The sequence below is a fragment of the Theobroma cacao genome, chromosome 1, assembly GCF_000208745.1.
Source record: "Theobroma cacao cultivar B97-61/B2 chromosome 1, Criollo_cocoa_genome_V2, whole genome shotgun sequence".
In the NCBI taxonomy this organism is placed as follows: Eukaryota; Viridiplantae; Streptophyta; class Magnoliopsida; order Malvales; family Malvaceae; genus Theobroma; species Theobroma cacao.
In genome coordinates this window covers 11,104,727-11,165,674 of record NC_030850.1, presented here as the reverse complement: position 1 = coordinate 11,165,674, position 60,948 = coordinate 11,104,727, and the positions used below count along the sequence as shown (strand labels likewise).

At 32.5% G+C, this 60,948-nt stretch overlaps 6 protein-coding genes and 1 pseudogene across 7 annotated transcripts; 5 read left to right on the top strand and 2 right to left on the bottom strand.

The window, feature by feature from the left end:
- LOC18612279 lies at positions 14,881-16,027 on the top strand. Its single transcript, XM_007048999.2, has 2 exons — positions 14,881-15,541; positions 15,664-16,027. The coding sequence occupies exons 1-2, from the start codon at positions 15,110-15,112 to the stop codon at positions 15,775-15,777; spliced, it is 546 nt and encodes a 181-aa protein (XP_007049061.2). The 5' UTR covers positions 14,881-15,109; the 3' UTR covers positions 15,778-16,027.
- Positions 16,662-18,933, bottom strand: LOC18612278 (polyubiquitin). The gene is made up of 2 exons (XM_007048998.2): positions 18,831-18,933; positions 16,662-18,121 (listed from the first exon to the last, which is right to left on the bottom strand). Exon 2 carries the CDS (start codon positions 18,119-18,121, stop codon positions 16,976-16,978), a length of 1,146 nt encoding a protein of 381 aa, XP_007049060.2. The 5' UTR covers positions 18,831-18,933; the 3' UTR covers positions 16,662-16,975.
- On the top strand, positions 21,465-30,467 carry LOC18612277 (transcription initiation factor IIE subunit alpha). Of its 2 annotated transcripts, none has more exons than XM_007048997.2 (11): positions 21,465-21,627; positions 21,848-21,935; positions 22,039-22,161; positions 22,766-22,886; positions 23,245-23,373; positions 23,547-23,656; positions 23,769-23,952; positions 27,466-27,663; positions 28,217-28,450; positions 28,576-28,780; positions 29,955-30,467. In XM_007048997.2, the coding sequence occupies exons 2-11, from the start codon at positions 21,913-21,915 to the stop codon at positions 30,047-30,049; spliced, it is 1,422 nt and encodes a 473-aa protein (XP_007049059.1). In that variant the 5' UTR covers positions 21,465-21,627; positions 21,848-21,912; the 3' UTR covers positions 30,050-30,467. The 2 variants fall into 2 exon arrangements, with proteins under 2 accessions (XP_007049059.1, XP_017984141.1); XM_018128652.1 differs by having other exon boundaries at positions 21,465-21,711.
- On the bottom strand, positions 30,769-32,454 carry LOC18612276 (annotated as a pseudogene).
- LOC18612275 (probable pectinesterase 8) lies at positions 33,242-35,115 on the top strand. The gene is made up of 5 exons (XM_007048993.2): positions 33,242-33,666; positions 33,775-33,946; positions 34,153-34,359; positions 34,509-34,768; positions 34,868-35,115. The coding sequence occupies exons 1-5, from the start codon at positions 33,272-33,274 to the stop codon at positions 35,022-35,024; spliced, it is 1,191 nt and encodes a 396-aa protein (XP_007049055.1). The 5' UTR covers positions 33,242-33,271; the 3' UTR covers positions 35,025-35,115.
- Positions 49,650-54,409, top strand: LOC18612272 (pentatricopeptide repeat-containing protein At3g22150, chloroplastic). Its single transcript, XM_018129487.1, has 2 exons — positions 49,650-53,619; positions 54,140-54,409. Exon 1 carries the CDS (start codon positions 49,734-49,736, stop codon positions 52,209-52,211), a length of 2,478 nt encoding a protein of 825 aa, XP_017984976.1. The 5' UTR covers positions 49,650-49,733; the 3' UTR covers positions 52,212-53,619; positions 54,140-54,409.
- Positions 55,302-56,863, top strand: LOC18612274 (anthocyanidin 3-O-glucosyltransferase 6). The gene has a single exon (XM_018129479.1). The coding sequence runs from the start codon at positions 55,368-55,370 to the stop codon at positions 56,826-56,828; it is 1,461 nt and encodes a 486-aa protein (XP_017984968.1). The 5' UTR covers positions 55,302-55,367; the 3' UTR covers positions 56,829-56,863.

The window sequence follows — 60,948 nt, the reverse complement described above, 5'->3', positions numbered from 1 at the left end:
TTTAACATTTGACACGTGGAATTGTAAATTACTTGTTGCATGAGGGTGTTTTTGGGATGGTTTTTTTGTGATTTTTGCATTTCTGAGGGAGGATTTGGGTTTTTCTACTTCCTGTCTCTTTGTTCAATGAGTCTTTGATCTTTTTGCCTTTTTTATTCATTTCTCTTTCTGTTTCTCTCCCGTTCTTTTTCTCTCTTTCCTCATTGTCGCTCCAAAAAGAACCCACGATCTGCTCATCTTTTCTTAAAGTTTACCCCATTTCATGGCCTCTTTCAAGCCTCCAATTTCTTTAAACTCAACGAATCGTGTGGGATCCTCCCATTCCTAACATGTTTCCAGTGAGGTTGACATCATCATTGGACCCATTTTTGCCTACAAAATACATCTATCCTCCGTCGGATCATGTTCAAAGGCAACAACAGCTAATGCTTTCCTAATATATTTCTATTTGAATGCTTCCAAAATTATCCATGCCTTGAAATCGTGAAATTGTCAAGTGCTTTTCCTTTAGCAATCCTTTCTTTTGCTAGTATGTTGTTGGTTTAGTCTTTTGGCTTTCTTGATGCATGCTTAATTTGTTACACTGTTTCATGATGAAATGTGTGTTTGTCAGTAAATTATAATGCAAGTTTTATTGTTAATTTCTATTCATATTTTTTGTGATATTTTGCATTGTAAGTTATATGTGGGATGGTAGGTTGTGAATTATTAGTTGTAATTTAATGAATTGGGAGATTAATACCACTTGCCACCTTGCTTAGAAAGAAAAAACAATCAGAAAATGTTTGAAGATTTTCAATTTTCTCGCACTACCTCTATTAACCGTGTCAAGATTTAGTTTCAATGAAAATCCCAAAACCTAATTTTATATTAATTGATCTTACTGAACCTAAACATTGCCAAGAAAAGTTAAGTCTTGATTTATGTAGGTATTTTTTTTATATGTTTTGCTTTTATCAATCCTTAATATGTTTTAATTTTGTGTTTGTAGGTGTCAATGAGATCAGGTGGATTCGTTGCTATCAGTAGAGTTTCCTGTCTTCAGTGGTTGAAAGTTTTAATGTGGCTATTCTATATCTTGATGTTTCAATATTTTTATCATTTTTTTTTCTGTTTTAACTTATTTGTATTACTATGTTCATGAAGGATGAGTCTGTTGGTTGATATTGGTTTGATTTTTTGTTCTTTGTGTTTTACGTTTTTGTATTTGATATTTTTTTGTTGCTAATATTTTCAAATTATTATACTTTTCATTTTTATATTTTTTTTTGTTTTTGTGTTTTGTTCCATTTATTGGTGTCTTATATGAATTATAATATAAGCATGTGAAAGATTTAAGCTTATTCAGGTTAAATAATTTAGTTTGGATGACAATTATCAGAATCATGATCAATGATTCAAATACTCATTTTTTTATTGAACAATGCAAATAAAGTATCATATATTGCACAACCATGTATCAACATCTAAATCAAATGGTAATTATTTCTCTTCATTTTATAAATTTATTATTATCTTTTGACAATATTTTTGTATTATTTTTTCCATACACTAATGTATATGATATAATCATTTATTTGATATCAAAAGTATTTGACATTAGTATTATATATTTTACAGGAACACAAACAATGTTGTTTCTTTTACACAATATTCATTATAAAGATAAACTCTTTTTTATATTGTATTTTTAACTAAAGCTTTTAGAGTTTAGGTGCTCGATATTGGATGAATGCTTTTGTATTACCTTTTATGTTTAACTCAAACTGTATGTTATGCTCTTTTAATTTTTGTAAACTCTTAACCTAATGTACATGATCAATGGTGAACTTGGGTTTAGAGTGCTGTGAAACATTGTAAAGACATTTTTATATCCCGAAATCACTTTCAGGATTCATGTATGTTAATACTTTCTTGCAATATTTTCACATAGATTATATTTTCTTTTTTTCAATTTTGACTTCTCATACCATTAGCTATCTTTGATTTATAATTATGATTTTATAAATTTATTATTATCTTTTGTCAATATATTTTTGTATTATTTTTTCATCCATTAATGTATTTGATATAATTATTTCTTTGGTATTGAAAGTATCTAATGTAAGTTTTATATATTTTACAAAAACACAAAGAATGGTGGTTCTTTTATAGAACATGCATTGTAAAGATAAGCTCTTATTTGTTTATTTTTTTTGATAAAGTTTTAAAAGTTTAGGTATTTTATATTGGATAAAAGCTTATATGTTACTTTTTATGTTCAACTAAAATTCTATATTATGACCTTTTAATTTTTGCAAACTCTTTAATTGAATGTTAGTGAATGTACAAGTAAAAGAATCAAGAAACTACACTTTGCTTATTTTCTTCATTATATAATCTATAGTTTCTTAGTTTTTAGTGAATTTGTACTAAAAGTGTAATGTTTTACTTATTTGTTTATTATTCACTTACTATTGCAACAGATGCTGCATTTACACCCATCTATATCAGTTTTTTGATCTCTTTATTATCCAAGGATTTCTAAAGCATTGTAAATATTGAAACAGTATTAAACATTTGCTACATTAATAATATTATTTTTTCATTCTTTTTTGGATTTGCCTTCTTCAGGTACACTTGTTACAGGACTTGAAATGACGAAAGGCTTTTCAAAAAATATTACATCAATGGTTCTTTATTTTTTTTATTCTAACTATTTCATTTATAAATTATTGCCAATTACCATATTTGATATGTTACAATACTCTTTTCAAGCTATGAAAGACAAATTGTGTAACATTTGTCTATTTTACAATGTTATCTCAAAACAATACAGATATGCAATTTTTATTTTGTCAAAACTTCTATTACATGTGAATTGAAAACTCTTCGAGAGATATAGCATTGTCGTAATTCGACTAAAGCTATCAATAAATACAATTTTTCTATTTTCTATTAATGCTTTTTCTTTATTTATAAATCACACAAAACTTATAATTATCTTGTAACTAAATCATCAGTAATACAACCATTTATCTTTTACTATTCTTCTTAAGAAAATTTTTTACAATCATTACTTAAAAGATTTAATTAACTCGTAGTCGCGGGGTTAAATCTAGTTATTTTTACTATTGTCATTTTTAACTAAAATATAGTATTATGACATATTTTCTTATATCATTTTTAGGACATTTTCTTTGTAATTTCTATCTTGTCTTTGCCCAAAAAATAATCAAAATTAAATTCATCAATAATCATTTTCAATCATCTCTAATGCTTATGAATTATGGTCAAGTAATGCTCGTCATTCATGGTCACGTCATTATTCACTTATTTGTTTTATGTCAATACCAAATCTAATTCTTTACCACTCGATTTTATTATTGTGATATTAGATTGCTGTATAAATGATATAACCTTATCAATGATTGTGTCAATCTAAAAGGACGTTAGATCGAATCACTTACAAGTTCAATTTAGTGCACCAATAGTATGTTTTACTCGCATCCGACCATTTGGCAAATTGATTGGTACATGAACCCCCTACCTAAAGAGTGAGGTTTAAATCCCCTTTTCCTTAATTATAAAAAAAAAATGACATGTTTTGCTCATCAACAATGACATATCAACATGTTGACTACCAATCCCTATTACACTAGTTGTTCTGGATAGTAGAATATTTTTGTAATTTGTGTTTTTAAATTATGAAAAAAGGAGTACTTGTCTCATTTGTTATTATCCAAGGTGTTAGGAAGATAAGGTAAAAGTAAATAAATAAAAGGGAGGTGAAATGGTTATAAATTAAAAAGTCTCCCCTTTTAAAATAACTTTGAAAATGTAGAGGAAATATAAGGAATAGAGTAGCAAAAGTAGAGTATGAACTAAGCAAATAAAATGTAGAAAAATAAAAAGTAATTAGCAGGATTTTTATAAAAATTCGACCTTTCAATGCCTAGGTCATCTCTCTTGATAGTACAAAGAGTTCGAATCTACTATCAATTTGCCTTTTCAACAAGATCAGGCGTAACCTTTACAACATTCCTTTTCAACAGGATCAAGTGTAACTTTCACAACATGCCTTTTCAACAGGATGAAGTGTAACTTTCACAACATGCTTTTCAACAAGATCAAATATAATCTTCACAACATGCCTTTTTATAGGATCAGGTGTAACCTTAATCAAAACACTATATTTTCAGGTTCAAGCATAACCTTGACACAAGACACAGCGTTTTTAAGAAACAAGTAAAACCCCTTTACTTTTTGTATAGAGGTGTAACCAATACAATAGTGGATTCTCAAAGAATCTGTAGCTCAAAACCTCTAAGAAGGTTGATAATGATGTTTAGGCTAAAAAAGATGAGAGCTTTCTCAAGAGAAATAAATAATGAAAAGAAGTTTTGGCTCGAAAATATTAGCTGAATGATAAAAATGTAATCTTTAGGTTCTACTTTACTTAAATATAGGATTTTTTCTATTTTTTGCTTTCTTACTTGTTTTCCCTTTTTTTGGCTCTTCAAAATCTTTCAAAATCATTCAAGATCGCACCTTTAAGTTCCTTAAAGTCTATATTTATAGGCCCTATGATTTCTTACTCGTTGGACTGAAATTTGAATCAACTTTCATATATTCTGATCAGCTTGCATATTTTTGTCGCACATGGAGATTTGATTCTTTAATCATGAGTTGTCGATTCTTCATGAAGTTTGGAACTTTCTATCTCTAAAGAATCGATTCTTTTATTATTGAGATGTTGGTTCTTCATAAAGTATGGAAATTTTTGTTTCTAGAGAATCGATTCTTCTTTCGTAAGATGTCAATTCTTCTGCAACTTAGTTTAAAGTTTGACACTTTTGCATTTTTGGAGAATTTTGTTTCTTCTTCCTCAAGGTCTCAGTTCTTCACTACTGATTGGTGCCAAAATTTGAATTTCAACATAACTTTTGACACTTCAATCTTATCCATTCACACCATCTCTTTCTTATTCACCAAGTTTCTAATTTTTGCTTTTGGTGCTTTAAGAATTAATATCTTCTTTATGTAGAATTGCTTCTTTGTCTCTAGACTTGTGTTCTTTGGTTCATTCTTCGCTCATAATTGACTTTTGGTATACAGAGAATCGATTCTTTCTTTTTTGCGTTTTGCATTCTATTCTCCTAAAATAGATTCTTGCTTTCTAAGGGATCGATTCTTCTCAATTCCAGTAGTTCTGTTTTCAAAAAACTGACTTTTTTTTTTTCAGAATCGATTTTTCACTGTTTCTGTTTGCTAAGAACTAACTTCTTTTATTTTCAGAATTGATTCTTTCTGTAATAAAGAAATAAATTTTGCATTCTTCTCATTTAAGAATCAAATCTTTACTTTTGAGAATTCAATTCTTAGATTGGCACTTTAAGTTTGAAAACAAAAACTTTTTAGGAAAGCTTAGGAGCATATCTTTAAGTTTAAGAGGATTATTATTCACTTTCAAAGCATATTCAATCAGTCTCAGCATTTCAAGATATCTTTCTTTGTAAAACCAGCTTCAAAACATCTTTGAGAATTCTTTAGATTCAAAAACATCTTTCATTCATTTCAAAGCATATTTAGCTCAATCAATTTTGACATTTCAAAACTAGGATAAAGCTAACACAAGGTAAAAGATAAAAATTTACTTCACCAAAAACCAATTTACTTCACCAAAAACCAATATGGTAATAAATTTTATAAATGTTATTTTTAACTATTGTGTTTACTTTAAAAAAAAAACTATTATGTCATTTTAACTAAAATGTGGTATTCTAACCTATTTTCTTATATATTGTTTTTAAGATGATTTTACCTCCATATTTTCTTTATAACTTCAATCTTGGCCTTACTCAAAATATTATTAAAATTAAGGTCATCACTGATCATTTTCAATTATCTCTAATGCTTGTAATATATGGTCAAGTAATACTTATGATTTATGGTAACTTATTATTTACTAAATTTGAAATACGAATTCCAAATCTAATTCTCTATTACTCGATTTGGTTGTTATGACATTATATCGTTGCATAAATGATTACAATCTTATTTACAACTATACTAATATAGAATGTTTTTAACTATGTTTAATCACTTACAAGACCCATTCAACGCATCAATGTCATGATCTACTCATCAGCAAACATATTAACATGTTGACCACCAATCTCGTTATAGTTCGTTGTACTAGATAATAGAATTTTTTGTAGTTGGTTACTTTAAATCATGAAAAAAAAGGTAGTTACCTCATTTCTTATGTCAATAGTAAAAAGAAAAAGATTTACTTCACTAAACTAATATGATAATAAATTTTATAAGTTTCTTTGACTTCAGTCATTTTTACTAAAATATTGTATTCTAACCTATTATTTTCCTCTATATTATTTGTAAGACAATTTTACCTCCACATTAATTTCAACCTTGTCCCTACCATAAAGAACATCAAAATTGAAGTTGTCAATAATTGTTTTTTTTTCAATCATCTTCAATATTATGGTGAAGTAAAGCTTGTAATTTTGGTCAACTCACTATTAACTACTTTTTAATATGCCAATTTCAAATATAATTCTTTACTACTAGATCTGGTTGCCATGACATTAAATTATTACATAAATGATATAATTTTATCAACAAATATGTCAATATAGAACACTTTTAACTAGATTTAATCACTTACAAGACCAATTTAGAGCACTAACGGCATGTTCCACTCATCAACAATGATAGATCAACATATTGACCATCATTCCATATTATAATTGGTTGTACTAGATAATAGAATATTTCATAGTTTGTTTTTTAAAATTATGAAAAAAAGAAGTAGTTATCTCATTTTTTACCATCAAAAGTAAAATACAACGATTTGTTTCACTAAATCTAATATGGTTATAAATTTTATAGATGTTATTTTGTTATTATTGTTCTAACTAAAATGTTGTAGCATAACCTATTTTCTTATATTGTTTTAAAGACAATTTTACCTCTACATTTTCCTTGTAATTTTAATCTTATACTTTCCAAAAAAATTATCAAAATTAAGGTGTTAATGCTTATTTTCAATCATCTCCAATGTTTTTAATTTATGGTCAAGCCATTATTCACTAATTTATAGTATGTCAATTCCAAATCTAATTTTCTACTACTCGATCTGGTTGTTGTGATATTCGTTGCATAAATAATATAATTATATTAACAACTACGTCAATTTAGATTTTTTTAACTAGATTTAATTGCATATAAAAAGGATTTCAATGCTCTAATAGCGTTTTGCTCATCAACAATGACAGATCAACATGTTGACCAGCAATCCTTATTATAGTTGGTTGTGCTAAATAGTAAAATATTTTGTATTTGGTCTCTCTAAAGAATAAAAAAATAAGTAGTTATCTCATTTGTTAAAATCAAAATTAAAAGATAAGGATTTATTTTAGTTAAACCAATACGGTAATAAATTTTATAACTATTATTTTTATTACTGTAGCTTTTAACTCAAAAGTTGTATTCTTACTTATTTTCTTATTTATTGTTTTCAAGACAATTTTACTTCTATATTTTATTTGTAATTTAAATCTTGTCCCTACCTGAAAAGATCATCAAATTAAATTAATGTGACTAATGGTATTTTTCAATACTTGTGATTTATGGTCATGTTACTAATCATTATTATTTTGATATACCAATTCCAAACCTAATCCTCAACTATGGGATCTAATTACTATGACATTAGGTCCTCACATTCATTATTAACTATTTTATCTAAATTTAATCTAATTGTCACAAATTTCATATCAATAAGAGATGGGATGAGTATTTGGTTAATAAATAAATACTTTTCTTCACTTATTAGGCATGTTTTTTTGAGTTAAAAACATGTTTTTTTGAGTTAAAAACATAAGTCCATGACAAGTGGTATCAGAGCATATCTAAATCTTCATTAATATGAGCCTATGAGAGATATCAAGGTCGAAGTAAACCCAAACCAGTGTAAATGTCACTATTCTTTTATAGGTAAAGAGTCAGTGTAACAAAGGCATTGCATAATTAGGCGAGGTATAATGCCCAAAATCCCACATCAATAAGAGATGAGGCGTGTCTTGAATTCATAAATATAGGCATTCCTTTACTTATTAGGCTTGTCTTTTATGTTAAAAATGTGGGTCTGTGACAAGTGGTATCAGAGCAAACTTAAATCTTCACTAACATGAGATCTTCATGAAAGATATTAGGTTGAGGTAGACTTAGACCAATGTAAGGGTTTCTCTCTTTTATGGGTAAAGAATTAACACAATGAGGGCATTGTACAATTGAGTGAGGTAATATGCCACGAATCTCATACTAGTAAAAGATCGAGGTGGATCTTGGGTTAATAAAAGACCTTTCTCCACCTATCAGACATGTCTTTTGGGTTAGAAATATAGGCTGGTGATACTAATCACTTACAAGACTGATTCAGTGCTCCAATGGCATAATCTAGGTAATAATTTAATAGTGACAAATCAACATGTTGACTATCAATCCTTATTACAACTAGTTGTACTTGATGGTAAAATACTTTGTAGTTGGTCTTTTTAAATCATGAAAAGATGAATAGTTATCTTATTTATTTTTAAAATAAATAAATAAATAAAATTATTTACTTCACTGAAATCAATATGGTAATAAATTTTATAACTGTTATTTTTCATTGTCATTTTAAGTAAAATGTTGTATTTTGACCTATTTCTTATTGTTTGCAAGAACATCTTACCATATATAACTTTTTTTCCTTAATTATGTTCATAGAATGAATTTTGACAAATCGTTAGCCTTTTTATGGTTATATATATTATTGCTTCTGGGTACTTACTTCAATAATATTTTTTTTCAAGTTTACTAACTTGACACCATAAATTTTGATAACAAATTCTTCACATCAAATTCTACAGAATAACCAAGATATGTCAGTGCATCACATCACATGGATTCCACCATATGATGACTCATGAAAACTCAATTTTGCTGGATCTATTGGTTCTAATAGCGATGGTTTTGGGTGCGTTTTTCGTGATCAAAATGGCATATTCAAAGTAACTTGTGCAACACCGTCGCAAGGTTACAAAGACCTTATAATGGCAGAATTGATTGCTTTGCGCCACGGGCTTATTATTGCTATAAAGTATGGCGTTGATTATATTGAAATTGAAGGAGATCAATCACTCGTGATTCAAATGCTTGTACGTCAAGCCATACCATTTTCAAAGATATGTCAAAGTATTCTTGCAGATTGTGTTAAATATATTAAAAGTTTTCGAAGTGTGAAGGTTCACCAAATAGATGAATATTCTAATGATGCTGCAAATAACATTGCTAGAATTGCAACTGAACTCGAAGAAACTTCACATTGGGATGGTTGGGTTCCTACAAAAATAGCTAATATCTTAGTTACTGATGTAATTGGTCGTTGGATTTCTTAATTTGCTTCTTAATCTTTTCTTTTGTTCATCATTTTAATAAAGTTAGTCAAATTTACAAATGCATATCAATGGGTTGAAAGTTATGCACATGAAAAAAATAGCAATGTACGTTATTCTTCACTACACTTTATAACAATTATATTAACAACTAGAATACCAAATATAGAAAAGGTATAATTATTTAAATTAATGTCGTGTGGCTATAGTAGGAAGGTTGGGAAGGATGTGAAGGAAAGAGAACTAGAAAGAAACAATAAAGTGAAGTAAAAGAAAAAAAAATTACTGAAAATGAAAAAAAAAAAACAAATGTCACCTAAATGTAGAGGTATGAATTAGCTCAAGAATTCTGCTCTTCTTCATAAATGGCTTTGACGTTTTAGTGAAGAAACGGACAACCTTGGAGGAAAACAATCAATGAAAAATATGGTATGAATCCCAATGCTCTCTTACCGATTTACTCTTTTTCAAGGTTTGTCTTTTCTATTTGGAAAAATGTCACCAAGCTTCTTTGCTTTACTAATGACTTATCTCATCTGCTTTCTACTAGTATGGGGTTTTTGCTTGGCAAAGGTGATAGAATTAAATTCTGGCACGATGAATGGGTTGAGGGTTATCTCCTTAAATCATCATTCCCTAGGATCTTTATGCTTTCTTCTATTAAAGATGGTGTTTTGGCTGACTATGGTGCATGGAGAGATTATTTGTGGATATGGAAAATTTAGTTAAGAAGCAACCTCTTTGACTGGGGAAGGGATTAGTGGTTTAATCATATGGGAGTTCTTGACAATGTCTTTCTTGATAAAAATGAAACTAACAGTCATTTGGAAAAGCAACTCTTGTGGTCTTTATTCCTTCAGTAGGTTTTATAAATCTGTATTTGATTCTAATGGCGACAAACTCTTTTGGAATTCTATTAAGGCTAATCTTGCTCATTCTAAATGTGAAAATTTCTATTGGCAAGTGATGAAGGGTATGATTGCAGTTAAAAGAGAATTTCTTCGAAGAGGTTTTATTGATAAGAATGTTGCACTTTACCACATCTGTAATGCCGATATTGATATTGTTGAACATCTTTTCATTGACTATTATGGTGTTTGGTGTGTTTGGATGTTATGGGTTAATTTTTGGAGATTTTCTTGGACCTCTCTTAAGAATTTGAGGGATTATTTTTCTATTTGGAATGAGGCTGTTAATGGCAGAGATCATTTTCTAATTTGGAAATTGTCATTTTTTACGATTCCTTGGACGATTCGGATTCAGAGGAACAATTTGGTTTCCAATGGAAAGCCTTGGGACTCAGGTTATATTTTTGACATTATCAAGTTAAGGGTTTGCTTGTGGATCAAGGCCAAATGGCCTAACTTTAATTCTTCGATGACTGACATGATTCGAAACCTAAATTTTGCTAAAGTTTCCCAAATGGTTAAAAAGACAAAAAAAAAAGTGTGATTAGTTAAGCTAGCAACTGGTTCATTGAAATTCAATGTTGATGGCGCTACTCGTGGATGCCCAAGTCCTTCTAGAATTGAAGGAGCTCTCCGGGATCATGAAGGTAATGTCAAAATCCTGTTTTCTAAACTGTTAGGTATTATTGATTCTAATATTTCAGAGGTCTTTGCTATTAAAGAAGCCTTTGCTATTTTTGCTGCATCTCACTAGGATTCTTCTCACAATCTCACATTGAATTGGACTTTTCCAATGCTGTCAAATGGATCAACTGCCCATTTTCTTCTCCTTGGCAATTCAAGTGCATTCTCAGACTAATTGATTTCTTGATTAAAAATATTAAGAATTGGTATATCATCCATATTCCCTATGAAGCAAACTACCTTGCGGATCGCTTGGCCAAGCTCGCTATTAATTGTACTTCTGAGCGCATTCAAGTTTTTGGTTAATTGTTGTGTTTTTGTGTTCTTCTTTCGGTGCTATTCTCCCTTTCTGTTTATGGTTATGTTCTTTTCTTGATTGTTTTTTCTTTGTCGTTAGTGCTTTGGGATTGCTTTGCAATTTGATGTACCTTTGATTGAGGCCTGGAGTTTCTCTTTTGTTGTTGAGACTCTCTTCCTTTTTTTTAGAAAAATTATGCTATTAAAAAACAAAAATGTTGAGGTATAACAGCTAAATGTAAAATCTTTTAGTTTTAACTGCATAAATGATTTTTTTAATTGCATAAATGAATATAAATTAAGATTATTTTAGTAAGAATTATGTTAAAAAATAAATAAATAATATTTTTACTATTTATTTTTATATATTCTAAAATAAATAAATTAGCTTAAAGTTTATTTGCTAAAAATTTCTTGTAATTTATTTTTTAATGCTATTTAAATGATATCCATAGTTAAAATAATTATGTGAAAAATATATAATTTACTGAATTGTGTCATAACATGTGAGTTTAAGAACGCAATTGCTCAATGTGAAATGGAGTTACCACAAATCTTTTTTATTTAGATGTGATTGACCACTTATTTGAATCTAATTTTTAAAATGTTATCCTAAGCTTGGTTTTTTTCAAAAAATAGGTTTTAGTTTACATAACAGTGATAAGGTTTTGGAGTACGGTTATGCATGAGAAAGGTATTAGTACCCCTGTGACATTCGTTCAAAAAACGATACCAATTATCCACATGTTATCCTATCTTAGCCTTAATTAATAATCCTTAATTTCATATTTGCTTATATTTTCCTCATTTATTTATTTATTTATGGTTTTCTTCTTCCATTTTTTTACCTATTATTATTACTATTATAATTCGTTATTTTAAGTTTTGCCAACACTCTTAACAGAACTAAGAAAAATCCTCTTACCTCGAGAACATTTAAGAAAATCCCTTATTTTCTTGAAGAGATTCCATTGTTAGAATTATTTTAATATGTTTATAAAAATGTTTAGATAAAATGTTTTTCTCTTTTTATGCTCATTTAAAATTTTTATTTTTATATTATTGTTATTATTAATAATTTATTATTATTATTATTATTGTTATTTTGAGTGAAAATTTTTTCTAAATTTCCCAACACTTTTGGTAGAATTTAATAAAACTTTCTCACCTAAAAATTTTGAAGAAAATTGTCACTAACAACTTTCTTAAAATTCCATCATTGGAGAATTTTTATCTATTTGCATATTTTATGCTTTTTACGTGCATTGATTTTAAATTTACTTTATTTTCTCCAAATAAGTAAATAAACAAAAATGCTTTGATATTGAAATCTTTCTTGAATTCCTCAAATTTTTTGGTAAAATTGAAGGAAATTTTCTCGCTTAAGAATTTTCGAGAAAATTATCGCTTACGATGTTCTTAAAATTCCAACATTGAAAAATTTTCATTTACAATATAACCTCTATAAATTAATAACCTTGATTAAATAATATTTTTGACCAATTTGTTATGTAGACACTACTTGGTATATGGCAAGATTCACAGTCTGCTTGGAATGTTTGAATAGGGGATTTCTGTTTGGACAGTTGCTGAGTTGGTGGTTTGCAATTAGGAGAGAAATTGGTTTAATACAATGAGAACGGTCTGAATTTGGAAGCTTTAATGTGATTCAGATAGCATAAATTCTAGATGGGATCAAGCAGTGGATTGTTTGAATTAGTCGTGGATTAAATTTTGGCATTAGTATTATTATCCAATTTACCCTAAGTTGGATATTTGGTTATTTTTAGGGGTTATTAATACGCATTATATTCTCTTTGTACTTATAAAAGTCCAAGATCATTTTGGATTTTGACAATTAGCAATAATATTACGTACCTTTCAAAAAAAATAATATTTTTGATCAGTCTCAACTTGAGACAAATGTGGTAAATTAATAATTCACTAAATGTATAAGATAATACATTTTAAAATAAAACATATGGGTCTTATTTGATATACAAATTAATAATCTCCTTATATTGTGTCGAATTTACCACGCAAATGCACATATTGTTAACAAGTAATATATCATAAAATAAAGTTCGTTCTCATGGAGAATTGCCTAAATCTTTTTATTAAATACTAAAATTAACATAACTTAATCTTATTTAAACAACTGAATTTAAAACCACTAAAAATTAAAGAAACTAAAATTAAAACTAAAAGCAAAAGTAACAATTTACGTACAATCAATTAATCAAAAATCTAAAGCTACAATATTCCCTCAATGTTTTATTTGAATCTCTTCTACTTTCTCTTTACTTACTAGATAAGCTCGAGTTGTTACCCTAGAGTTCTAATATATATATATAAACAAGATTAAACATTAAGGTAGAATAATATGTATCAAATTATATCATTGCCACTGCTCAACTTTTATTTTAATAGGTTTGAAAAGGTGATTGATATTTGTAGATACTTGATTTTGGTTAATATTTATTCTCTAAAAAATTATTTTACAACGTAATATTATATAGAGAATAATGAAAATAGCCATTACAAAGGAAGCACTACTTTATACAGAACAATTAGAACAAGTGATGCATTACTTCATGCCAAATAATCACTTCCTACGAATAATAGTGAAAATAATCTTGAATAAGTGGCAATTAAAAGTGAAGTACTATTTCATGCAAAACAATTAGAACAAATGAAGCACTATTTCATGTAGAATACCCACTTCATACGAATAATAGTAAAAGCAACTTGGAACGAGTGACAGGTTCCCAGGTTACTTTAATATTGGGATGTTCTGGAGAATTTCACTTAGTAACTCAGATATGTAGATAGTTAAGAGATTTTTTTCTTAACATTTTCTTGAAGTACGAGTGTTTCTCGCTTTTACCTTATTCTCATGTACCTGTTCATGTACATCTTCTTCATTTATACTTGTTCACATACACTTTTTTCTCTTAACTTGTTCTCATATAGCTTTTTACGTATACCTCTTCTCTATTATTTTATACTCAATAACAAGTCTTATTACACCCAATTATTTCAATGATCACTCACATTATATGACATAAAATCACCACCTTAATATGTATACAATGTGTTACAGCAACGGTTACTCATATTAAAACTCTTTATAATAATGTCATTTATTAAGTGCATTAAAACCTATTCTTGAGTATCCGCCATTTTTGGAACTATCTATAAAATCTCACAATTCATTTAGAGGAATTTCTCTTCCTTCTAGAGCTAAAACATTTTCCTCCAAAGCTCCCCTCTCTAAATTCTCTCTCTAATTTTCTTCTATTTCTTAATTTTCTTTTTATTCTTTTTTACCTGTCACGACACTCAATATTTCAAGAATTGCTACAATCTTTCTCTTTGTTGCCCCCAATACATCTTTTTACATATTTACAATACTTCCCCTCCCTATTACAAGAATTCATTTTACAATCTTTAACCATATGAAAGGCATCTTTCATATATGTATTAAAGTATAATAGATTTTTGTCTCATTTTGCAATAAGTTGCTGTTTCCGAAAAACATTAAAATGCAAAGTAAATAAAACAACAATGAGGGTAGAAGAGGAAACAAATATCGAAAGATAGGTTTAACTTAGGCATACCACTTTAAGTGGGTGGCAATCGGACAAAAGTCCTTGCAACGGTCACTTTTTGAGCTTTTAAGTCTTCTCTCTTTTGCTTGAGAAACTGGAAATAGACAAACTCAAAAGCTTTGAAGGAAACAGCACCCAGACAAAAAAAGAGTTAGAGCAAAGATTAAAAATGCAAAACCCAACCATGAATGAGCAAGAAGAGCAAGAGAGTCTTATAATTGCTACAGCGAGAGTGGTGGAGTATTTGGAGCCATTGATGTCAAGAGAGCTGCTTTGCAAGTTCCCAGACAACTCTGCCTTTGATTTCGACTACACCCAAAGCTCGCTTTGGTCTCCTTTGGTCCCTCGTGCTTACAGCCCTGAAGATTTGGCTTTTGATCCGATTACACCTAGGAAGCTCGCTTTTGAGTTTGGGTTTGGGTTGGAGTTGGCGAAAAGCAAGAATAGTGGCAAGAAATCCATACCCAACATCAAGAAGAAGATAGGCACCGCTGTACTTAACATCAATCTTTTGAGGAACAAAAACAAGAAAAGGAAGAAAAGGACTTCTGAGTTTTCTCCAACTCCTATCAAGGGCAGCTGTGCCTCCATTATTACTAAGGTAAAGGAATCTGTTTCCATGCTTACCATCTCCTTTTTGGTCCAAAGACCTGTATTAGATTATTCGTAATCAAGTCAATTAACAAAGATTTTTCTTTTTCTCTTGTGGACCGTACTGAACAGGGGTGGAGTCAGATGCTGAAGGCTTCCTCGAAGCATTTCAAGAGAAAGAAGAAAGACTCAACGGTCCACCACGTGAAGCTTCCCAACTATTTGATGAGGGATTCAAACATTTGAAGACCATCAAGTTATGTTATTCATTTTTTAAGTTTAGATAAATCATGCATATATTCCGGCATGCATTCTTATTCGCCTCATTCTTTTCAATTCTAAAACAAAGGCAACATTTTGAAGACATGAGTAATTTCAAGCATGTAATCGGTTGTCATTTGCTTTACTTCAGTACTTTTGTTATGCTTTATACCTTTCAATTGGTTTTAGTTCAGAAGAAGCCCTGGACAATTGATTATTTCTGACTTTCTTCAATCTAAAAGTGGTATATAACTTGAACCCAAGTTTAAGTTAATCTTTGTTCCTCCTTTGAAGGTTTTTTTTTTTATTAATCAAGTCAAAAGATGACAAGAAAAATTGCCTACAGATCTTTTCTGCATCTGCAGTCTACCATAGGAGATCCGTTCTTCAGAACAAATATCCCTACTCGAAAATCTTTCTTGCACTCAATATCCTGACAAATAAGACAAACTTTATGGTGAAGAAAATTGCTGTTTTATCCTTGAAGCAAAAAATTGAATTCTTTTTTCATCCTAAATAATTAAAAGCAGAGATCTAAAGAGACCAGAAAGACTAACTGGAGCCCCAATCCTCAAAAGAAAGTACCGACCACAACTACATGTACGTAACCAAGGAGATTGGCTCCAATCCTCCAAAGAAAGTACCGACCACAACTACACGTACATAACCAAGGAGATTTAACAGAGCTAAATGACCTGTTGGCAGAATAAAAGGGCCGATATACCTCAGCAGTCAGCAATGAAACATAACCAAGGAAATTTGACATACTTACATGTACACATGATGGTACACCTTAGATGCAAAACATCCTGCATGTAGCATCAATTTATGGGCAGTCTCTGTAACATGGGCTAGTAAAAAAGACAGAATAAGAACCAGAACTACATTCCAAGAGGCACATCTAACTTTTTACGGGTAAGATCAAATTCTATAACAGAAATGCAGCCCGATCTCCATAAAGAAACAGAGAATTTAACCACACGAGACACATGCGAACAAAGATCCATATTACAATAAACTGAGTACGATAACCTCATTCAAGAGGAGTAAGTATGACAACCATAAACCAAACCAAGACCTAAAATAAGTTTCAGAAGACATTTAGAACCCTTAAACACCGGCCAATAAGCAAAAACAATTCATTGAAGAACCAAACACCCTGACTGCTGCATCACTTCTAAACTTAAAAGCCACCACGAAGGCGAAGAACAAGATGCAAGGTGGATTCCTTCTGGATGTTGTAGTCTGCCAGAGTTCTCCCATCCTCCAGCTGCTTCCCAGCAAAAATCAACCTCTGCTGGTCTGGAGGGATCCCCTCCTTGTCCTGGATCTTTGCCTTCACATTATCAATGGTGTCTGAGCTATCAACCTCCAACGTTATTGTCTTTCCAGTCAAGGTCTTCACAAATATCTGCATCCCACCACGTAAACGCAACACCAAGTGAAGGGTAGATTCCTTTTGGATATTATAGTCAGCGAGAGTTCTTCCATCTTCAAGCTGCTTGCCAGCAAAGATGAGCCTTTGCTGGTCTGGTGGGATACCCTCCTTATCTTGGATCTTTGCCTTCACATTATCAATGGTGTCTGAACTCTCAACCTCCAATGTGATAGTCTTTCCGGTAAGAGTCTTCACAAAAATTTGCATCCCACCACGAAGACGGAGAACCAAGTGAAGGGTTGACTCCTTTTGAATGTTATAATCAGCAAGTGTCCTTCCATCTTCAAGTTGTTTTCCAGCAAAAATCAACCTCTGCTGATCTGGTGGGATACCCTCTTTATCCTGAATCTTAGCCTTGACATTGTCAATAGTGTCCGAGCTCTCTACCTCCAAAGTGATCGTTTTACCTGTGAGAGTCTTGACAAAGATTTGCATGCCACCTCGAAGACGAAGCACCAAATGAAGGGTGGACTCCTTCTGGATATTATAGTCAGCTAGGGTGCGACCGTCTTCAAGCTGTTTGCCAGCAAAGATAAGTCTTTGTTGATCAGGAGGGATTCCTTCCTTGTCTTGGATCTTCGCTTTAACATTGTCAATAGTATCAGAGCTCTCAACCTCCAAGGTGATAGTCTTTCCTGTGAGTGTCTTGACAAAGATTTGCATACCACCACGGAGACGAAGCACCAAATGGAGGGTGGACTCCTTCTGGATATTATAGTCAGCTAGGGTTCGACCATCTTCAAGCTGTTTGCCAGCAAAAATAAGCCTTTGCTGGTCAGGAGGGATTCCTTCCTTGTCTTGGATCTTAGCCTTGACATTGTCAATAGTATCAGAGCTCTCAACCTCAAGGGTGATGGTCTTGCCTGTTAGGGTTTTCACAAAGATTTGCATCTGGTAGGTCAAAGAATTAATAGAAGGTTAGAAACTAAAATGAAAATGCCCTGGTGATCATAAATATATTTGCCAAAAACTCTTAAAAAAAAAAACAAGATAGGAAATGAAAGAAAGGTAAAGAAAAGCTCTTTCACTAAGGAAAACCTAACAACTATTAAAGGAAAAAGAACTGTTGGAAATTGACGAAATTCCCAAAAACCAATCAAGAGCCTAGATTCTATTGATTAAGGGAAGAACTTAGAAGATGAAAACAAAAGCAACCCATGATCAATATCAGTTTATAAAATGATCTTAAAAGACCAATCTAAAGATACATAGTATCCAAAACAGATCACAATATTCAAAGGAACTATCACTTCTGGGCAATCAAAAACTTGTCTTTTCATTTGAATATTCGAACTTTTTTGCCCAAATTACACGGATTGAAAATAACAAGATTCGACCAACAAATTAAAAAGAAAGAAAAGTCTTATCCGTCATGTACTATATCAATAGATCTACAAAAACAGATCAATCATATTAAAAAGGAATATGATTCGATTAATCATAGCCTGATCAGTAAGGCATGATAAAAGAAACAAAAAACCACTAATTTGCATTGCAGCGCCAAGATCAATCAAAATATAAAGAATCAGAAAAGAGAAGTAAAATGAACTTAAAGAAGGAGATAAAAAGAACCAGAAATTCGAAGGAGACGAAATGTTACCTTGAATGAGAGAGAAGTTTGACAAACTTGGATCAATAAAATTGATATAATCTCTGGCGATGAGTAGGCTAGGGCTAGAGTTATACGCCTTTTATAGCAAGGGAAGCTGCCAAAAAAGGACCGCAATGTTTCTAGAAACTCGTAAAATTGTGTTCTTTAATTTTTTTTCCTTATACCATACGTACACGTCAAGGTTTTTTATATATATATAATTTTTATAATTTTTCGTAATAATAATAATATAAAAATTTGTCTGTAATTCTTTTATTCCAAAATTATATATACATTGGGCCCATCTAATTCTTTAATAATACAGTGTTGTAAAATGAAAAAAAAAAAGAACAATGTAAAATTGCATTTTAAGAGAGAATAGGTTATGTTATAAAGAAAGTTGATAGGATTTTTTAGTTAAATTATGCTATTAGACCCTATATTTTGGTAAAGTTGTAGATTTAGTTCGTATGTAATAATTTATAAAAATTAAATTTCTATACTTTCTAAAATTAATAATGTCAATCCAATTGTTAACAATATTAATTTTTTTTTGTTATTTATGCTATTATAGTAATTTTTTATTGACGTGGTATTGAATATGATAATCTATTAATGATGATGTGGTATTTTTTTAATCTATTTTACAACACTTTTTTCATTACTTTAACTTATGTAGCATAGAATTTTAATACACTATTTTTCTTAAATCTTAGAAACTTATTCATAATTTTGATTTTTTTTTTTAATTTTATTTAAAACTATTAACTCACATTAGATAATTTCATATTTATACTTATAAAATCTATGTTAAAATTAAGTCACGTCATATCATATCATTAATAAAGTGTTAAATCATCATTGTCATGTTATCAAATTTAATATCACATCAATAAAAAAATAACACATCAACACAATAAAATTCTATCTTACTATAAATAATAAAAAAATTTTAACACAATTGATTGATATTGTCAATTTTTTAAAATTATAGTGACTCAATTTTTACAAATAATTATACAAAGATTAAATCCATCATTTTGACAGAATGCAGAGACTAATTAAATAATTTGAATTTTTTTCAAAGTTTACTTTTTTTTTTCCTGAGCATACCAAAGAATTTATAATTATATTTCTTAACAAATGTAAATAATTTTATCATCTAAGTTTGTGTCACTTGGTTCATGCCACCAATCTCACAATTAATATTAATATTTAATATAAATGTATGTTTTATTATTTGGTTTATGACTAAACCGATCAAATTATTTTGATTTTCAATTATTTTAGTTGTTTCGAGAATTCGGTCAATTTAATCAATTTTTAAAATTTTTTGATTAATTTAGTTTTTAACCATGACACATCTACAAGATCGAATCACTGTATGCTCTACTCAACGTCTAAATCTGATTTTTATTCAAGAAATTAAAGTTAAGGAAAACGGCGCTACACAGCATATGCTACAAGGACAGAATAGTTGAGAAGAAAGTAAAAAATTAGGCTTGTCTTTGCAGTACATTTCACGTCATGGCTGGAACTGGCTCAGCTTCTTCATTAAGGCACATCAATTTCAATTTCAATTTCCATTTAAATGTGTTTTACGAGAAACTTCGTAAAAGCTTATTTGGTGTGGTTCCGTTCGAGCTGCGTGGAAACTCCTCTTAGAAGTAGAGATTTTATAATATTATTATGGTATAATGTCTGAAAACGTTTTTAAATTCTTTAAAAAAATTTAATTTTTTTTATTTTTTATTTCCTTCAATTAAGTTTTTATAATATTATTTTGAATCAAATAAACTATTATAATTAATGTTTGATTAATTTTCATTAATTAAAATATTATTTGTTATTTTATTCTTTCATGACACTAACGTATTAATATTAAAAGTGAAAATTATTACATAATTATATTATAATATCATATTAGTATATCACGTTATTATCAATTATAGTATGTTAATATACCGCATAATCATTAATTATGATATTTTAATATATCACGTCAATATTATATGCTATTAAATGATAAGAGGCATTTTGACTTCAATTATAATATGTTAGCATACCACATAATCATTAATTATGACATTTTAATATGTCACGTCAATATTATATTGTATTGAATGATAAAAGACATTTTGATTAAGTTAATCATTAATTATAAAAATTAATTTGATTCAAAATAAAAATATAAAAATTTATTTGACTCAAAAATAAAAAATAAAAATACTTAATTAAATGTCATAAAAGAATAAAGTTTATTTTAATTTTGTAAAATTATTTAATAGTTTTTTATAAATATTATGTCTATTATTATTATCAAATTAAAAATATTAAAAATTTAAAAAGATATTATTATATGTATTAAAATTTTTTATTAAGATCTGTTTTTTTAAGCTTGCAGAAGCTCATTGGGTCAGCTTTGAGTACATGGAGTAATGAAATTGCTTCAAAGTTGTCCGCTATATATTAAACTTTTATTAATTATAATATTCTTTTTATTTATTAATTAACCTTTTCAGATATAAAAATGTATAATTTTTCTTATATTATATCTGAAAAGAATTATGTATATTTTTATTTTCAGAACTTGTAGAATAAGCAATTTACTTTTAATTAGTATTATAAGAGCTGCGTAATAAGCACAGACACGCGCTCTCTCCATCTGCCGGGCACATCGCGCACACATCCTCTGGCAATCAAGCCCCGCTTCGCCTACTTGCTTCAGGCCGCCTTTTACTTTTTGGCTTACATTTCATCAAAATTTAGCCGCATCACAGCAACCATTACCTTTTCTCCTTAACGGGTATTTCTCCAATCTTTGATAGTGAATGAAATTAATCCGTTTACCGTGTCTGTCCACATAGAAAAGACAATCAGGGTTTTCTGCGTAAACTTCCCGACAGTTTCTACCTCGATCCTGGCTTTATTGACAATCCGCCCCATCCCCTCTTTCGAACCCCGTCACTCTGGATCTGGATAGCTATACTTTTGATTATCTGGTGCTGTTCCTTTTGCGCAAACAGATTACGTGATGCAAATTGAATTTGGGCACTTCTCAAGAAATTTTTAAAGCCTACCCCTGAACAAGATGAGTATCGAGCCATTTAACAGGTATGCTTTTACTTCAAATGAGGGCAATAGTGGGTATCAGGAAACAGGGTTGGTCTTTGCCTATTATTTTGTGTCTTTATTGAAATTGAAGTTGGAAAAACAGGTTGGTGAAACTTGCAGCTCGTGCGTTTTATGATGATGTGACAACTAAAGGAGATAATCAGCCGAAGACGGGTCGGGGGGATAATAGAGGGATTGCTGTAGTAGTACTTGATGCTCTTACAAGGTAACTGTTTCTTATTTCATCTCTTGGAAACTATTAAAGACGGATTTGTTTCTAATACCAAGGGAAGGAAAAGGGCAAAAATATGCTTTTGTTAGTAGGAGATATGGGGCAGGTAGCATTCAAGTTTTTCTTTTTTATTTGAAATTAAGGCTTATTGAATTAAAAATAGAAATGTCTGTGGTGCATTTTATAATTTAAAATAGAGTTTTAGAAAAGACTTTTACAGTTGAAGTTGTGATCTTGTCTCGAAAGAAAGCACATTTAGAAGCATCCGAAAATTGACTATTTTGGACATTGAAGCACGAGGCATTTGAATGATTTTTTGTAATAGGTATAATATGGTGAAACTGAAGTGTTAGACTAGGCTAAACACTTTGGGAAGTGTTCTTTTAGTTCAACTAGTAGTCTGTGGTAGGAGGATAATATTTTATAATTTTAGTATTATATTTGTAGTTATGTTGTGATGCCAAATATATTTGTCTTCAAGAATAATTCCTTTTGCTTACAATATTATGCCTGCTTGTTTGAGTTGCCCTTTAGGCTTACAATGTGCAAGCCACTTCATTCTGTTATTGTAATTCACAATTTTCCCTTTCATTTCTAGGAGACAATGGGTTAGGGAAGAAGATTTGGCAAAGGAGTTGAAACTACATTCAAAGCAACTTCGCCGGACTCTACGGCTATTTGAGGAAGAAAAACTAGTCACCCGTGATCATAGGAGAGAGGTTAGTGTCTGATATAGTTCCTCTTCTTTTCTTTTTTCTTCCCCTGTACTGATGTTTCATAGTTGTCACTCTGCTTGATTTTCTAGGTAGATTTTTTGTTTTGCATTTTTCTGAATCATCATGTTCTTGGTCTTTATTAATTTTCAAAACATACACTGAGGATGTAAAAGGATTGAAGATCACTTTCTTTTCCCCTGTTTTTATTTTCAGCTGTACCTTATTTTCACATTGAATTGAGGCATAGTGGTATTGTGTTAGTGGCCACAAATCTAGTTTCCATTTATTGTGAACAAGTTTTTGGTCATATTGTACCCTTGTTTTGTTTTTGCCTGCATACTGATGTTTGGTTTGGTCACAGACGGCTAAAGGAGCAAAGATATATAGTGCTGCAGTAGCTGCGACAGTTGATGTTCAACATGGTGGAAAAGAGGGAGAGGAGAAGATTAAATTGCACACTCACTCTTACTGTTGTCTGGATTATGCACAGGTTGCTATTTTATTTCTTTTCATTTTTTGTTTTTTCCAATTCTGTTATGCATTGATTAATATGATAATACTGGATTGGATAGCTAAGGCATTAGACCTCTTTGCCTTTTATCCATTTCAGAGCAGATTCTGGCTTCTGAGTTTGTGAAATTCCTGAAGCAATGTGTTTTGTAGATATATGATGTTGTTAGGTATAGACTGCATCGTATGAAGAAAAAACTAAAGGATGAACTTGAGGACAAGAATACTGTACAGGAGTATGTGTGCCCTAACTGTGGGAAAAGGTTTCTGCCACTGCCTTTCTCTTCCCTCCTCTTTTTCTTCTGTTTTTTCTTTCCTTGGGTCATATGAAATGCATATTTGGCTATTGAGGGTGTCCTGGTATCATGTCTTCAGATACAATGCTTTGGATGCATTGCGATTGGTTTCTTTGGAGGATGAATATTTTCACTGTGAAAGATGTAATGGAGAATTGGTGGCGGAGAGCGACAAGTTAGTAGCACAAGATGTAGGAGATGGAGATGACAATGCAAGACGACGGCGACGTGAAAAATTGAAGGACATGCTTCAAAAAATGGAGGTAATTTTTTCTTAAAATTTCCTGTTTTTGTTATCTTATATTTTGTATTTCATTTGTACTTGATCTATTTTGTGAATCTATTGAAATAAGGAAGTTAATCCCTTTATGAGTTAGCTTACAAAATTTTAGTAGGTTCACAGTTTTTTTAAATACATCTTGCATGTGAAAAGCATGTTATTAATATAAAGATCCCTTCTACTCGCCATATTTGCTTTGAATATTATTAGACTTTATTAAAGGTTCAAATATTAACATTGGCTCAAATCAATGAGGTCCATTGAATTTAGCTTAATTCTTTGTCCTTGGCTTCTGATGGTGAAGGAATCTGGTGTTTCATTTGAATTCTTCTTGAAAGGGAAAAAAAGGAACCTAAATAGAGAAATAGTGATTCTGAGGAAATCCATGTTGCTGTTACTCTATTGTGCGTAAATAGGAAACACATATCATTCAATTTGGGGGGTAAGGAGAACATGATCTGTTGCATGGAGTTTACTGTGCCCACCTTGAAGTGTTCTTTTTTAGTTTTTGCTGGTTGCTTCTGCCATGTTAGATGACACTGGTCCAGGAGGGTTCCCACTTGTCAATGCATTTCTAAAAGCTATGTAAAGAACTTGTGGGCAAAATAGAAATATAGACACCTAGCTTTTTGTGTTCTTTGAATAGCTAGGTGTTCAAAGCAGTGGAGCAAAGGCCATGCAAACATTAAGCTTTGGTTTGTATGCAACAGAGCAAATGATTCTAATTCTGCTAATCTGTCCTGTTGGAATTTATTGATTCTTTTGTGTTTGTTGTTTTCTTTGTCAATGGTTTTCGATTTTTTTCATGCACAATAGTGCTGAATCCGTTCACCTTTAATGGATGAATGTATCAGAAGAGAGAAAAGACACAAGATATTTTAATGTGTGTGCTTTATTATTATTATTAGTTTTTTTTTAGGGGGGGGGGGGGGGGGGGGTTGGTTGCATGTTCATGCTGTCTAAACTTGTATTTTCTCCCTTGTTCATTCTCATTTGATTATCATATGAGCATATTCAATAACAAATTGTCTGGTGGACTTTTGATTGTGGCTTCTAAATGTTTTCAATTTTTGTCAACTCTATCTGAGATTCTCTGTAATCCTGAAATGCTCATTCCCTGTGAGTTGAATTGAACTGAGTAGTTGTAATCTGGTTTCTCCACTGTTCAGCTTCCTAAGACTTAATGCATGCACTTCTTATTCTTGACTTTATTTTTGATGTTTTTGTCAAATTTGTTACATATTACTGTTTTGCTACTCTTTTCGATAATAGTGCAAGTTTTTGTTGATTATATGTGCTTTTATTTGTTTACTTACTTGTCAAACAAGGGAATCCTACAAGAATAGAACAGGGAGAAAATAGTAAAATAACACCAGTAAAATGATCTGGAGAAATTGGAAATGAAGTGGAATTGGAGACTTTACATCAGAAAAGACTGATTATTATCAATAGTTGAGGCGTTGGCATCGATATCTCTCCAACTAGCCTGCTGATCAGTCTTTGTTTTTAGCATTGCTTAAGCAATCATAAAGGGAGAACAGATCATTGACCATACCTTAGCAGACACTAAAGGGAAGAAGTTATGAAGTTTCCATATCTTCCACATTGAAAGATAAATCAGGAAACTCACCTTTCAATCCTTCCTCTGCATTTTGCATTCTAAATATCCTTCCAAACAAAAACCTTTCCCCTGTCATTGACTTCAGAAGATGTTTCTTGCAAAAGCATCCTATCGAGTCCTAATAGCCTGCTGCTGTGCTACCCTATATTTGGAACAATGGTGAAGTAGTCCAGCTTCTTTGATTCTCACTTTGTGGACAACTTACCTTCATTGTCTTACACCTTTCTCACCTGAGCTGGGTGATGTTTAAACTCATCTTTTCTACCTCATTAAATGGTATTTCTGTGTATCTTCTCTTATAATATAGTCCATTAACTTCTGATAAGCATAGCTCTTTGCCCCTTAGAATGTTATTCCCTCCATGCAACAGGTTACTTCTTCCATCTCTGGTTAATAGCATCTTTAACCGTACTAGCTGTGGAGATGAAAATCTTGAAGGAGATTTGGGAATGTCCCAAAACTAGTCACTGAACCAGCGCTATCCTCTACACCTTCATACTGATACAAGCTCACTGTTTCTCAGTTTTACTTTGAACCTGGAAACATTTTCAAAGATGAAAAAACACCTGATTAAATCCTGTTGAAAAGATGTGAATTAAGGGAAACAACTTCCTGCTCTTGTTAATACCACAAGGGCTACTGAAGAAATTAGTTTACTAGTCTGCTGAGAGAGTCCATTAGATAGCCTGAAAAGTCACCATGAGAGGTAGTCAACCTGGAAGAAATTTATTTAAGGCTGAAAGAAGTTGCAGATGTGCTTTTCTTCAATTTTCTTTAGAAAGACGGATTGAGTACTGCAAGCTATGCATTTTAAATCTAAACACAAACTATGGAAGCAATGAATAAACATAAAACAATGACCAAGGTTTAGTCAAGACAAATTACAGTGACTATTTATGCCTTTAAGCTTGGCAACCAGGTTAGTTAATCCTAAAATGCTAATTTATTAGATAAGCCTGGTCATTACAGGTATATAAAAGTTGACTTGAATCCGAGCTTAAACACAGTAATTAGTATAACCATAAAAGCTCTCAACAAACATCTAATTGGAAACAGTCAACCAAATTAACTATCCTTATAGCCCATAAGCTCCGAAAGAAATTAAAGCCTCTAATTTAAAAAATGTTTGTTATGCAGAATAACCTCCAAAAGTATTTTTAAATTCTCTCTTGTATTTTCAATAAATATTTTGCTTGAAATTCTAATCTATCATTTGATCACAGAATAAATAGAAAGGGCTAAGAGGCTTACCCTGTTATAATGGCAACTATGGAGAAATGGCTCTTAGATATGCAGTCTGCACAATCTGCTCGATCTCCCTATCTCTGATCACTGAAGCACCATCATACATGATCATAGGTCTTCTCTAGAATTATATAGTGGCTACCTAACCTGAATTTAAACATTGATGACCATAGAAATAAGCAGTGGGAAATGCAGTTTTTCCTGGGTTAGCTGTCATTCCGTAATCCCGCTCACACGGCTGGCATGCCCTTTTATTCATTTCCATCAATCTTGATCTAAGGATCAAACACCAAGAGATATTTAAGCTCCTCTTGAATCTGCTAGTATGAAGAATTATGAAAAGGAAATATAATCTTAATATTGATTTTTACTACCTTCTGGGGAGCTTGGAGAAAAGCCATTGCAAAACTGTCCTGTCCTCAGATTGTTTCTCTCTTTCACATTGCCAAAACTTTCTTTTTATATAGCCTCGACAACCAAATTTGATCATCAGCACTAATTCTTTGAATTCCATTGCATTTACCTTATTTCCCTATCCATTTGTTTTACAGTTATATGTCACTTCAGTCTTTTCGTGGTGTATATTTTGTAGGCCATTTTTAAAGAGGTGATGCGATGATATGACTGCAGGTACAGCTTAAACCTCTAATGGAACAACTCAGCAGAGTAAAAGATTTGCCTGTTCCAGAATTTGGAAGTCTACAAGCATGGGAAGCTCGAGCAAGTGCTGCTGGGCGTGCAATAAATGGTGATTCTGGTTCTAATGATCTTTCCAGATCTTCTCAGGGTTATGGTGGAACACCTATGCCATTTCTTGGGGAGACAAAGGTAAGACTTCAACTGTATTTCTCTTTGATGTCTAATGTCAGGTGCAACTGCTTAAAATGTACTAATATTTATGTAATATTGATGCTAGACTTTGGTATGAATTTGTAGTTTAACTCTCCTAACACTTTTTTTTTTCTTGTATGTGTGTTTGTAGTCATGTATCAATAATTTTTGGAGGTTCAAATTTGCTTACAATCTTAAATTGTGTGTGTGTATTGAATTTTCATGCAAAATGCTAAGTTAACTAAAGGCATCTGATGCATTTGAGAAAGCTAGTAACCATTGATGCTGAAACAGATTTCTGCTTAGACCATACTATTCCAAGGAGAAATAGTTTTGGAAGCTTTCTGGAGTTATTCCTGTCATATATCAGTCTTCAACCAAACTATCTATTTTCTATGCTTTGTACTTTTTGGGAGTGTGGATTTTCTGTTGCTATTTTTACTAGAAACTTTTCTCTATTGTGTTGGGCATGACATTTTTTAATTTCAAATATTGGATGTTCTACCATCAACTTCGATTGTTTTCAAAGCTTCTTGGGCCTGCTTGGCAGGTTGAAGTTGCTTTTTCTGGTCTTGATGGCAAGGAAGAAGATGCCAAATCTGAAAGTGCAGGCACATCCTTGAAAGTATTGCCACCTTGGATGATAAAGCAAGGAATGAACCTGACAAAAGAACAACGTGGAGAGGTCAAGCAGGAGTCAAAGACAGATGGCACTTCAGCACAACCAGATTTTTCAGATGACAAGAAGTCGACTATTGGAACTGATGATAAGAAGAATTTACAGGTACGTAGAATGAGATGGATTCCTTCATTTTGTCTATATCCATCTAGTTCTTTGAATCATTCTTTTTTCTTTCTTTTTTTTCTGATTAAAGTTTTTAATTTACTTGCTTTCCTGTTGTATTGAAGGACGAGTATCTTAAAGCCTATTATGCTGCTTTGTACAAGAAACAACAAGAACTAGAAGAAGCTGCTAAGAAACAAGAAGAATTATCAGACATTCCTCTCTCCAGTAGTCATTCTGACCCTTCCAAGCGTCAAGTTGGCATGAAAGTTAAACGTGATGACGATGAGGGAGATGATGATATTGATTGGGAAGAAGCCCCTCTTGCAGGTAAGTGCTTTATTTTGTTTTGTATTCAGAATATAACTTGGTTGCTATTGGATGACTATGAAAACTGCTGAAAATTAAATGTTTAAACTACTTGAAATTGTTATCATGCTTGGTTGTTCTTGTTCATATAACTAACCATTTAAAAGAATATTTAATAAGCAAAAAATCTTTGAAAACTGTGCAAGGGGAATTTACTGCTAAATCTTAGAATATATTTAGCCAAATCAATAATTTATGGGTAAGCCATCAAATATAATTTAATTCCTTTTTCCCATGTTTTATTGTAATTCATAATGTTATCTACTTTCATATTTTATATCAAATTGAGTACATACATATAGAGCGGAAAACTAATATTTTTTAAAATTCAGTATTTGTTGGTATCAAACAAATCATTAAATTCAGTTTTTAAATTTAAAGAATATACCAAATTTTCCCTAAATGGTTTTTTTTTTGGACAAAATCCCTAAATTGAGTCATAATAATTTTCATCAACTGTTAACTTAGTACTAGATAAATAAAAACAAATAGTTAGTTTCGGGTGCAAAATTTTCAGTTTTATCTAATAGCAGGATATTTTAATTGTACATAATGTTGCTAATACTTTCCTATCAATCAACATCAAAAATAATGACCAGAATGTATACATGCATAGGATCATTATTTCTTTAACTTTCAGAAAGTTTCACTTTTTTTTGGCCTCAAAAAGTTTCACATTGAATGCTATTCAAGGCGTGCAGAATTGCAGTAGATAGTTATTTTCATAATTGATCGCTGCCTAGTGTGGTTTTCCCAGCAAACAGTTACTGCATATACATATATACATGCATGTTATTTCTTAATTCACAATAGGATATGTTTAGTATACTTACTGGTAGGGGGAAAAATATCTGTCTTCCTGTGCTCTGTTGAAATATTTAACTCATGTCCATGTGCATGTTATAGGATTTTTGTTGCCATTTAAAGTGTGTTTGTAATAATAGAAATAATTTGCAGTAAATCAAGTTGAGTTTTGCCATTAACTTTCTGTGCCAGTCATGGAAGCAAGTTGATATAAGTTCAATCCTCATGCCCCATACATCTTTTTGATACAAAATTTGTCCTAATCATAATTTCATTATGATGATGATATTTGTGTATTCCCTATAAAATAATTTGCTATATGCAATTTCAGGCAATACAACTGAGAGTTATAAGGTTAATGACTTGAATGTTGAAGCGGAAGCTTCTGGAGATGATGAGGATGATGTAGATTGGGAGGAAGGCTAAAGAGAGCAAAGATTTTCCTAAGTGAATGGTTCAGCTTCTCTTGGTCTTCATGGCGTTAGCAACGTTGGGAACGGGTGGTGTAAATGTTGCTCTCTACTTGCAATTCTTCACATCTTCATGTGCTCTTACAACTGAAGCCCCTCCAATTGGATCATTGGTATCAAATTTATTTGTGATCGCTAGACTTTGTGCCATTAGTTTGCTGTGAGAAGTCAAAAACAATGTTTGTAGTCTTAGAAATTGATTTTCATGAGCTTGCCTTGTAGACAAAGCAGTATAACAAAGACATTTATCACAATTGTAATTTCTGTTTCCATCAGTTGGAGCTTGTGTTCTTGAGCAAGGTACTGAATAGAGTTAATTTCAACAGCGTTATGTAAAAAAACAGCAGCGAGAATCACAAGTATCTTCGTTGCCATCTGTTTTTTAATGTTTGCAAAGTATCAAGACTTGAAGACAGGGCATATGTGCCTCGAAAACTACGGATACCAAGAGGTCATAGGTCACAACCCCACTATTGCTCCAAGTGTAAGGCTTAAATTTTAAAGACCAGCTTTGGAGTAGAGTTTTATACCTGTAAATCGTTGGAAAATTGTAATCCAAACTTGTATTTGAACAATATTTTCTTCTATATTTTTTTAAACGACTAATTTTCAACTTAATCTCAATGTCAAACCAGACCTAGAAATGTATGAACATTTCCCTAACAAAATGCTGTATAAATAGTATCAGCCGTTCTGTTTGGAGACTGAGGAAGGTTTTTATTAATTAATGAACGAAATGTAAGCACAAATAAGCTGCCTTTTTCAGACTTCCAAACTTGCAGAAGAAGTGCATTACCCCAGCATAACCTTAACCAATTCCCCGAAAGAAGCAAATGAAGTTCCACCATCCATCACAGCTTCTCTAATCTTTTTAGCCTTTTCCTGACCCTCAATCTGACCTCGCTTTCACCATCCATCACACATCTAGCGGCTCTTTCTATCTCATCCGCCATCACAAGCTTACCCTTGCTCATCCTATAATCCAACTTCAACTCCACACCCAGCTCTAAATCTTTCACCATCTGAAATGCATTCATTTGTTGCTCTGAATAGATTGGCCATGTTGCAACTGGTACCCCATTCCACAAGCTCTCCAAGATAGAGTTCCACCCGCAGTGTGACACAAACCCTCCAACTGCTTCATGGGCTAGGGCATCCGCTTGGGGTGCACACCCACAAATCCTCCCTTTCTTCTTTGTTCTCTCCAAGAATCCATCTGGCAAGATACCCTCTAAATCAAGGTTAGTGTACTCCCTTGGTGCCTCGAATTCGCCCTTTGCTGGCGCCTTGCGCACTGACCACAGGAATCTGAACTCGCTACGCTCGGGCCCACATGCAATTTCGCTTAGTTGGGGCTCATCAAAACTCCCTAAGCTTCCGAAGCACAAGAAAACTACTGATGATGGAGGCTGTTGATCAAGCCATCCCAAGATCTCATTGTTTTCAGCTTTGTCAATCTGTAAAATCTTCTGACCCTTGAGACTGACCAGTGGACCAACCGGGTAGATGGGTGGTGTAGAAATAGAACATTCCATCAAAGACTTGAACGCATGTGTTTCAAGCTCTTCAAATGAATTTATAATAAAACCTTCAACCTCCTTGAATCTTCTTGCATGTTCTAGCAATGAAAGGTAGCCCCCCTGCTTGTTAAATAAAAAGGAGGGGCAAAACACCAGTAGGTACAGGTTTTGCATAACCTGGGATGATTGACTCAGGATCTGATTCCTCAAACTCACGACCAGCCTGATCATGTCGAGTTGGAAGGATGAACATGAGGCTAAGAAACGCTGCACTCGAGGCGGAAAACAAGTACGAAGGAATTCCAAGTTTTTTCCCTATGTCAATCATGGCAGTGCAAAAGAAGTCCTAAACCAAGCCAACGACTGGAACTGAGTTGGAGGTTGAATCAGGCAAAGCATGGTTGATTATAGCTTCTTTGGCGTGGGCTTTATGGCTCTCTAAAAAAGTAGTGAAAAACTTTTCTGCTGATTTATAGAAAAGATCTAGCGAAGGAGGATCACATCGAGGAAGCTTGACATATTGTATCCGAGAATCGGATGATGCAGCTAGAGTTTTTGTATATGCATCTGAATCAGGGACGAATGATGATGGAATGACAATAACTGTTACTGAAAATTGATCATATCGATCAAACAGCCGCTTTGCAAACTCTAAAATAGGCACCAGGTGACCAATTCCTGGAACAGGGATGAATAATAGCTTGGCTTTTCTCATTTGCAGCTATCCTTGGTGGTCTTAATTTGGTTAGTGTGCTTTACTTCTCGTTCTCCTTCGTTCTTAAATATTGCTAACTCTTTTGACTCTATGTCAACATAATCTTGGTTTATATTATAATTATATTACAGCTACTTTTTCTTTATAAGTTACTATGAAAGCGAGTTTGATAAGAAAATTAAGGCGAGTATTGATAAAGAAGGTGAATTACAATGACATTTTAACATATGTTGCGTAGCAGAAAGATGGTGCTGAACTATTGATAAACACCCTTTAACCCTTTGTCAACATAATAAGGGTATATAATGTTGACTCTTTCCTTTTGAACTTTAAATAAACCATGATAGCGAGTATTGAGAGTAACAAATGAACCCTTTGTCAACATAATAATATGGGTGTATAATGTTGACTCTTTTCTTTTTCTTTTAAAATAAACCATGATAGCAAGTATTGAGAGTAATAAATGAACCCTTTGTCAACAAAATATGGGTGTATAATGTTGACTTTTTTTCATTTTCTTTCTAAATAAACCATCATTCTCGTGACTCAGCTGGAGAGAACGATGAATGTTTGAGAGACCGGAGACGTGAAATAAATTATCAATTCCAATGGACAAAATTTGGTGAATTAATTTGGAAAAGCTTAAGGCGTAGGCACACTTACTGGTTGGCAGTGGCAGAATTGGGCCTGGGGAGTGGACCCGAACAAGGAGCATGAAAAAGTGAAGTCTAAACTTGTCCCTCCATATATTTTTTTGTTTTTGGGTGGTCATCGCTTATGTTTGGTAGGTTGGAAATTCTAACAAGAATTTACCAAAGGACAGGGTGATTTGCAAGGCATGCCATCTACCCTTAAACTTCAAGTGCATGTTTATGCATCCTCCCCTTTAAATATATATCTCCTATCCCTTATCTCTCCCTCATCCCATAAGAAAAAGAAACCAATGAGTCCCAAAAGCATTTTTTCCACTGTTCTTGTTGCCATTTTTGCTGTTTTTGCATCCAGAGTTGTCATAAATCCAAGCCCTGAGTTCCTCAAATATCTTGTTGATTTTAGTATAACCACTTGTTCATCCTCATCCATCATTGCAACATTCATTCCATTTTACTTCGACAGCCTACATCGACATCATCGTAAACACCCTGATAAGGGCAAAACAGGATCAATTTGTGATGACTTCCCACCAAACTTTCCACCTCCTGAAACCAACACAACGTTGACGCTTTGTGTTGATCGAAACGGGTGTTGCAACTTCACGACAGTGCAATCAGCAGTTGATGCAGTTGCAAACTTTAGCATGAGAAGAACCGTAATATGGATCAATTCGGGCATTTACTAGTGAGACGCTGTTCTTTCCAAGTTCTATAATGAACTCTTTTTTCTCTTTTCCTTTTTTCTTTTGGGTCATATTCATAAGCCTGAATGCGATGCCTTTGCTTTTTCCAGTGAGAAAGTCACTATTCCAAAAACCAAACCCAATATTACATTTCAAGGACAAGGCTATACATCAACTGCAGTTGTTTGGAATGACACTGCTAATTCTGCTAATGGCACCTTTTATAGTGGTTCTGTTCAAGTTTTCTCCGCCAACTTTATTGCTAAGAACATTAGCTTCATGGTGAGACATAATATACTTCAATAAATCTATATAAAATTTGTTAATTATAATTACGAATAAAGATTAAATGTTGTTTTCGATGAAGAAGACATGAACTTTTTATTTATATATATAAGAAAAGTATATCAAAATACATTAATAAAACGAGAAATGAAATTTGTGCTGTCGAATAATGTATTCGAGCTTTTATCATATATTTATGGCAGAATGTAGCTCCTATCGCACGTCCTGGTGATGTTGGGGCACAAGCAGTGGCAATTAGAATAGCAGGAGACCAAGCAGCCTTCTGGGGTTGCGGATTCTTTGGTGCTCAAGACACACTTCATGACGACCGAGGTCGCCATTACTTCAAGGATTGCTATATACAGGGCTCAATCGACTTCATTTTTGGGAATGGAAGGTCTCTATATGAGGTAATGCTTACTGTGAAGCAATCTACACTGCATTTTACAACTTGCATATGTCCTCTCGGCTGTCTAGTCCAGTCCAGTCCAGTCACCTTGCGAAACCAAAACCTTTATAACGATTCAATTTACCCCCTTGTAATACACATTTGGAACAGAATTGCCAGTTGGTTTCCATGGCAAACCCCGTTGCTCCGGGATCCAAAGGCATAAATGGAGCCGTCACGGCACATGGAAGAGCTTCCGGGGATGAGAACACCGGGTTTGCATTCGTGAATTGTAGCGTGGGAGGAACAGGAAGAATATGGCTAGGTCGAGCGTGGCGACCATTCTCGCGGGTAGTTTTTGCTTTGACATCCATGACAGATATTATTGCACCAGAGGGCTGGAATGACTTCAACGATCCTGCAAGAGACCAGTATGGACTGCAATACTCATGGTTAATTTGACTATATGTTAGTTCTAACGTATACACATTACCGACTAAATTTGCTTTTGGCTTATGAACGCAATGCAGGACCATCTCCTATGGAGAGTATAATTGCACGGGTGACGGAGCTAACACGACTTTGAGAGCCCCTTACGTTCAAAAGCTGGATGATACTCAAGCTTCTATTTTCCTTAATACCTCCTATATTGATGGGGATCAGTGGTTGCAATCCTACAATAATTAGCAACCTTACTCAACATTGATAGTGATCCCCGAATAATTCATGTAATAATAACATAATGGAATGATGCTACTTGCCCTAACAATTTAATTTATTCCAACTTTTTATGGACGTGGCACAAATTTATTGGACAAATATGTTCAATGATGACATCAATCTACCAATTCCTAGTTAGACCATATTCATAAATACATGTTTAAAATTGAACCAATACATATTTTTATCACGACGTATCAAACAAATAGTTGAGATTAAGATGAATACCTTTCTTGAATTATTATTATTATTATTTTAGTCTATTAATTGTACTTTATAAATGGTGGCAAATTGATTTAACTGGAACGAATTACTTTGGATCTTTGCCACTCAACTAATTAACGTTGATGGCTAAAAATAACCTTCAATTGATAAGATGATTTTGTTGAAGTTGCCGTTTTTCCTTATAACAAAGTTCGGGTTATTATTCTATGCACGTCAGAGGCTTTTTAGCTTTACGAATCGGGTTAAAGAGTTGACACGTACTTATTTAATAATTAATAAATTTATTAATTTTTAAAAATATACTATAATGGCACATATCAACCTTCTAACTCCATTTATGGAGTTCAAATACTCTATGGACGTACATATAAGATAATTTTTCATAAAATTTATGATGATTTTATCAAAATTTAAAAAAATTAAGGAGATATCTCAGTGGTTAAAGTTAAACTTTAATCACTGAGATATTAACTTTAATTGTGTAATTTAATATTACATGTAAATAAAAGAAAACTCTGGAATTTGAAGGCATCTGTTTTGGATAAGATATATGTTAGACAATCAAGGGAAGGTTTTCATGCAATCTCAATACATATTTAGTAATTGATGAAGCTCACTTGCTCAAAAAGGTTCTATTCAAAGAAAAGAAAAATTGAAACTGTTGCTGGTTTACAAATTTGGCAATGGAAAATGATACACAAAACTTGTAAAAGAGGTAGAACCTCTTAAGTGTTGCGTGGATGGGATGGGAGGAATTCAAGTTATAAGACTTATACTTGAAACATAAACATGCAATCTTGGCCCCCCAAAAAAAAACATAAGCATACAATCTGGGATTAATTAATTTAAAGCATAACAGAGATTATATTTTAAATAATGAATTAAGGAAAAAAAACTTAAAATAATAATGCTATTATCATTTTCAAGTACATGCATGCTTATTAGCAATTACATTATGTTTAATGAATGGTAATAAAAAGTTAGTAAGGACTTCAATTATATTTATTATTTATATATACAAATAGACCTGTCAATATGGGTTGAGAAATATGGGTTGGGTTTGGTCAACCCATTTTTTATATGGGTTATCAAATCCCCAGTCCAGCCCAACTCTTGTTAACTCATGGGCCGGGCTGGGCCAACTCATTTTTTTTTTTCAAAAAAAATATTTTTACTCCAAATCAATAAAATTATGCTTTGATTTAATTCACAAATAGAATAATAAAAATATATTACAAACAAATAAATTACACCAAACATAAATAAGAAAATAAAGTACATCAAACATAAATAAAATTTCAATCTTTAACACAAATTACAATCTCATCAACATAAGTACATAATCAAATATTTATAAAGTTCAAGACTAATTTATGTCCTTCTCAATCTTCGTCCTCAATCAAAACATTTGAATCTTATTTGGACAGCAATGATGTGTCCAAGTCTAAATCATTATAATATAATATTCATTGCTATAAAAGAAACAGATATAGTGAGTTTTAATTTTAACTAAAATTATTAATTTAACAAGTAAAAATTAAAGACATTGAAATATATAAACGAAACAATACCATTGACAGTTAAGAAAAGCCATGCAATCAATTTTTTGTGCAGACAAGCATTTGAACAATTTCATGGCAGAGGGAACTTCTAAACTTGGTGAGAACATGACCACCAATACTAAAAGCATGATGCTACCGTAGTAATCGGAATGCTCAGTACATCTCGTGCCATAATAGAAAGATCAAGAAAGCGCTTAGCATTATCCTTCGAATAATTAAGCACATCCAAGTCTTCAAATACTTCATAATCAAGCTTTACCTCATCTAAATAAACATCAAACTCAGACTTTCCAACAATAGACATTGTTTCATTTTAAAACATTTTGAACTCTTACAATTTTTAAATACATAGACAAAAAAAAAATTATCAAAACATAAATAAAGTAACATAAATTCTCATGTAATAAGATGAAGGAAAGACACAAAACTTATACTAAAGATCTTTGATTCCTTGGGTTTAGTTCCCCCTCTGGCTTGCTTAGGCAAATTACTCATTGAGTGAGAACATGTACTTGATGCACGAGTGTTGCTTGCATATTCTTCAAATAGCTCGTACAATTTTGTCTTCACAATTTCTAACTTTCCATGACAGGTAAAAACATTAATCTTAGAATAGAAAAATTTTAAGAAATCAAGTTTCATCCTTGAGTCAAGAATAGCTCCAAATGCAAGCACTATACTATAATCTTTCCAATACTTGTCAAATTTCATTTTCATATTTTGAGACATATCATTGATAATCTCATCTTCATTATGCAAATTCTCATTTAAAATCGATTCAATTTTCCAAACTTGCATGAAATACAAGTTGGAAAAGATGAACCAAATATCAAGTTTGTGGTCTCATAAAAGGGCTCCAAGAATTCACAAATTATCATTGCTCTCCCCCATTCCTCATCAGATGGATTATATTTATAAGTTCTATCAACAAATTGGAGGCTAGCAAAAGCTTTTTGATATTTGATTGCACTTTCAAGCATCAATTATGTTGAATTCCATCTAGTTGACGCATCTAAACACAACCCAACACCTGCATCAATACCAACGTGTTCAACACATTCTTGAAATTTTTTCATCCTCCCATCCAATGCCTTTACATATTTCACACTCTTCTATCGTAATGTGCAGGTCTGAAAACCCGACCGTTGGACGCAAGAAAAACACTAGGGAGTCGCCACCAATATTTGTTTTAGGTGTGATTGGCCACCTATTGATTTGATTCTAATCGATGAAGTCTTAAATTGATTTTAAGTCCGTCGAGAGAATTTTAAACTGGTCTACGTCTTTTAAGACTAGGTTCGGGAGTGCAGTTACACCCGGGGAAGGATTAGTACCCTTGTGACGCCCGTTCCATGAATGGTACCATTTGATTTTTAAATTATCCAATTAGGGGCATTAATCATTAAATTTATTATGTTTCTTTAGTTATTATTAATTTATTTTAGCCTTTATTTTATCAAAATATTTTATTTGACTCTAAGGCGTGATATGAACATGAGGTATTGTGAAATGCATGCCATGAAATTCAAATAATGTCAGACAAATAACTTTTTATTGATGACATTCTCCAGGATTTGCCCATCATATTGGTGGGATCTGAGGATATTCTCTCACCTAGAGAATTATCCGAGAAATTCACCTTCGTAAATTGACGAAAAAATCTCATTATCGGGGTTATTGTACGCTTTTTAGAAAAAGAATATTTTCATGAATGTAAACCTATTACGAGTAAAAGCCTTTTTATTAAATATGTTTCTCAAGCCCTCCCATCGTACTGGTGGGATCCGGAGACATCCTTTCACTTAGAGAACTTTTCGAGAAAAACTCGCATTCGCAAGATTTTCGAAAAATCCTATCATCGGGACTTATATTCGTGAACAAAAGTATCTATATGCCATGACATGCATGATGCAATAAAGATATATGCTATGCTTATGGAATTCATTATTATTTTTTATTTCTAAATTCTCCTATGTCTTCCTTGCTATTTCTTAAGGACTCTCTTTTTCTATGTTTCCATTTATAATTATGCATATTATGGATCATATATGTTTCTATGCTGTTTGAGTGTATATTTTTACTATATAAACTATCTTTTCACTCAAAATCTACAGCAAGATATCCTATTTCATAATTATATATATTTTGATTCCATTTTTCTCTTTTTATTATCTACCTTATTCCCTTTTCATAACAATTATAAATTTATTACTATATATATTTTATACAAGTAAATATTTAAATTTTATGTTTTAGACATATTTATTATTTCGGATTTTTCATCATTGAGTATTTTAGTTATTTATCAATTTATTTATTGTCATGAGTATTGCCATTTTCACAAATTTTCATTTTTATCTTTGGACAACTTAAATATATGTCATCTATTCTCTTATATATGCCATATTTGTATTTATATTTTGTTTGACTAATTTATTGTATAGTAATTTTTATTTATTAAAAACATCTCAGAATCTCAAAATCGAGGCCCTCCCATCGTACTAGTGGAGCCCTAATTTGGATTCCGAGCTTAGGGAAAATTAATCCAAGATTGCGACTCCTCGCGTCCCGACCAATCATCCCATCATCGGTATTGTTATAATTAAACTTATGGTGTCTTAGGATTCGATTTTCTAAGGTTGATTTTAATGCATATGCTATCGTAGTTATTTGACTAACTTTAATTATTTTTTTTATGTCAAGTATTATACGTTTTTCCATTTTTTATAATCCATTGCATATACTTATCCCCTTTTATATTTTTACCCAAATGTACCACACCAACAACTCTATAACTTCCATTTTTCATTTAATTTAACCTCTATATATATGTATATATATATGTATATATATATGTATATATTTTAACCAATTATTATTTGTTTCATTCATTTTATATTTTTTATTTATCTTTCTATAGCTCTCACTAAAACATATCTCATTTAACAAGTTATGCTCTGTTTTACATATGTACTTCATTTACCTTAGTTTAAATACTCTTAATAAATATTCTCCTACATTTAAATCTCCTTACTTTAGTATATTCAAATTATCTTTATATTTTTATATTTATATTAATAATTATATATATCTATAATCCTCTATTTTCATTATCTTCTTATGCCTAAAAATAATATCTAAGAGTTTTAGAACATTACGCTAAAATAATCTAATCCTAATCCTACATGATTAAACAATAATTCTAAAAACTAACAAGATGAGCTAGCCCAAATCACAACTGATCTGAAGAAAATGACAAAGAATTTACCTTTATGGGCCAAATACCTAACTAGCTTCAGTCCACCGTCTTTCCTACGACGTGGATTCTATTCCCCAAAGTGTACCGCTCGAGGAAGGAAAGGAGAAGTCTGTCTCCTTGGTGACTAACCGACGCCGTTTAAACACCCCCCACAACTAGTTACTCTAAAACCCCAACGATATAAACGACTTTCTTTTTTTTCCTACACTGTTCTCCCTTTTTACTCACTTTATCTCAAAAGCCGCCAGACATCCACTTCCTTCTAACTTCTCAGCTGCTCCTTTTCTTCTTCTCTATTTCTTTTGCTCTCTCCTTTACTAGTTACCCGAAAATCGATCCTAATCCTTTAAATCTTCTTCTCTCCTCAAAAAGCTATTACCTTTCCTCTCCTTTACTCACCCAAGTCAGCAGCTGGAAGCCTCCTTTCTCCTTTCTCTGTCGGCCAAATCTAAGTCAGTCCAAATAGCTTCGATCTTCTCTCCTTTTTAAGCGACCATCAAGTTACCAAAACCCCCTCTATATTACTTTGTGGACTTCCTACCACCGAAAATCCCTCACTAAAACCAAAAATAAAAATCTATCCTTAAAAACTCAAACTAAAAAAAAAAAAATCCTAAAACCAAGCTACTCTGTTTTCTCTCCTTTATCATTGTATATTTTTTTATGAGTTTTTTTTCTTTTTTTTCTCTTGTTTTTTGGGGTTGCTTTTGGCTGCTAGACTAGGGTTTTTTTATTTATTTTTGTTTGTTGTTGTGGATTTTTTGTAGCTGCTATAGTAGTGTTTTTATACCCAATTCCAATCTTGGGGGTGCCGTTTCCACTTTCTACCAGATGCTAGTTTTTCACGTCTGGCACATCGTATTGTGCCTAGCAGGGTGCGGACACACCCTACCAGTCGTCTAACTTTTTCTCATTCATTTTTTTAAGCTTTATTTATTTCATATGTTTTTGGAGTATTCCATATTTTGTTTGGAATTTTAATCTTTGATTAGTACTTTAATTGTTTTGATCCATCCTTAATTGCATTAGTCTTATTGGACTAGTTTTTGATATTGGGCCACCAATGTGCCCAAAGCTGCCCAACACCCAAAAGCTCAATTTTTCAATTTTGGATTGGACATTGGCCCATGACATTAGTGAAAGTCAGTCTATACAAAAAATAAAAATAAAAGTTAAATTAAGCCTAAATTAACCTAAAGGTAATAACTGAATAAAATTAAACTACGATAATGATAATTAATTCTTAAGGGTAGATAAGATATAGGTAGTGTCTACATCTCCCTAATTTTAAACAATGCTTCATTAACTACTTTTAAGCCCTCTTGAACAATAAGATTTAATATATGAGCACAACAACGCATATGAAAAAATTCACCATCACAAATCAAGCTACTTTGCAAATGAAGATGACCTTTCAAGATAGCTTGCGTGTTATCATTAGCAGAAACATTATCTAGAGTAAGAGAGAAAACCTTTTTTATCTATTCCCCATTCTTTCAAATAATCAAATACAGTGGCAACTAATTCAACTCCAGTGTGTGGAGGAGGCATACGACAAAAGTTGAGTAACTTGCTACATAATTTCTAATTTTCATTGACAAAGTGAGCAGTCAAACAAATATAGCCCTCAGAAGTAGATGCTGTCCATACATATGAAGTTAAACAAATTCTATTAGTTACCTTGGCCATGGCTTGTTTAAGTTTCTCTTTCTCTCTAAAATGAATTCTCTAGACATCAGATACAGTAGTGTTTCTAAAATGCATCACTACATTTGGATTTATATACTTAGCCTAAACTCTAATCTTATCATATTCAACAAAAGCATGAGGCAAGTCATGCTTAATTATGGCTTCAGTAAGCATGTCACGTGAAATCCTAGGATTAAATTTTCTAGCCCTTACTTTCCTTTCATAATCCATAAGCATTTGATGTGGATTAAAATATGAAATGAATTTACAAGTTTCAATGTGATGACGTAAATGTGAAGTGCCATAATTAGAGCCATCAAGTTTAGGACCAACCTTATACTTCGTTTTACAATCGTTACAAGTCGCCCTTTCTACTCCATCTTACTTTTTGCCTATTTTAGTGAAATAATTCCAAACATTTGAAGTTTTTTTTTTGGCCCTCTTACTCAATTGTTCAGATTCAGATATATGAGATTGGGAGGGAATTTCATCCTCATTCAAAATGTTCACATCATCATCCAAATTTATACAATTTTCAACTTATTGATCCATCACCACCACCTTCAAATAACATAAACATGAATAAAAAATTTTAAAAATTTACACCAACAAATAACAATATTTATTAATTATATCTATTACAAATGCATTTTTATATATGTAATATATGGTTTAAAATAGATTCCTAAAAGAAAAGGAGAACAAAATTTGCAACGTTAGGTCTTTGCTCTAATTAGCACATTTAATTTTTAAAAAATATTTGATAACATGGAAGAAAAATTCGAAAGATGAATAAAAAAAAAGGGTTAAGCATTCTCACTTTCTCAATCCATAGCAATTTTACCTTACATAATTCAATAAGTTTTTGCCTTTCAAGACAATACAATTACTTGAATCCACAATTTCATTTTGGTTTCTTTTTGAAGTACAAGTTCATTCCAACAGGTAGCTTCTAATCCACAAGTTTATCCTAACTATAATAGATCTCATCTCTCAAAGAGAAGAACAAAATAATTTCTTCTGATACTATAGAATTATAAACAAGCCACCAAAATCTCTATCTATAATAACATCAATTCTTGTCGATAGATCATGTAATATCAAACCTAGTCTTCCCTTATGCTTTTTAGTTATTCATCTAATCATCTTGCCAGTGCCAAGTCAAACAATTAAATATGCTATGAAACATCAATTCAAAATCTCAAAATACAAAAAGTGATACTTTCAAACTTCACTTTTCACTAACTCACAGCAAAACAAAGATAAAATAACACTAAAATGAAGCAATCGAGAAAAGGAAAGTAAAGCAAATCGAAGGTTTACCTGGGTTGCCAGAGGAGAGATGCCAACCTATCCCCTATGAGAGAAGCAAATCTGACTTAGATTTAAGGATATATGTCACCGGCGGAGGTAAGGATATATGTCGCTGACAGAGGTGAGGAGGAACCAATTGAAAGCCATAAAGCCTCCGCCTTCCAGCAAATCAAAAGAGGTGGAAGGTGCGATCGGAGCTTTGGAGAAAAGGAAGGTGCGATGCACCGATGCCAATGGTTGGATGGGGAGTGACAGAGTGAGAAGTGAAACCAAGAAGACGAGAATTGGGAGTGAGAACTGAGAAAGCAGCTGCTTAGGGAGTTAGGGTGAAACTGACAAACCATGAAAGAAAGAAGGCCAGAACTCAGAAGGGGTTAAGTGGTTCGGTTAGCACTTAGGGGTTAGGGACTTAGGGTCCTTAGGCATTTGGGCCTTAGCTAGTTGGCTGCTCCTTTGTCCTTACATGATTACACCTTACTACTTTAAGGACTTAGGACTTAGCCACTAGCCCACCACTTAGCCTTAGACAGTTAGGCTTAATTTTTTTTTCTTTTGGCCCACAAGGTTGGCTCGCACCAACCCAGGTCAGCCCCTTAATCAAATGGGCTAGTCCATTTAAGCCTGGTTTTAATATGAGCTTAAATATTTATGACCCAATCCATCTCAATTTTAATAAAAAATGGGTCAGTCCAATGGGCTAAGCCCATTTTGACATGTCTATATACAAATAGTCTCTTAATGTCAATTTATACACAACAAAATTAAAAAAAAAAAGAGTAACCATTGCTCAATTGGAAGACTATAAAAAAATATTTAAAACAAAATAAATATCAATTAAATAGAACACAACCAATTAAAAATTAAGACAAAATTAATGATAATGAAATTGTTGTGATAAAATGCCAATTAAAATACCAATGAATTGTTTCAAAGCTTGGATTCAGTACACGTAAAAACATCACATATTATATGCTACGAGATCATAAGCGACGAATTAATTTTAAACTTTATTTCATTACTGGATTTAAGTTAACTCAACTTCAAGTTTAGTGGGCTCAAAAGTGTCCAAAAAGGTTTCAACTTTTTTTTTAGGGAAAGAAAGACTTTTTATTGCCTAATTCAACCAGGGAAACAAGCACCAATTACATGGTTAACCAATAGTTCTCTAGACATATCAGGTGGACTATTATAAGCTAAGAAATTCTGAGCAATAGAGAACCCTTCATTGGCCATAAAATCAACGACTCTATTGGCCTCCCTACAAATATGATGAACTTGGACACTCCATTGCTGTTGGAGAATGTCGTGGATGGCTTGAATTAAGTTTGAGTTAGAACACGGGTGTCTCAGCTGGGATGTAATAGCTTGTATGGCTAATTTATTATCAACTTGAAGAACTATTTGTCGAAAGCCTAACTCCCAAGCATATTTGAGCCCTCCAAATATTCCCCAGAGCTCTGCTCGATAAGCAGTACATTTTCTGAGCCTCATTGCATATGCACCCTTCCATTGGCCATTCGAATCTCTTAGCACACCGCGAGCCGCTACTTGACCAGTTGATTTTCGATATGCTTCATCAGAGTTCAAAGCAATCCAACCTGAAGGAGGAGCGGTCCAACCAACCAATACTTCTTCTCGCTCATTGAGCGCAATACTCCCATTTAGACAACTCACTGATTCCTCATTATTTACTGCAGCAGTGAAGTTGTATATTAGCACCAAATGTCCTTCTATAGAGATGATCGTATTCTCAAATATATGGGAATTCCACCATTTCCAGAGGAACCGGCAAGTCACCTCGAAAATGGTAGCCCATGGTACACCAGTGTCTGTTTTGTTATGTCTGCTTAGATTGAAAGAAAGCCATTCTAGCGTGGAAAGATTAGAGAAGAAATTATCCGCACCTGAGGGTATAAGTCTTAGCCAAATAGCTTTAGCTAGAGGATAGTCTCTAAGCACATGAAGAACAGTCTCTTCTTCCAATAGGCAGTGCATGCATGTTGAGCTGGTAGAAAGGTGTCTACGAAATCTCTCGCTATTTGTGAGAATGTGAATATGTAGAAACTGCAGCAAGAACATGCAGATTCTTTCTGGACCCTTCCATTTCCAAGCTAACAGCCTTCGATTTGAACCATCATTCAAGTTCGGACTTTCCATTTCTTTCAAATAGTCACATGCTGAGGACACTGTAAATAATCCAAACGAAGATAGAGCCCAATACGGCATGTCTAGTGATGAGCATGACTGTGGTGCAATAGTTTTCGATAATAAAGTCAGTTCTTCAGTGAGGAGATAATTGCTTAGGCTATTGAAGTCCCACTCCTCATCCGGCGTTACAGAATTTTCTGATTTTTGGTATTTTTCACACTTAAGCCATTTAATTATTAGTACACTATGAGACCAAAAGAATTGTAAAAATGAAATATATCTTTTTCTAGTAAATAATTATTGTCAAATATTATACATGAACCTAGAGTTTAAGCTATTGTTATCAGGGCAGAGGTAGCTCACTTTTGTTGAGAGGTTAAAGACAAAGATGAATAACATTTAAAAATTTTTAAAATTAATAAGCTAAACTTAACCAACAATCAAAAAATACATAATAGACAATAATTTTATATAACCTGTAAATCAAAAAGATTAAGAAAATAAAGACTTACAACAATCTCTTAGAAAACTTGTGCTCAACGATATTTTCATTATTCAAATTTATTAATTATTAACTTTATACTAAAAAGGTTAACAACATCTTTCTCAATATAAACAATTAAATTATATACAAGAAACTCATCATTTATTTTGTTTCATAGTCTTCTAAAATTTCATTGCTGAAAAAGCTTTCTTTTTAGTTGTTGTAGAAACCAGAGGAGTCAAAACAAAGAGAATTAATCTATCAATCAAGATTAATGAAAAAAATGATACATTGATGAAATTTTAATCAATGGCCAACAATGCAATACTACAACTTATATTTGAAAATTATATAATAAATTTTTAATTTTTAAAAACTAAAATCATAGAAAATAAAATTCATATAACAAAAAAAAAGAACATGACAAGTAGAAAATAAAGCCCATATAACAAAAAAGAAAGAAGAAGAACAAGGTTTATGGTTTGTAGAAATTTGGAGAAAAAAATCTATAGAAACTTAAAACATATGAGCAAATAGAACATAAATGAAAAAAATAAACAAATAATAATAATAATAATAATAATAACAAAAATAGAAAGAATAAAACAAAAGAAAACTTTACCTCTTCTTAATTTCACACAATGGTGGTGAGTAATCATTGTCTAAGCTGACAAGCTCATAAATTTCTCTTTAAGAATGAAATGTGTTTTAGTGGTGAGCTACAGAGAAGTGGTAAAATAAAACTGAAAGGAGAAAAGATAAAGAGAAAAGAAAGAGAGACAAAAAGTGTGAAAAAACTTAAGAGTTAGGATAAAGTTGAGTGGGGCTTGTGGGTCATTTTATTATTCTTTATTTATATTAATGATTAAATATAAAATTATTTTAAAGAGACATTAAAGGAAAAAACATATAATAAATAAAAATTTTAAAAATTTTAAAGGGCTGTGCTACCATTCGCCCTTGATTGTTATGATGCAAAATTTATAAACATAATCTATAAAGAGTAAGATTTAGAATAACCTCATAAATTATTTAAAATAATAGTGTAAAATAAATAACTTTTTCAATAATTTTTTAAATTGTTAGAGATATGAGTTTCAGGGCACAAGGATTTGGGGTTAATTAGAGTTGGTGTAGTGTAGTGTAGAAAATCTCTGTATACAATGGATAATACCACAAAAGGAGTTTCCTAGGCTAAAATTAAAAAGGTTTTTGATGAATTCAGAGTAGTGGTGGATGTTTTTGTGCCAAAGAATGCGTCTAAGAGAAGGTATGATTTTGCTTTTGTTCGGTTTAAGGAAGAAAAGGAGCTGAAGGCGGCTATTAAGTGTAGTATTGTGCTGTACATAGCTGAGATATAATTGCTGGTTAAAGAGGCAGATATAGTGGGGAAAAAAATGCCTTTGCTGTTTTTTGGATAAACCAGTGGTAAATCAGGGCCTACCTAGTACCTTCAAGGAGGTTGTGAAGGGTGAATAGTTGATGCATATTGAAAGTCGAAGATGTTCTTTTCAAAGTGAATTTGTAATATTGGATGCTTGTACATTGGCTTTGAGCATATTTGATTTTGGGTGCATCTTTGTTAAAGTTAGAAAAGTGAGCTGCATTTCGGCTTTCACAACATTACGTGTAGGTGATGGCTGTATAAAATACCTACTTCGATATTGGAAGTGTCAAAGGCATCTGATTCAGGTGGCGGTTGGTGGGAGGAGCAAGATGTTACACGGAAAGGAACGTTTGGTTCCAATGATCGGGCATGTCTAGTTGGTGGATCCCAACTATAATTTGAAATTCAAAATCTAGAGCTGGAAGGGAGGATAGAGTCCTACAAGACACAGTTTTGAGGGATTTGGCATAAATCTGATAACGGTGACAATCATAATGATATCTTGAGAGAAATTATTTTTCCATGATTATTTATAGATTTAGAGGAATCGGGAGGTTCAAAATTCAAACGTAATTCATGAATGCAGTGAGATTTAAATTTTGAATCTATTCATTTTTTAGATCGGGGGATAAGATGAAGGACTATCGGAATTTAGACAAAGTTGTTTAAATTCAAGCACATTTATTGAAAGGTGGAATTGAAAAGAATGCCATTGGGAAAGACTCTTTAAAGAGAGAATGTTAGAATGAACTCTTCTGAATGGAGGGTAGTAAATGCTGGGGATAAGAGTTTGAATCCGGATAATGAGGAATGTTTAAGAAATAATGCTATTATAGTATGTAATGAAAAGAGAGAATTTAATTCTGTAGAGTGTTCTTGTTGGATAAAAGTCCTTTTAAATTTGAATCTTTTAAATATAGAATTTTCAAGTATGTATGAAAAGTTGGAAGCACCAAGGATTCTACATCGAACACCACATGGTTATTTGGAGGTGGATATGGTAATGCAAAAATGGCATATGGGTGAGAATGATGCTAGTGAAGAGATTGTAGACTTGTTTGTAGCTGAAAAAGATAGATGAGATCGAATTAGAGATGATAAATTGCAAGTTATGATTCACGTCAAAAGTGACATTTATGAAGGTGATGCTAAGTTAAGAAATAAGGTGGAAGAGGGAAGTATAATAAAAAAACCTAGAGGGAGACCTAAAGGTAGAAAGGTTGTAACAAAAACAAATTGTCAAACGATAAAAGAGGTACGGTTTTGCAAAGCAATAAATGGGTGAAGGAAGTTATTGATAAATCTGTATAAGACTCGTACTAATATCTTACTTCTGATACTAATTTGATAGGGGTTGAAATAACATGGGATGTTGGTAATATGGTTGGTTTGGCATTTGAAAATACGTTTTATTCAAATGGTGGCTGCAATAGAAAGGGAAGAGAGAGGTGATATGGATTTTTAAATAGTTCTATTTTGATGTGTGGAGATGAGAAACTAATGAAGAAGCTAATCTTTTGGCAAAAGTTGATATTCAAAGGAGAGACGTACTTTTTCAAACGTTTGCTTAAAAAGATATGAATAAGGTGGAGATAGTAAGTGATAAGAGTTTGATGTGGTTTATAAGTTTTTAAATGGGGATGGAATTTGATTTGAAATAGGGGTGTAGGTGAAAAGGTTTAGTAGGTTGGACGGTAGGTTGAGAAGTTCATTTAAATTAAAGAATAGAGTTTTATATTATTGGGTTGAGTTGAAGTATGAGTCGTAATTTTGTGTTGAGTTTTATAGATAAATCTAAATTAATTTTAAATTGTTGAGTTTGTATTAGAATAGGAAGTTGTTTATTGTATTTAAATAAACATGAACTTAGGTGGGGGCTTGTGGAGATTAGGTTGCGGATAGAGTTGGTGGGATGACCGAATATTTTTTCTTGATTTATTCAGACAAGGTTGTATGCAGACACCAATTAATTGGTCTATAGGATGCGGATAGTGATTTGTTTCTCGAATAGCAACTAAGAGTGGTTTAAAAGGATTTGGACACATTTGTAATGGAGGTGGCACAGAATGCAAATAATGGTTTGTTTCTTGAACAACAACTAAAAGCGATTTAATGGGATATAGACATGTATGTAATGAAGTTGACTTGAAAGCTTGCTATGGAGATAAAAGCCAAGAGAAATTTAATTGAAGACCGAATATGTCTAGACAGTTAGTGAATTAAGTGTTTCTAAAGAGTACGAGCATGAATTTTTTTTTGCCTAGTTAGGTGGGCTTAAGGAGAAGTTTGATCCATAGATTTAGTTTGTGTCTAATATCTTCAAATTGGGCCCATATATCTTGGGGTTTTAATTTCTATATATTATTTTTACTTTGTACTAGTCAAAGCCCATAGTTTATTTTGACAAAGACAATTACTAATAAAATTACGTATAATTTTTTTAAAAAGTGGTAACATTTATTTTTAAATTTATTTATTTATACCTAAGTCGGACAACAAGATAGATTGACCCTACCCCCTTATAACTACCAACCAACGAAACAGCTAAACAGTGTATCAAAGCACACCTACGTACAGGAACACAACCAAGAAATTATCTTATCGCCCCATGGCCTCTTCTGCTCTCCATCTCCCACTCTCCTCACCCTCAAGCGCCATCGCCGCCGCCCCCAACAATAACCCTTTTCATGCCCTTTCGCATTCTTCACAAACCATCATCTCCTCTCCACCCCCTAATCCAACTCTCAGAACTCCCACCATCCGTTCCCGCCTCAGCCAATTATGCCAACAAGGCCAACCCCATCTTGCCCGCCAAATTTTCGACACAATTGCCGAACCAAAGACAGTTCTTTGGAACACCATCGTCATTGGTTTCATTTGCAACAACATGCCCCAAGAAGCCCTTCTATTTTATTCCCACATGAAGAATTCCTCCCCTCACACCAAATGTGACTCTTATACTTACTCCTCTGTCCTCAAAGCTTGCGCTCTATTGCGCAATTTACGCATAGGTAAAGCTGTTCATTGCCATTTTATTCGGGGTTTAACCAACCCCAGTAGGATTGTATATAATGCTTTGTTAAATTTTTATGCTACTTGTTTGAGTTCTTCGGATAATAAGGAAATGGGTGGTTATATTAAGGGCTTTGACTATTCGAAACATGATTTGGTATGTGCAGTATTTAATATGATGCGTAAGCGAGATGTTGTTGCTTGGAATACTATGATTTCGTGGTATAGAAAAACAGAGAGATATTTGGAAGCAGTTATACTGTTTAAGAAAATGATGAAAATGGGGATAAGACTTAGTGCAGTTAGTTTTGTTAATGTTTTCCCTGCTTTATCCGGTTTAGAGGACTATAATAATGCTGAAGTTCTTTACGGTATGCTTCTCAAGTTGGGAAGTGAGTGTGTTGATGACTTGTATGTTGCTAGTTCTGCGATTTTCATGTTTGCAGAGCTTGGTTGCCTTGATTTTGCTAGGAAGATCTTTGACAATTGCTCACAGGGAAATATCGAGATTTGGAACACTATGATTGGAGGGTATCTTCAAAATAATTGTCCAGTTGAGGGAATTAAGCTTTTTCTTCAAGCTATGGAGTCAGAAACTGTTTTCGATGATGTCACTTTTCTCTCAGCTTTAAGTGCAGTTTCACAGTTGCAGTGGTTGGACTTGGCACAGCAGCTACATGCCTATATAATTAAGAATTTAAGCAAATTGCCAGTTATTGTAGCCAATGCAATACTTGTTATGTATTCCAGGTGCAACTCAATCCACACATCATTCGAAGTTTTTGATAAGATGCCTGAAAGAGATGTCATCTCTTGGAATACTATGGTTTCTGCTTTTGTACAGAATGGGTTGGATGATGAAGGGTTGTTACTTGTATATGAGATGCAGAAGCAAGGTTTTTTGGTTGATTCTGTGACTGTAACTGCTCTGCTTTCAGCAGCATCAAATCTTAGAAACCGGGAAATTGGAAAACAGACCCATGCTTATCTTCTTAGGCATGGCATTCAGTTTCAGGGGATGGAAAGTTATATTATAGACATGTATGCTAAGTCTGGTTTGATTAGGAATTCACAACTACTTTTTGAAAAAAGCAATTCCTGCAATAGGGATCAAGCCACATGGAATGCTATGATTGCTGGTCTTGTACAGAATGGGCTAGTTGAAGAGGCTATCATTGTCTTTAAACAAATGCTCCAGCAAAATGTGATGCCTAACGCTGTTACGTTGGCATCAGTTCTCCCAGCTTGTAGTCTAATGGGAAATGTAGATTTAGGTAAGCAACTTCATGGATTTTCTGTTCATAATTTGTTGGACCAAAATGTCTTTGTGGGCACTGCTTTAGTTGACATGTATTCCAAATCTGGTGCCATCAAGCTAGCTGAAAGCATGTTTTTTGATATCCCTGAGAAAAATGCTGTCACGTACACCACAATGATATTGGGTTATGGTCAACATGGAATGGGTGAGAGGGCTCTCTCTTTGTTCCGCTCAATGCAGGCATCTAACATTCAGCCTGATGCCATTACCTTTGTCGCAGTCTTATCAGCTTGTGCTTATGCTGGATTGGTTGATGAGGGCCTTCATATATTTAGGTCAATGGAGAGAGAGTTTAAGATCCATCCCTCAACTGAGCATTACTGTTGTGTCACTGACATGCTAGGGAAGGTTGGAAGGGTGGTTGAAGCCTATGAGTTTGTTGAACAATTAGGTGAAGAAGGTAATTCTGTGGAGATTTGGGGATCACTTCTTGCATCTTGCAGACTTCACCAAAAATTTGACTTGGGTGAAGTTGTGGCCAAGAAGTTGCTTCAAACGGATATAAGAAATAGCATGACAGGCTATCAAGTTTTGCTCTCAAATTTATATGCAGGGGAAGGAAACTGGGACAATGTTGGCAGAGTGAGGAGAGAAATGAAAGAAAAGGGTATTAGAAAGGATGTTGGATGTAGTTGGATTCAGGTTGCAGGTTGTGTGAACTGCTTTGCTTCTAAGGACCAAGAGCACCCCCAATCTGATGAGATATATAACTTGTTAGGACTGTTCAAGAAGATGAAAAATGCTGATTATTATTAAATACTTAGAAGAATTCCCATCTCCTTGGTATTTTCTGAATTTGATGAGTGAAGAGGAACATAACTTGTGGATTATGATGGCACCTTAGGACTACAAAGGGGAGATGAACATCTTTTTGCTCTAGATACCGGCAAGTGGGTTGGCTGGTGTATGGCTACTTTATTTGGGTTTGTTTTAAGGATATGTTACTTCTTTTGGGACTGTTTCTCCAATTTGAAATTTTGGAGCTTTGTTGATATCTGGGACTGGCTAAAATTTCTGGAGCAAGTTAGTGGCTTATTTGAGCAGGTTGTCAGTCTCAGGTGGCAGAATCCCTTGACATGGTGTTTGGTGTTTTACTCTAGCCCTGAAGACTGGGCTGGTTAGATTTCAAGCTGGTCAAAAAATGAAAATGGCCTCATTTTCATTGTTCAGTTTTGTAACAAGCATCTCTCTCCTTAAGACAACCCCACCACTCCCCCCCAGGGCACTCCAAAAAAAGTAATAAAAAAATGAAGGGGTAGCAGGTAACAGAAGAAAGAAAATTTTTTCTAGTACCTTATCTTACTGGAAGTTTATGCAACTCTTTCTGTCTTACCCAACAATGGGAATGGGGTGCTTCTTTTATATGTTTACATGCTGATGCATATTTGTTATTGTATTGTAAAAAGACTGAATACCTTAGGAGAGCTCAAGGGATGAGGCAAGAAAATAGTTAACAAGGTACGCATATGACTGAAAACAAGGGATTTCTCTTACTGAAGGAATCAGCAAATGTGATTATTAAATAAAGTATAGGGTGATATAGAAACATCATGGTTCTTTTGTAGGTTGTGTGTTCGCATCATAAAAACAGCCTGATATGCAAGTTGGATAAGGAATTTAATAAATAAGTTTCATTTTATCCTTTCATGTACAATGTATGAAACCTCTCTACATTGTGTCATAGTGGATTAAGCTAAGTAACTGTCAGGTTTTGGGATGGGAAAAAGCATTAGTGTTCAGAGGTCTTGGATCTACTTGGGGTCTGGGGAAAGAGATGTGGGTCGAAGTTAAAAATTTTAATGCTGAATTTACAACATCTGCAAGGCTAGTGTTTAAGTAATATATCCAACCTGTAAAATTCGTAGCTGTATGTTATTGCCTTTTTGCATAACCATTGACTTCCCAAAGAGATATAGCAAACTTTCATAGGTAGCAGCTCATATTGCACCTTGTCAATGAAACCTCACCTTTGAATTCTAGTATTTATTGCTTCCACGCTGTTGTCATGATCCTGTTCTCCACATTTGCAGGTAGCAAGTTCTAACCTTTAATTCCAAGATTTAACTGAGAACATCAGCTGCCCTTTCTTTGTTTTCTATTGAAACAGAAGAGGGAAAAGCTTCCAATAAAGAGATGTGTTGAGATGGTTATGCCGATCCAAGAGGTAACTAAATGTTTTACTCATTAATACCTGTATATGGAATATGTATCCTTCATTTTCAGCGTATGGTAAATTGCTTTCGGTGATTTTTCCTTTCTATATTACAAAAAATAAAATATTGAATTTTCCATTGATCATAATTTGGCATAGTGGATTAATTTCAATAAATAAGCTATAGTATTTTGGCTCTGTGTGTGTGTGTATGTTCAGGAATTCATTAATTCTATTATTTTGTGCAATTGCTTAGGCTGGATGTTGGTGAAACTATATGATGACCTCTAAAGCACATTTGTAACACTTGAGCAAGATAGATAATTGCTCTGCAGGTTCTTTCATATGGATAGTACATCATTCCAGAAAATGTGCTGGTCTAAACTGAAAAGACATTGCCATTTCCTTCTTTCCTTTTGTAGCCTTCTTGTTATCATGTTATTTAGTATGAATGGAGTATTTTGAACTGATATACATAGCTAAAACGTTTAAACACTAGATCTAAGAGCATGTCTTTTTATTGTTATTACAGTCGGAGTACAAATCATTTGGTGGGGAAAGCAATGTGCAGGAAAGGCGTGTTCTATTTTCTGTCTTTCCAGTTTTCATTGGGTGAAGAAGTGTTTCCTATTTGAAAGCTTGCTCTCTGTATAAATTTGTTCAAAATGCAGGAATACCGCATGCATCTAGTTATTTACCCAAAAGGACACCTTCTTCAATGACTATACCTATACTATTGTGCCATAACAAGTTCTACTTTTGCAATCAAAGCTTAAGTTTAAATTTTGTAATTTCAATTTGACGTCATTGAAAACTTGGGATTTCGTTTTACAATTTTTTTAAAAGAGTCTGATTTCATTGGTATCATCTAAAAACTTACATGATTGTTTATATATAGAGTTGCAGCACAATATATGGCCTATCCCACTTTAATTCTTTGTAGTAATAAACAGTTTGCCATAATAATAGAAAGTGCAAACTTGAAGATGGCATGGAAAGCTCCAATCTCCCATTTAGAAATGCACAGTCGCGAAGACTCTTTTTGGTAGCTTTGCCTGCCATGGGAAACATTTTTGTTTGGAGCATTCAGCAATTATAATCTGTGCCAGTTTTGGGAATGTGTCATTAAGTGGGTATATGTAACTTCTCTTTGTTGTCAATTAAGAATCCAAAAGTAATCTTTATTTTGGAGCAATGTTGATGGTGAGTTTCATATGTGCAACATCTGGCATATGTTGCCCTAAGTTGCACTTAGAAAGTGAAGTGATAGACTGGCTAGCATGTTGTAGATATTTTATAGCAAAGCCCAATTTCCCTCAAGGTATTCTTTAACTCTATTTCAGGAAGCCTTTTCCTCAACTGAATAAAAATCTTGCAATGTGCTTGGGCTCAGAATAACTGGGTAATGGGTTATCGAGTTTTTCTTTTAATCAGGTTTCCCAACTGAATAAGGTTTGACGCACCTCTATTTAGAAGCACTTTCAGATTTGTTTTTTATCTAGTTATGACTTCTAAGTCAATGCATTGACTTTAGGCTTTGGCCACAAGTTCTCCCGTAAAAAAGATTCTTTTTTATTTATGGGAAAGGTCTAGAAAAATCTGACACTTGCAACTGCGGAGGCTTTTCAAAACCACAAGAATGGATGGATAACGTTCAATCAGAGGTCCAAACAACCCAGCAAAGAAATGACATCACACTCTAACACTTATATTTATTGCCTCCAAAACTACATCAACCACAATCCAAGAGGACCCTAGTTATGTCACGTCCCTATCAACTTTCTGTGCAAACGATGAAGAAGGCAGAGCTGGTATTCGTCCCAATGCCTGGAATAGGCCATTTGGTATCGACAGTGGGAGTGGCCAAGCTTTTGGTGGATCTTAATTCCAACCTCTTCGTCACCGTCCTCATCATCAAGCCACCTTACGACCCAAATTTAACCGCATACGTCGACTCTCTCATTGCTGATACCGATAGCATCTCCACTCACATCAAATTTATCAACCTGCCTCAAGATAAAACCCAACAAGGTATTCCTCTTAACAAGTTCATTACTACTATAATACAAAGCCAGGGGCCCCACATAAAAGAGGCCGTCGCCAAAATAGTTCACTTCTCCAGCTCCGTGCCCGACTCACCTCGACTCGCTGGGTTTGTTCTCGACTTTTTTTTAACTGCTTTGGTAGATTTGGCTAACGAATTTGGTGTTGCTAGCTATGTCTTTTACACGTCGAGTGCAGCTTCTCTTGGCTTTCAATTTTATATGCAAGCTCTTCATGATGAGCAGAACGTTGACATCGTCAAGTTAAAAGGCTCGGACGCTGAGTTCACCATACCTTCCTATTTTAACCCAATTTCTGCTAAATTCTTTCCCACCATCATGTTCAAGCCCGAAACTTCAACTATTATGCACAATGTGTCAAGGGAGCTTAGGAAAGTCAAAGGTATCATGGTAAATACATTTTCAGAGCTTGAATCCCATGCAGTCAACTCCCTTACTGATGGTAAATACCCGGCTGTTTACCCTGTGGGACCAATATTGAATCTCAAGGGTGCAAGTGGGGTCCATCAGAATTCTTATATCATGAAATGGCTTGATGAACAACCTCTTTCATCTGTCGTGTTTCTCTGCTTCGGGAGCATGGGGAGCTTTGGTGGGGATCAGGCGGAAGAGATTGCCCGCGCATTGGAGCAGAGTGGACACCGATTTTTGTGGTCCCTACGCCAACCCTCAGTCGAAGGTATGATGTTAAGCCCAACTGATTACGAGAACGTGGCAGAGGTATTACCTGAAGGGTTCTTAGAACGGACGGCCACGATTGGTAAGATCATCGGATGGGCCCCGCAAGTGGCCATCTTGGGCCACCCAGCGATTGGAGGGTTCGTGTCTCACTGCGGGTGGAATTCTACGCTGGAGAGTATATGGTTTGGAGTACCAATGGCCACGTGGCCTCTTTACGCAGAGCAACAGTTGAATGCGTTTCAAATGGTGATGGAGCTGGGATTAGGGGTGGAGATTACGTGGACTTATGAGACCATGGAAATTGTGAGTGCTGAGAATATAGAGAGAGGAATCAGGTGTTTGATGGAGCAGGATAGCGATGTTAGAAACAGAGCAAAGGAAATGAGTAAACAAAGTAGGAAGGCTTTGATGGAAGGTGGATCTTCACACTCCATGTTATGTCGTTTCATCAACGATGTAATTGACAACATGCCATAAAATTTGAAATGTAAAAATTAATATTGTTATGAATATATGTGTGAATATTTATAATATCAAAATTTAAGATTTTAAATCAAATTAAACATTTAAGATAAGTTAAATAGTTTAGCAAGTCAGACATAAGAGTTTAATTTAATTTAAATTTTTATATTTATGTATATTTAAATTTGAATGTAGATTAAATCATATTAGTATTAACATTTAATTCATCCAAATAAAATCTTTTAGTTATATTTTATTTTATAAATTTTATTTAGATAAAAGATTATTATCTTGTGAATAAATGGTCATTTTATTTGTAAATATATATTTAAATAAGATCTTTTTACTTTATTAATATTTTTATCAACACGATTTTGAGAAAGTTATGATATCATTTAATTTTCATCATTATCATCTCAAAGTCGAGTTTTAATTTTTTTTAAGCTTTAAATGCAATTTCTTTAAGCTTTAAAAGGATTTCAATTGTTGGTTTTTTATTTTTGATTTTAATGAATTAGGAAAGTGATTTAATATATTTTTAGTGTTTTCATATCTGAAAATTAACTTTAATGTGAATTTGCTATTGTGTAGTATATATTATATTTTGTCCCTTAATTTATTAAATCGGAATGTGAATTTGTAATAATGTAGTATGTATTATATTTGGTCTCTTAATTTATTAAATCGGATTAAGCATGCAAATATATAAATAATTATATAGTATCTCTTTATTTTGATATTAGAATATAATTTGCTCAATATATGTTTTCTTTGTTTTGAATTTCAAATATAATTATGTTTGTATATGTAAATCTATCTTTGATACTATAAGATTTTACATAAGACATTTCGAATTGAATATATGAAATTGACTTTGTATGATATTTATTTTATAACAAGTCAAAAATAATAAACTTTAGGTAATCTGAAAGTGCATTTTGTTTTGGATTTCATGTTTTTATACTTGAGAAAAATAATGAATTACTAATGAAAAATCATCAACCTCGTTCATTCCTTGAAGTGAAGGCGACATCATTTAATAATTATGATCGTGGACCTAAAGAGTGTTAGCATAATAATTGTAATTGTAGCGGTTACACTAATCATTAATCTAATAGTAAGAATTCATTTAACCACCAAAGTAGATGAATACATTTAACCACAAAAAGTAGACGAATACATTTAACCACTCGAAGTGGATGAACATTGAAAAGATACAAGAAAAAAAATAGATAAAATAAAAAGAATATAAAAAATATTTATCATAGTATGAAAGGTCATTAGTTACGTACTTGTTTTATACTGAAACTTATTGAACTTTATCAAGTATCATTGAAAGTTAAGAAGAAAAAATATATACTAAAACAAATTTTGTTCAAGATGATTTTAACAATGGTCAAATTAATATAATACATCTAGATGTTATAAAACAGAAATTGATCATCTGATTCGTGATGTAAATATCCAAAAATAAAATTTATTAATATTTTGTTAGTATGTTTTTGTATAACTTTATTATGGAGATATTTTTATATGTTCTCATTACATTCAAATGATACGTTCTTATTAGGTATTTTAATAATAAATTTATATTTATCGTTCCCTTAGGTTAACTTGTAAGTTTCTTACTGTATATCTTATTTTAAAATATGAATACCCATCTCGTTAGATCTAAGATCAATGATGCAGATATATATCAACAATGCCACAATATATACTATATTTAAAGATAAAAAAATATTTTCTTACTTGACAATGGAAGAAATTGATGTCAATACTATATCTAGTAGTACAAGATTAATTGAGGCTTTGGAGGAGTCAATATTTTATTATCCAAAGGAGCAAAGTTTATAATAGAGGATGTATTATTTTCAACTAAATCTTAAAGAACTTTATTAAATTTTAAAAATATTCGTCTAATGGATATCATATTGAGATAATAAATGAAAGAGAAACTTAATATTTTTATATTACATTATTATCTCAAGTAAGAAGTGTGTTGAAAAAATTACTAGCTATTTGAATCTAGATTGTATTACAAAATATTAGAATTATTGAAACTCATATTATAGTAAATTAAAAATTTATTAATGATTTTAATATTTGGCAATACCAATTAAGTTATTTCGGATCAATAATGATATGAAAAATTATTAAACGTTCATATAGTTATTCATTGAAAGATCAAAAGATTTTTTAATTTGATGAATTTCCATATGTTGCTTACTTTCAAGCTAAATTAATTATAAGGGCATTATTTGAATTTTTATATTTTTGAAATGTATTCAAAGTGATATATGTAGATCTTTATATCTATCATGTGAACTATTTAAATATTTGATTTTTAAATTATTTTCGGGATGTAAAACTTAGATAGTTTTTCCAAGCATGGGAAAGCAAACTCCTATGGCTACAGCAACAAGAAACGAAGCTATCAAGGGCGGAACTAATCAAATTTTATTGGAGGGGCCAAATACAGTTGAATAACAGTAAAAAATTTTAAAAAACTAATATATTAAATTCGATCAACAATAAAAATATTGATAATAGAAATATAAAACTAAATATAAAATTATAATTTGTAAAATATAAATAGTTAAAAATGATATATAAGATTAATAGTTTCTTCCTATATAATTGGAATTATTTAAATACTATAGATTCAAGATAATTTCATTTCAATTAAATATAAAACGTAAAGCATATAAAAAATATACTCAAGTTAATTTTCTCTTATATAATCAGGATTAATAAAAAAAATATATTGATAAAATTTTAAATAACAATGTAATACTACAACTTATATTTGAGAATTATATAATAATTTATTAATTTTTAAAGATTAAAATCATATAAAATAAAATTTACGTAACATAAAAAAGAAGAACATGACAAATAGAAGGTAGGTATCACATATTATATAATAAAAAAGCAAATAAAGGAATATGGTTAATGGTTTGTAGAAATTACAAAAAAAATTATAAAAACTTATAACATATGAACAAATAAAATAGAAATGAAAAAAAAATAATATAAATTGAAAAAAAAATTAAAATTGGGTGAGATATGTGAAATCATTTTATTTTTTTTATTTATACTAATTATTAAATAAATTTTTTTTTGAAAAGGTCATTAATAGAATATATAAAAAAAATTTAAAATTTTTTATATATTATGAAAATATTTTTAAAAGTTTTGGGGGGGCCATGGCCGCCCATCACATAAAAAGGCTCCGCCCCTGGAAGCTATGGCAGCCATCTTGTATTTNTTATTCTGAAAAGGTCATTAATAGAATATATAAAAAAATTTAAATTTTTTATATATTATGAAAATATTTTTAAAAGTTTTGGGGGGGGCCATGGCCGCCCATCACATAAAAAGGCTCCGCCCCTGGAAGCTATGGCAGCCATCTTGTATTTGAGCACTACTTGTTACGATCTTCATCTTCAGGTTCACACATACACTCCTATCGTGCCATGGAAGGGAGTAGGATGAAAAGAAAGTAAATGAATGTCAAGAGCTGGGTTTGCTTATCTGGAAAAGTCCGTTTGGAATAGTATGGGGATTTGCTCTGTCCAAGACCTACGAGGAGAACAGTCCAACCGCCTTGATCATGGTAGGATTGCTAAATGATAAATTAAGGGGAATGAAAAGTATGGCTCCTGTTAGGAAGCCTCTGTTTTAGTTGGATAGAACAGGGACGAACAGAGTATTGAAAATTGAAGGAAAAGCACACACTTCATTCATAATCCAAACAAATATATACAGTCCACTAGTTACTTGATAGTTATAATAAGTTACAAAATAAAAGCATGATAAAAAATAACTGAATATAGCATCACGTTTTCAACTTCCACATACAAGTCTTTCTGCTGTTTTCAACTGACAGTATACAAGTCATGCTGCTATTTTCAACTGACAATAACCTGTTGCCAACATTATCAACAACACTCCTCCTTAATGCTTGCAACCTGAATCATCAACTTATCTTTGTTAAGTTCAAACCTTGACTTAGACTAAGACTTGGTCATTATGTCTGCAACCTAGTCTTCTGATTTGCAATATTGCAGAAGTATCTCTCCCTTCTTTTTTGCATCTTTGAGGGCATGGTACTTGATGTTGATATGCTTGGTTC

Bases quoted from the DNA above. Each gene is read 5' to 3' on its own strand.
- LOC18612278 (XM_007048998.2), bottom strand. From the start codon at position 18,121: ATGCAAATCTTTGTGAAAACCCTAACAGGCAAGACCATCACCCTTGAG.
- LOC18612279 (XM_007048999.2), top strand. From the start codon at position 15,110: ATGCAAAACCCAACCATGAATGAGCAAGAAGAGCAAGAGAGTCTTATA. The intron at 15,542-15,663 runs GTAAAGGAATCT...CGTACTGAACAG, and splicing joins GTGCCTCCATTATTACTAAG to GGGTGGAGTCAGATGCTGAA.
- LOC18612277 (XM_007048997.2), top strand. From the start codon at position 21,913: ATGAGTATCGAGCCATTTAACAG. The intron at 22,887-23,244 runs GTTAGTGTCTGA...GTTTGGTCACAG, and splicing joins CCCGTGATCATAGGAGAGAG to ACGGCTAAAGGAGCAAAGAT. The intron at 27,664-28,216 runs GTAAGACTTCAA...CCTGCTTGGCAG, and splicing joins CATTTCTTGGGGAGACAAAG to GTTGAAGTTGCTTTTTCTGG.
- LOC18612274 (XM_018129479.1), top strand. From the start codon at position 55,368: ATGTCACGTCCCTATCAACTTTCTGTGCAAACGATGAAGAAGGCAGAG.
- LOC18612275 (XM_007048993.2), top strand. From the start codon at position 33,272: ATGAGTCCCAAAAGCATTTTTTCCACTGTTCTTGTTGCCATTTTTGCT. The intron at 33,667-33,774 runs GTGAGACGCTGT...TGCTTTTTCCAG, and splicing joins ATCAATTCGGGCATTTACTA to TGAGAAAGTCACTATTCCAA. The intron at 33,947-34,152 runs GTGAGACATAAT...TATTTATGGCAG, and splicing joins CTAAGAACATTAGCTTCATG to AATGTAGCTCCTATCGCACG.
- LOC18612272 (XM_018129487.1), top strand. From the start codon at position 49,734: ATGGCCTCTTCTGCTCTCCATCTCCCACTCTCCTCACCCTCAAGCGCC.